At 45.1% G+C, this 72,089-nt stretch overlaps 1 protein-coding gene across 1 annotated transcript; it reads left to right on the top strand.

Moving 5' to 3' along the window:
* Positions 1-31,658: 31,658 nt before the first annotated feature.
* On the top strand, positions 31,659-71,551 carry LOC311147352 (protein shisa-9B-like; the record flags this gene model as incomplete). The annotated part of the gene is made up of 4 exons (XM_084184038.1): positions 31,659-32,179; positions 33,712-33,827; positions 61,711-61,869; positions 71,145-71,551. 4 exons carry the CDS (start codon positions 31,659-31,661, stop codon positions 71,549-71,551), a joined length of 1,203 nt encoding a protein of 400 aa, XP_084040164.1.
* Positions 71,552-72,089: the final 538 nt, after the last annotated feature.

The raw sequence follows: 72,089 nt of genomic DNA, 5'->3' as shown, positions 1-72,089 counted from the left end.
CTACCTTTTGGCAAATCATTTGACCTGCGCGCCTTGCTGGTTGATGATCTCTTTTTAGTTTCTACTTTTGTCAAAATAAGCTGTAACTGAACTATATTACTTACTATAACTCTGGCACTAATCAAATCTACAAATAAGATCAATCAAATGTATTACACTGTAATGTTTTTATTTGAAGAGAAACTAAAATAGGCAAGGGCTAGGTGTTGCAGTAGCATATTCCTTATCCTTACATGTCATTTATGTACTTCAAAATATTCGAAAATAAACTAAATATTCTTAAAACATGACTACATTCATTCAATACGTTTATTTTTTGATGGTATTTATTTAGGTTGACAACACAGTAGATTAATCTGATGCAAGACAGCTGACAATATTCTCTAGCAGATACTTACATGCTAAAAGGCCAATTGGTTCTAGTGTTCATGTCTTCATGTGGAAAATAATATGCAATTAGTCTCACACCTGGAGCCCTTATAGAAATGTGCATAGTAATTTAGCATAAACCCATCTCCCCAAGCATGCCACTCATGCACACAAGCACAAACAAACATACACACGCTCCAAAAGGTACAGTGCACTGACCAGAATGAGGGGCTTCCTTCTTTTCACGCTGTCAATTAGGTTAGTATTGAAGAGTAACTACAATGTTGTTGATCCATCCTCAGTTTTCTCCTATCACAGCCATTCAACTCTGTAACTGTTTTAAAGTCACCATTGGCCTCATGAAATCCCTGAGCGGTCTCCTCCCTCTCCGGCAACTGGAAGGACGCCTGTATCTTTGTTGTGACTGGGTGTATTGATACACCATCCAAAGTGTAATTAATAAATTCACCATGCTCAAAGGGATCTTCAATGTCTGTTTTTTTTTTCTTTTTTTCCCCATCTACCAACAGATGCCCTTCTTTGCGGGGCATTGGAAAACCTCCCTGGTCTTTGTGGTTGAATCTGTGTTTGAAATTCACTGCTCGACTGAGGGACCTTACAGATAATTGTGTGTGTGGGGTACAGAGATGACGTAGTCATTCAAAAATCATGTTAAACACTATTATTGCACACAGAGTGAGTCCATGCAACTTATGTGAATTGATAAGAATTGTTTTACTCCTGAACTTATTTAGACTTGCCATAACAAAGGGGTTGAATACTTTTCATTTTTAATTAATTTGTACACATTTCCTAAAACATAATTCCACTTTGACATTATGGAATATTGTGTGTAGGCCAGTGACCCAAAAATCTGTAACACAACAAAATGTGGAAAAAGTCAATAGGTGTGAATACTTTCTGAAGGCACTGTATAGTATGGTACCTGCCTGTGTCCCTAGTAAAAACATTTATTCACCACAATGTCTCTAACCTCCACCAATGAACCGTTCACATAAATGAGGCCACAGCTCCAATCACCAGTTCATGTGTCTCACTTTGAAGTCAACACGTTTGAATCCATGCAGCCAGCTAACAATGATTCATACAGCTGTGTGGACATGTGTCACTACTAGGTTCTCCCCCAACACTTCTGAGAACTTTGTTGTATACTAATTTCCATGTAAAAGGACCCGTGAGCACCAATATGTGTGTCAATTTGGGCGTCAAATTAAAGCTAAGAGTCTATATTTTGAGAAATCAAGGCATATGTACATTTTTTAACCATTTTCCATCCCAAAAACATTGAATAAGCTTTGATTTCTTGTCAAACAGATGGAAAAGGGGTCTTAGAAAACATCTACCAGAAAAAGTCTTAAAAGGTGTTAGAAATACATCGAAACCCAATAATGATGAAGTACAGCCACTAATATCAACATTTAGTTTAGGATCATTTCTTCTGCCTTCTGTAAGTTTAAGAAACATTGCCTTGTGCCTTGAAATTTTGTTACCAAAAACCCACATATCTTGAAGATATTTTCTAATATTGCTCCCTCATGAGGAGGGAGGATAATGAAAGTTCACAGAAGTAACAAGGTAGACCTATCAATTAGTTATAGTGTTTTTACTGATATACATTTAGTTGATCAATTATTAAGTGTTATCAAATCAGTAAGATAATTTCTGCGATTTAATTGGCTACAAATGGGAAATCATAGTAGTCACAAACCACAGTTGGGTCACCTGCTACTGTCCTCCCTCCCACTGGCATACTGTTATGTTCAGCTCATACTGTTTTCTTTCTCTTTCTGTTGTCTGGTAGTCAAAGCGAGTGTGAAAAGTCTGGACAACCCCTCCCTTTCTCTCTCACTCTTTCTCTTCTCTCTCTCCAATTAATGTCACCTCTTCCAGCTCTTACTGACACCTACCCATGAGCCCCCTCTCTTTCTATTTACTGTAACCAGCATCCTCACCCACTGAGCAGCACCGACCAACACTGGACATCCATAGACGTTGAAAAGTAGTTGAAATTTGGTCAGTCGGCCTTGATTTCAATGTCCACAGACGTCTGGACCGGCCAAATCTGAACCAATCATAGACGTCTATGTTTCACAAGTTTGAACAGCACATTATAGTACATTACAGTACAGTAGAGCACAGTAGAGTACAGTACAGTAAAGTAGAGTATCATTCAGTACAGTACAGCAGTGGTTCCCAAACTTTTTCACTTCTTCTTATATGTGTTGTTCATGTGATTTATGAGTGACTCAAACATTACAACAAAATCAATGGGCTAAAAAACCTTGTAACACTTTATTTGGATAGTCCATCTTTAGATGCTCTACAGACTATCTACTGACTATCAGTAACATTTCAACTAACTATCTACTAACCCTAACCCTAGTTCTAACCCTAACCTTATCCCTTATCCTAACCCTAACCTTAACCTTTACCCTAACCCTTATTCTAAAACTAACCCTAACCATAACCTTAGCAAGCAGTTTGTCAATAGTATGACCATCTATAGAGCATCTGCAGATGACACATCCGGACTGTCCAAATAAAATTTGACCACAAACCTAGATAACAAATGTTAGCTGACATGGGCTAGTTGATCTGAACATTTGTGACAAGCTATCAATAACTCTCTAAGGTCTGCAATGACTGATTTGACAAGAGGAAAACGACCTAATTTAAAAGTTGCACCTGTGCACTCTGCTATTACAACTCAAGAGTAAGTTGAAAGCCCGACTGAGTTTGGGAACCACTGCAGTACAGAAAGAAAAGTAGAGTACAGTATAGTTCAGTACACTACTGAATTCGACTGTACTGAAATGTACTCTGCTGTACTGTACCGTTCTCTACTGTGCTGTGCTTTGATGTCCAAACTTGTGAAACATACAGTTAAAGTCGGAAGTTTACATACACCTAGGTTGGAGTCATTAAAACTCGTTTTTCAACCACTCCACAAATTTCTTGTTAACAAACTATAGTTTTTGCAAGTCGGTTAGGACATCTACTTTGTGCATGACACAAGTAATTTTTCCAACAATTGTTTAGAGACAGATTATTTCACTTATAATTCACTGTATCACAATTCCAGTGGGTCAGAAGTTTACATACAATAAGTTGACTGTGCCTTTAAACAGCTTGGAAAATTCCAGAAAATGATGTCATGGCTTTAGAAGCTTCTGATTTCTGATAGGCTAATTGACATCATTGAGTCAATTGGAGGTGTACCTGTGGATGTATTTCAAGGCCTACCTTCAAACTCAGTGCTTGACATCATGGGAAAATCAAAAGAAATCAGCCAAGACCTCAGAACATTTTTTGTAGACCTCCACAAGTCTGGTTCATCCTTGGGAGCAATTTCCAAACGCCTGAAGTTACCATGTTCATCTGTACAAACAATAGTACGCAAGTATAAACACCATGGGACCATGCAGCTGTCATACTGCTCAGGAAGGAGACGTGTTCTGTCTCCTAGAGATAAACGTACTTTGGTGCGAAAAGTGCAAGTCAATCCCTGTCACGATTTCAGCCGAGGCTGCCCCTTCTCCTTGCCGGAGTACTAGCTGCCACCGATCTATGTTTCTGTGTTCCACTTGTTTTGTCTTGATTGCACACACCTGATTCCCATCATGTTAATTTGTTTCCCTATTTTACCCTCTGGTTTCCTCATGGTGTTGTGCGTGATTGTTGATTCAACCAGTTTAGAAATAAAAGCTGAAATAAATCATTCTCTCTACTATTATTCTGACATTTCACATTCTTAAAATAAAGTGGTGATCCTAACTGACCTAAGACAGGGAATTTTTACTAGGATAAAATGTCAGGAATTGTGAAAAACTGAGTTTAAATGTATTTGGCTAAGGTGTATGTAAACTTCCGACTTCAACTGTAGATGTCTATGATTGGTTGAGATTTGGTCCGGTCCGGACCAATCAAATGAAGTTTTGTTTGGAGGCGGCGCTCATTAAAAATAATAGCCAGTGTGTAAATAATACCCAAATACGCATCCATAATTATGCATTTCTGTGTAGTACAGATCAAAGACCCATAATGGATTTCCTTTTACCGCAATTATGTTATCAGGTGTAAAAACAGCTCTCCCAGTAAAAATGTTTGTAAAATGTTTGGAGTAAATTCTTAAAGCTACAATATGTAACTTTTTGGGCGACCCAACCAAATTCACATAGAAATTAGAGTTATAGATCTGTCATTCTCGTTGAAAGCAAGTCTATGAAGTGGTAGTGCTGTTCTATGTGCGCTATTTCTATGCTTCCTGTTCTTAAGTTTAGTTTTTGCATCTTTTACTTTCGGTTTTATACACCAGCTTCAAACAGCTGAAAATACAATATTATTGGTTATAGAAAATATATTTCACAGAGGTTTAGATGGTACAATGATTTTCTACACTATACTTGCTTGTTTTGTCACATAAACTGAAATTAGGTGAACTATTCGAATTTTAGCAGCAAGGAAATGGTGGAGCCATTTCTGCATAGTGCATCTTTAAAAGTAGTCCTTGTGCATAGAGTTGTATGGTTTTTTAAACTTTGAAATCAATGGTTTTTGTTTGGCAGACATTTTAAGTGAGAAATCTGAGTCTCAGCGCAATTCCGTTATCGTGGAATTGTCCATTCACAACAATCTCCCAGTGTGACCTATTTCACACTGTCTTTGAACCCGTGTGCATAACGGATCACTTGTTCTCACCCTGAGTGTGTGATGGTGTGCCTCTACATGATTCTACCTCAAGTTTCATCCACACAGGGAACATCTTGATATCTTTATTAGTCCTGGACTAGTCAATAGTGATCCCCATCAGCTGGACTCTTTGCAGACCACGAATCACATTTCCTTTTTCAATTACCCAGCAGGCAGCACTCAGGCAGGTAGGTCAGCCCTGGTGAGTGGAGTGCCAGTTCTGATAATGTGGTTTCCAGCTCAATCACAGAATGTTTGGAGGAGGGGAGGGAGCTCAGGCTGCCTGCATGCCAGATTAAACACATCGTAATGGCTGCCCTAATGTTATCTGTGGTTATGCTGGGGGAATGGAAAGCAAAAAAATATATATCCTTGGTAACAGAGTAGAGAGAGAGAGAGAGAGAGAGAGAGAGAGAGAGAGAGAGAGAGAGAGAGAGAGAGAGAGAGAGAGAGAGAGAGAGAGAGAGAGAGAGAGAGAGAGAGAGAGAGAGAGAGAGAGAGAGAGAGAGAGAGAGAGAGAGAGAGGTGACTCATGGAACTCCCTCTTCCTGATGCCTATGGGGAGCGCCTGAAAATGTCTGAATTGTCATCACTTCAACTGCATTGTGCTGCCAATCACCCATGGCTGTACTACAAGTACTGGGAAAGCATTAACACCGAGCGAGGTTCGGTATTACTAACGGACGGCATTTGCAACATGCATTGTTATTGTTTATCGATGCATTGTCTTAGGGTGTTAGTTGATTTGAATAGTACCCTACCCACCATCAGCCATGTTTAGTCTCTCCATCATTCAGACATGCAGCCATTGTCCTTCTGCTCTCTGTAAAGGGTTTTTGTCAGGTTCCCCCCATCGAAAAACATGGCATAATCAGACAATGAGCAGAATGATAATTCTGACTGAGAGATGAAGGTAAAGGTTAAAGCTAAAGCCCGGGTGGGAACTATAGCGTGCTAGGGTCAGTTCGCTTACAGCATAATTTCAGTCATGGAATATTTATTGAGGAAGACACTTAAATCAGAAAACTTGTGTATGCTCCCTGCATCTGTGTTTGCTCTGTCTGCCATTCTCAATCCTCAAGGTAATACAAATAGATGTTAACACACAACACAGGCATTGTTGGAATTCATATGCTGTACAAAGTGCTGGTAGCCTGTGAGGAGGAATGGCTAGGTGATGTTACTGGAGTCCTGGAAGTGCATCCTAAGCTCTTTGAAATCACATAATATTGTTTGTTATATCTTGAAACACCAGATGGTATAGCAACGGTGCATAGGGGAATTGAGGAAAAAATGCAATTTGCAGATTTATTTCCCTTCACAAAATCCCTCACTTTTGAATGAGGCAGGCACATGCATGGTGCACTCACCATAGAAATTATTCATTTAAAAACAACATTTGAATACATGTCACTAGTTCCATAGCTTTGCCAGGTTAACCATAAAAAGCATTTAAGATTGTGTGTACTGCAATATAAAAACGCAATCAAAATCAGGGAGATGGCATCAGACATGGCACAGTTTTGATTTAGATTTTTAGATTTAGATTTGGTTGAGTTGTCAACTAATGTAAATTCAATGGGAAATCAACAAATAGTGTCACCATGTTATTGAATTTAGGTTAAAAGTGAAATGCCCTTACGTTGATTACTTTTTGCAAATCCAATCAGTTTTCCACGTTGATTGAACGTCATCACATCGATTTCTTTGGTTGAAATGACGTGGAAACAACGTTGAGAACCAGTTTTTGCCCAGTGGGAAACGGGTTAAAGCTTGAGCAGAGAAGCCTTGAAATTAGCTGGAACCGACAAGATCTCTCACTGTAAATGGGAAATTGTGACCATAGGAAGACAGTGTAGGCTACAGTATGTATTTTCTACTCGACATTGGTAAAACTAGTTTCATATATAACATTTTACAATACATTTTTGGGGAGTTTAGCTGCTGTCACATTTTGTGTTGTTTCTCAGTTCTATGCTGTTGCTTTACTCTCTTGTCTACACCAGAAGGCTCTTACCTGACGTGTGTCCTACCTAACATCTTGAGAATGAATATTGAGTGATCTCTTATATTCACTGTTGCTATCGAAGTCATTCCAAAGGGTAGGATTAACAGAGCAAATGAAATGTAACCATACTTTATAGTCATATATCATCAATGATACTATTTAGGCCAACACTCCAAAAGGGTTCTTTGGCTGTCCCCATAGGATAACCCTTTTTGGTTCCAGGTAGAACCAGACTCGGTGCCAGGATAAAGTGGATAAGGGGGCAGTTGAAATCGGTGATGGGGCACCATTTTTGGGGTTTCTTGCATTGGAATTATATTGAATTCTGCTTATCATGCTACACCAAAATAAACATGAAGTTCAAATGTAGAGACTCCGAGGCCATGTTGAAGTGACAGGTTCAAATCAAATCAAATCAAATTTTATTGGTCACATGCGCCGAATACAACAGGTGCAGACATTACAGTGAAATGCTTACTTACAGCCCTTAACCAACAGTGCATTTATTTTTAACAAAAAAAGTAAAAATAAAACAACAACAGAAAAAGTGTTGAGAAAAAAAGAGCAGAAGTAAAATAAAATAACAGTAGGGAGGCTATATATACAGGTGGGTACCGGTGCAGAGGTTGGCACTGTATCAGCGCAATGGACAGCGCCCTACACACTAAAGCAAGGCCATTTTGGTAATGAATATAGGCTACATTTACATTTTAGTCATTTAGCAGACGCTCTTATCCAGAGCAACTTACAGTTAGTGAATACATTTTTTTTAAATACTGGCCCCCATGGGAATCGAACCCACAACCCTGGCGTTGCAAACGCCATGCTCTATCAACTGAGCTACATCCCTGCCGGCCATTCCCTCCCCTACCCTGGACGACGCTGGGCCAATTGTGCGCCGCCCATGAGTCTCCCGGTCACGGCTGGCTGCGACAGAGCCTGGATTCGAACCAGGATATCTCGTGGCACAGTTAGCACTGCGATGCTCACTGCGCCACTCAGGCTACAAGATAGATAGGGTAATTCACCTATTACAAACAACCTATTTGCATGAAGCCGTACACACAGCTGCCTTACCAAAAGAATGCAAACTAAATGCTGAAAGGTGTAGCCTAGTTATTCATGCATGCAAACAAAAATACTGAATAGCATTTTGGCTTAGAATACAGACACAACTGCAAATGCGAAAGAATGAATGCGAACAGAACAAAACAACGATACCAAGTAGGCCTAGTAAACAAAATATCAGATAAACACGTGTCCAATACGTACAGTTCAATTTACAACCACGAAAACCATAATAGAATGTATCTACACTCACTGGTCAGTTTATTAGGTACACCCCCCGTTCACGAAAACGGATCACTCCTACAGACAGTGAGTCACGTGGCCCTGGCTTGCTATATAAAGCAGGCAAACAGGCATTAAAGCATTCAGTTACTGTTCGATTGAACATTAGAATGGGCAAAAGGAGAGACTTAAGCGACTTTGAGCGCGGTATGATAGTCGGTGCCAGGTGCGCTGGAGCCAGTATCTCAGAAACGGCCGCCCTGCTGGGCTTTTCACGCACGACAGTGTCTAGGGTTTCCCGACAATGGTGTGTCAAACAAAAAACATCCAGTCAGCGGCAGTCCTGTGAGCGAAAACAGCTCATTGATGAGAGAGGTCGAAGGAGAATGGCAAAAATCGTGCAAGCTAACAGGCGGGCCGCAACAGACAAATAACAGCGCAGTACAACAGTTGTGTGTAGAACGGCATCTCGACGAGTACAACTCGTCAATCCTTGTCCCGGACTTGAGAAGCACTTGACACAACTGTGGGAAGCATTGGAGTCAACATGGGCCAGCATCCCTGTGGAACGCTTTCAACACCTTGTAAAAAGTCCATGCACCGATGAATTGAGGCTGTTCTTGTTGTGGAAAAGAATCACTAGACTTTATTAAAAATCAAAGTTCTTTCAGAGTTTTTGTAGAATCAAGAATGACTTTATTACAATTTCAACAAAACCAGGCTAATCTGCAGATCAGGGGCTCTCTCTCTCGCTTCCCTAGCTATATAGTCTCCTTCACCCACACCCTAGCTTAAAATCCCTCCCTCTTCAGTTTCCCGCTCGTTATCGCTCCGCCCACTTCCTTTGTCTATGATGGCGGGTAAATTCAACTTTCATTCAGTTCAGAATCAATAGTAATACAATCAATCAATCCCTTATCTTGCAAAAACACTCATGTTTAGTTTAAACTCTGTTCAACCCCGGCTCTGCCGGGCTTGACCTGAAGACTGATTGTTGGACATGACAGGTCCATACTTAAATCTTTCAAACATACACAAACCCCACCCCATACTGCTGTAATCAATCAAGAAGATAGCCAAGGAGAGACAAAGGTTTAGCCTGAACTCTGCTCAACCCTGGCCACTTATTCCACTTTGTTTGAGGAGAGAAGCAAAAGGCCACAATCTGGTTTCAGTCTCTCATAAAGTAGGACAGCCATGGATTTAAGTAAGCGCGAGCAATTCGACCCTAGGTCAGATTCCCACTTTACCCACACACACACAGTGAAATGACTCAATTGAGTTCCTGGCCCAGCAACAAAGATTTCTAACTCTATGTTCGTGATTACCCCAGTTTTATCTCATAGTCCACTAAAAAATATCCATCATTCTGAGGGCAAAGGGGGTGCAACTCAATATTAGGAAGGTGTTCCTAATGTTCTGTACACTCAATGTATATGTTTGATTCACATCTCCATCTCAACCAAAAATCTAAGTAAAGAATAGGACTAAATCAAATAAATTTTTAAATGCACTTTAAATAAAGTTTGATTTGATTTAGTCCTATTCTTTAACTTAAATTTTTGGTGGAGATGGAGACGTGAATCCAACATATCAATTCTTAATTTGTAGACAAACTGGAATTAAAGCCAGAAGTCAGTGGCACAAAAGATACATCTCCTTCACTGTTGATATTTGGTTGCGTTGACAACCAAAAACAATTCAATATCACTTTTGTAATATAGTAAATTGCCTATTAAGTTGTCGACAAGTAAACAAATGATACAATATATATGCAAAAGTATGTGGACACCCCTTCAAATTAGTGGATTCGGCTATTTCAGCCACACCCGTTGCTGACAGGTGTATAAAATCAAGCACACCGCCATGCAATCTCCACAGACAAACATTAGCAGTAAAATGGCCTTACAGAAGAGCTCAGTGACTTTCAACGTGACACTGTCATAGGATGGCACTTTTCCAACAAGTCAGTTCGTAAAATTTCTGCCCTTCTAGAGCTGCTATGGTCAACTGTAAGTGCTGTTATTGTGAAGTGGAAACGTTTAGGAGCAACAATGGCTCAGCCGCGAAGTGGTAAGCCACACAAGCTCACAGAACGGGACCGCCGAGTGCTGAAGCGCATAGCGCATAAAAATTGTCTGTCCTCGGTTGCAACACTCACTACTGAGTTCCAAACTGCCTCTGGAAGCAACGTCAGCACAAGAACTGTTCCTTGGGAGCTTCATGAAATGGGTATCCATGGCCAAGCAGCTGCACACAATCACCATGCGCAATGCCAAGCGTCGGCTGGAATGGTGTAAAGCTTGCCGCCATTGGACTCTGGAGCAGTGGAAACGCATTCTCTGGAGTGATGAATCAGGCTTCACCATCTGTCAGTCCGACTGACGAATCTGGGCTTGGTGGATGCTAGGAGAACGCTACCTGCTCGAATGCATAGTGCCAACTGTAATGTTTGTTGGAGGAGGAATAATTGTCTGGGGCTTTGTGGCAACAATTTGGGGAAGGCCCTTTCCTGTTTCAGCATGACAATGCCCCTGTGCAAAAAGCGAGGTCCATACAGAAATGGTTTGTTGAGATCGGTGTGGAAAACTTGACTGGCCTGCACAGAGCCCTGACCTCAACCCCATCGAACACCTTTGGGATGAATTGGAATGCCGACTGCGAGCTAGGCCTAATCATCCAACATCAGTGCTCGACCTCACTAATGCTCTTGTGGCTGAATGGAAGCAAGATCCCGCAGCAATGTTCCAACATCTAGTGGAAAGCCTTCCCAGAAGAGTGGAGGCTGTTATAGCAGCAAAGGGGGGACCAACTCTATATTAATGCCCATGATTTTGGAATGAGATTTTCGCTGAGCAGATGTCCACATACTTTTGGTCATGTAGTGTATGTTAGATTCACGTCTCTAACTCAACCAAGCATTAGATATATACTTTAAGTGTTGATATTTGGTTGCATTGTGAACCAAACACATTTCAATACTTTTGTAATACAGTAAATAGCCTAAAGTTAAGGCTCTTACAAACTAATGTAACAGTATTTATTCAACCTTAAAATGAGTAACACATCCATGGCCACATTTTGAGGTTAGCCTACTGTAACTATAAATGTCTTCTTATGTAATCATAGAAAGAGTGCATGTTCAAAATAGCATGCAAAGGCCACAGGTCTGTGGAGATCTTCACATTTGCTATAATAAACTGAGCAGAATCTCGACCAGCATTGATTACTTGTACCATGTACTTTTAATGTTATCTCAAATCAAATCAAATCAAATTGTATTTGCCACATGCGCCGAATACAACAGGTGTAAACCTTACAGTGAAATGCTTACTTACAAGCCCTTAACCAACAATGCAGTCTTAAGAAAAAAAGTGTTAAGTAAAAAATATATACAAATAACAAATGATTATAGAGCAGCAGTAAAATAAAATAACAGTAGGGAGGCTATATACAGGGGGTACCGGCACAGAGTCAATGTGCGGGGGCACTGGTTAGTCAAGGTAATTGAGGTAATATGTACATGTTGGTAGAGTTAAAGTGACTATGCATAGATAATAAAGAGAGTAGCAGCATAGTAAAAGAGTCTGGGTAGCCATGATTAGCTGGCTTTGGGGTAGAAGCTGTTAAGAAGCCTTTTGGACCTAGACTTGGCGCTCCGGTACCGTTTACCGTGCGGTAGCAGAGAGAACAGTCTATGACTAGGGTGGCTGGAGTCTTTGACAATTTTTAGGGTCTTCCTCTGACACCGCCTGGTATAGGGGTCCTGGATGGCAGGAAGCTTGGCCCCAGTGATGTACTGGGCCATTCACACTACCCTCTGTAGTGCCTTGCGGTCGGAGGCTGAGCAATTGCCAATCCAGGCGGTGATGCAACCAGTCAGGATGCTCTCGATGGTGCAGCTGTAGAACTTTTTGAGGATCTGAGGACCCAATCCAAATCTTTTCAGTCTCCTGAGGGGGAATAGGCTTTGTCGTACCCTCTTCACAACTGTCTTGGTGTGTTTGGACCATGATAGTTTGTTGGTGTGGACACCAAGGAACTTGAAGCTCTCAACCTGTTCCACTACAGCCCCGTCGATGATTATGGGGGCGTTTTCAGGCCTCTTTTTTTCCCTGTAGTCCACAATCATCTCATTTGTCTTGATCACATTGAGGGAGATGTTGTTATCCTGGCACCACACGGCCAGGTCTCTGACCTCTTCCCTATAGGCTGTCTCATCGTTGGTGATCAGGCCTACCACTTGTGTGTTGTCTGCAAACTTAATGATGGTGTTGGAGTCGTGCCTGGCCATGCAGTCATGGGTGAACAGGGAGTACAGGAGGGGAATGAGCACACACCCCTGAGGAGCCCCCGTGTTGAGGATCAGCCTGGCAGATGTGTTGTTACCTACCCTTACCACCTGGGTGCGGTCCGTCAGGAAGTCCAGGATCCAGTTGCAGAGGGAGGTGTTTAGTCTCAGGGTCCTTAGCTTAGTGATGAGTTTTGAGGGAACTATGGTGTTGAACGCTGAGCTGTAGTCAATGAATAGCATTCTCACATAGGTGTTCCTCTTGTCCAGGTGGGAAAGGGCAGTGTGGAGTGCAATACAGATTGCATCATCCGTGGATCTGAGTGAGGGTTTCTGGGATAATGGTGTTGATGTAAGCCATGACCAGCCTTTTAAAGCACTTCATGGCTACAGACGTGAGTGCTACGGGTCGGTAGTCATTTAGGCAGGTTATCTTAGTGTTCTTGGGCACAGGGACTATGGTGGTCTGCTTGAAACATGTTGGTATTACAGACTCAGTCAGGAACATGTTGAAAATGTCAGTGAAGACACTTGCCAGTTGGTCAGCGCATGCTCAGAGTACACGTCCTGGTAATCCGTCTGGCCCTGCGGCCTTGTGAATGTTCACCTGCTTAGAAGTCTCACTCACATTGGCTACGGAGAGCGTGATCACATAGTCATCCGGAACAGTTGATGCTCTCATGCATGCTTCAGTGTTGCTTGCCTCGAAGCGAGCATAGAAGTGATTTAGCTCATCTGGTAGGCTTGTGTCACTGGGCAGCTTGCGGCTGTGCTTCCCTTTGTAGTCTGTAATAGTTTGCATGCCCTGCCATATCCGACGAGCGCCGGAGCCGGTGTAGTATGATTCAATCTTAGTCCTGTATTGACTCTTTGCCTGTTTCATGGTTCGTCGGAGGGCATAGTGGGATTTCTTATAAGCGTCCGGTTTAGAGTCCCGTTCCTTGAAAGCGGAAGCTCTACCCTTTAGCCCAGTGTGGATGTTGCCTGTAATCCATGGCTTCTGGTTGGGGTATGTACGTACGGTCACTGTGGGGATGACGTCATCAATGCACTTATTGATGAAGCCAGTGACTTATGTGGTGTACTCCTCAATGCCATCGGATGAATCCCAGAATATTCCAGTCTGTGCTAGCAAAACAGTCCTGTAGCTTAGCATCTGCGTCATCTGACCACTTCCTTATTAACCGAGTCACTGGTGCTTCTTGCTTTAGTTTTTGCTCATAAGCAGGAATCAGGAGGATTGAATTATGGTCAGATTTGCCAAATGGAGGGCGAGGGAGAGCTTTGTACGCTTCTCTGTGTGTGGAGTTAAGGTGGTCTAGATTTGTTTTTTCCTCTGGTTGCACATTTAACATGCTGGTAGAAATTAGGTAGAATGGATTTAAGTTTCCCTGCATTGAAGTCCCCGGCCACTAGGAGCGCTGCCTCTGGATGAGCGTTTTTCTGTTTGCTTATGGCCTTATACAGCTCATTGAGTGCAATCTTAGTGCCAGTATCGGTTTGTGGTGGCAAATAGACAGCTACGAAAAATATAGAAGAAAACTCTCTTGGTGAATAGTGTGGTCCACAGCTTATCATGAGATACTCTACCTCAGGCGAGCAAAACCTAGAGACTTCCTTAGTATTAGATTTCATGCAGCAGCTGTTGTTTACAAATATACACAGACCGTCACCCCTTGTCTTACCGGAGTCAGCCGTTCTATCCTGCCGATGTAGCGTATATCCTGCCAGCTGTATGGTATCCATGACGTCATTCAGCCACGACTCGTGAAACATAAGATTTTACAGTTTTTAATCTCCCGTTGGTAAGATATCCTTGATCTTAAGTCGTCCATTTTGTTTTCCAATGATTGTACGTTGGCTAATATGACTGATGGAAGAGGAAGATTACTTGCACGCAGTCGGACCTTTACAATGCACCCCGACCTACGTCCACGATATCTCCTTTTCTTTCTCATGCGAATGAAGGGGATTTGGGCCTTGTTGGGTGTCTGTAGAATATCCTTCGTGTCCGACTCGTTGAAGAAAAAATATTTGTCCAATACGAGGTGAGTAATTGCTGTCCTGATATCCAGAAGCTCTTTCTGGTCATAAGAGACGGTGGCAGAAACATTATGTACAGAATAAATTACAAATAACGCGAAAAAACACACTTAATAGCACAATTGGTTAGGGGGCCGTAAAACAGCAGCCATCTCCTCCGGCGCCATCTTGTTAGACAACTGCAATTCAGGTTTTTTGGTTGTGCTATTAGATGAAACACAGTGATAACACATTAAGTTGTTGTATAAATACAAAATATCTGACACTGAATTCACATTTCAACTTTTTTGTGCTTTTAAATAGTTGAACGTGCAGTGATTACACATTCAGATGAAAACTAAATAAAAAATCTGACATTGTTTTTCCATTGTAATTTGCTTGTGCTTTTAGATGGTTGAGAGTACAGTGATAACACATTGGGAATTCAACAAACTTCTGGCTGTCTTTTTGAGTGGGTGAATAAAGGTTGAAATCTCACTGATTAACGTCTCAACCAAATATTACCCAATTGTCCACCTTGAAATGACGTGGTGTGCCTAGTGGGTGGGCACTAAGACTGATGGAAGAAGAAGCTAACGAGGAAACATTTCTATGTCTATTATGGTGCTTTTGATGGGGGTTAAGATGTGTCTTGGCTTTGTATGTTCATGTGAGGGTGGAGGTTTGTAAATGGATTCCATAGAGTGGAGATTTGTGTAGTGAAATTGTTTTCTAATATCCTGTATTTTCATGCATTGTACTTGTAAAGTTGAAGTTGATGTAGCGACAGGTTTTTGCACCGTGCAATCCTTCCAAGGAGTGAATTTGTCACAACTTCATTCTAATTAAGAACCAAACATTCCAGTATACAGACAGTGTTTCTGTAATCCTGTATCTGTCACAGTGTCTTGTCGTGAATTTTCCATTAAAATGTGATGGGATCTGACTACATTTCCCTGGTTGTTTGCTAATGGGCCACTAGTGCGCCTCTCATTTGAGTTTGGAGAAACAGAGAGTGGATGGAGCAAGCAGCATACTGAATTACTCATTCCTTCCTCAGGCTCGATGATGAGACCTCCTTTACGTTCTCCCCAGGGAACCCCTTCATCATCTGCCTCTTGAATGTTAAACATGAACCAAATGAATAAAATGGTGTATGGTAGATCTCTCCATCACATGGAAAGAAAGAAAAGAGAGGTGGCACAGAGGGAAGACAGACAGTGGTGGTTGTTAAAAAGTACAAATTCTGTGCCATGGAAATAGAAGACTGTACTACTTGCCATTTGCTACACAATTCATTTGTAATTCATTTGTACATGCTTTTTACTGTTCAGTAGAAGGTTCATTAATGAACCACCTATCAACAGGTGTGGGCCCGTGAAAGATGGGTAATGCACTTGTATCCAAATTGAATCACTAGAGTACAGTGTTATTCCTAACCTTGCAGTCACATGTCTTGTTACTTAACAATCTTTCATTGTGATGAGGAGTCGCCAGCTGTGTCTATGAGGCTTGAATAAAGCTGCAGTTTGTTACTCTAAAGTTTAGAGTCTAAACAAACTTTAAAAGTAACATCCCTGGGGAGCGGCTGAACTATTTACAGGCAACTTTAAATATAGGAATAGACAAGAGCAGCAGTCCATATTCCCATGATAGCCAATTGTAAATAAAAGTAGGTTTTCGGTGCCTTGGACAAACCGACTTCAAACATCAAATGAGTGAGATTTCTCAGGTGGCAGATGGTACTTTCAAACAAGGCTGATCATAATCTTAAATTAAAGCAGCCTCACTAAAAATTTATTATTAAATCCATAACTTTTTCGCAAATTCATGCTCGACAAGACCCCTTCATTATAATTTCTTGGTAATAAAAGACTAAAGAGAGGAGTAATTAGTTGTTAAGGATGCATATATTTACCACACAGTGAGAGGAAAAACAGCAGTTCAAGCTGCTCTGAATATGATTACCAAAAATGTAAGGGGAAACTTTTAATGCTATTCAAAGCATTTTCTGAGTTTGACTCAATTAAGTTATCGACACTACACGCCAGGGACCTCATTTATAACCGTTGCTTAAATTTACCACTAAATATCTGCATGCGCCATTTCTGAAAATAAATAGCCTACGTTAGTAAACAAATATTGAGAATGATAAACTTTGCGCATGCTACACATACGTATGTTTCCCGTTATTAATCAGACCTGTTGTAAAACTGTGCGCGTGTGAAAGAGCATCGTCACTCCGCCCGGAAAACGTCCTCCATTCACCTTTCATGGTGACAATAACGCTGTATAATTTGGAACTATTGGAATTAGGCCACAGCACTTTCTAAAAGAATGAGCATTTGAATTCAATGTTTTACATTGACTTTTCCCCCAACCTAAATATGGTGGACTGGCCGCAAATTCTGAAACATTGTCTAAGCTACTCCAAAAATTTTGAAATTACAGTACTTCAATGTAAAATATTGTAATGACCTGACTAGATCATAAAAGAACAACTGTCCAGACAGAGGATTGAGTTTACGAATGGACGGTTTATTAAACCAACTTTACACAGGCTACTGTTTGGCCGTAGCCCACGCCAAATAAATGAAAGATAACCCACAAGCCAATCGTGACCTTCTCTTGTGAAGCCCAGACGTAAAAAGAGAGAGAACAAAGGCTAAACCTGGTCTTAACTTCCAATGCTCCATCCCCCTGCCCAACCCCGCTCCACGCCACTCCACCAACCGCCAGGATGCCCGGCATCAGAACATTCCAGGCATTCCCGTGATTGGCAGATAGCAGGTTGATTGACATGTCGGACCCCGCGAACACTGGGTACTGGTAGGTACAACACAACCATCTACTAGCCTAACACATAACACACAGCTGTCTGTGCGGGTCGCTACACAGCCCCCCCACCACAAAGTCCCTCGTCCCCGAGGGAACAAACAAAGTCTCTGAAGCGACCCGGAGGTCTCCTTTGCCTGCGTGGCTGTGATGGCCGCAGAGTGCCCCTCTGGGAACCAGGGGATGAAGGCAAGGACATGGGGGACAAGGAAGCGGGAACGGGTAATACAGTCCGTGGCTCTGGGGAACCACGCGGTGACACAGGGGGAGTGGGCTGTCTGGAGCCTTGTCTGCGGCACCTGGGGGTGGGTGCCTGGAGAATGTCATTGCCAGAGAGGGGAATTGTGGGGGTTCCTGGGGTTTGGGGAGAAGAGGCCCCTCTATATGGGGCTAACCTGTCCCGGTGCAGTGTCACCTTTCTCCCCCTGGGAGGAAGCTGCACCCGGTAAACAACCTCCCCTACCCTCTCCAGGACACTGCAGGGTCCCACCCAGTGACTGTCCAACTTGGGGCATCTGCCTTTTTTTCTTAGCGGGCTGTAGACACAGACCAGCTCCCCAGCCACAAAGTGCCTTCCCCGGGTGTGCACGTCATAGTTCCTCTTCTGCCTCACACCTGCATTCAGCAGCTGCTCTCTGGCGAAGGTGTGGGCTGTCTCCAGGCGGTCCTGGAGTCTCCGGGCATACTCCGGCCCCGGGGAAACATGAGGGCTATCCAGGGGCCGACCAAACGCCATCTCCGCAGGGGTACGGATCTCTCTCCCCAGCATGAGGAGGGCAGGCGTGCAGGAGGTGGAGTCTTGGACAGCGGAGCGGCATGCCATGAGGACCATAGGCAGGTGCTTGTCCCAGTCACGCTGGTGTTTGGAAGAGACGATGGCCAGCTGCTGTCCAAGCGTTTTGTTGAAGCGCTCCACAAGGCCATCACTTTGAGGATGGAGAGGAGTAGTGCGGGTCTTGTGCATACCCAGCCTCTCACACATGGTGGCGAACACACGGGACTCAAAGTTTCTGCCTTGGTCGCTGTGGATGGACTCTGCAGCTCCAAACCTGCTGAACATCCCCGCTGTCAGGGCGTCGACGATGGTCTCTGCCTCCTGGTCAGGCAGAGCATAGGCCTCGGGCCACTTTGTGAAATAGTCCATGGCCGTGAGCACCCAGCGGTTTCCACTGTCTGTGGTGGGGAACGGCCCAACTACATCCACTCCCACCCTCTCAATGGGAGCCCCCACTGGGAACTGTTGGAGCTGAGCATGAGAGCGGCCTGGGGGGCCCTTTCTCGCTGTGCAGTTGTCACAGCGGCGGCAAAAGTCTTCCACATCCCTCTTGTGCTGCCCCCAGTAAAAGTTTTTGTGACCCCAAAGTGTCCAGTCCCCACCCCCCCATGAGTACTCTGGAGCACAGCCTCCCGCAATGCTTTTGGGACCACCACCTGCCACCTCTCCTCCCCCGTAGCTGACTCCTTCCATGCCCGCTGTAACACGCCATCAGCCAGCCGCAGTCGCTCAAACTTTGACCACAACCCTTTGGTCGCGAGTGAGAGCGCTGTCACCTCTTCCCATGGTGGCCTCACCTGCGCCTCTACCCACTGTAGCACTGGCTGTAGGTCTGTGTCCCGTCCCTGCTGCTGCCCCCATTCAGCCACGTCGACAGTCTGCAGCTCACAGCAGACAGGCCCGCTCGCCCGACACACTGTGGCACAGACCCCCTCCTCTGCACACAGCTCTCTCTCCCGTCCCTCTCTCCGTTCACAGTGGCGGCAGCCGTCTGCAGTACAGGGCCGACGGGACATGGCGTCGGCGTTGGAGTGGCGTGCCCCTGCCCTGTGCACCACCGTGAAGTCATACGGCTGAAGCTCCTCCAACCAGCGTGCCACCTGCCCCTCTGGCTCTCTGAAAGACATGAGCCACTGGAGAGCAGAGTGGTCAGTCCTTACAGTAAAGGGCAGACCACCCAGGTAGTACTTGAAGTGTTTGACGGAAGCCACAACAGCCAAGAGCTCCCGCCGGGTGACACAGTAGCGGCGCTCATGTTTGTCAAATGTTTTGCTGAAGTACGCCACCGCTCTCTCCCCCTCTGGCCCCACCTGGGCCAGCATCCCACCCATGCCCACATTGCTCGCGTCTGTGTCCAGGATAAAGGGCAATGTGAGGTCAGGGGGGGCGAACACGGGGGCCTCGATCAGTGCACGTTTGAGGGTGTTGAACGCCTCCTCACACTCCACTGTCCAAGTGAAAGCCTTGTCCTTCGGCAGCAGGCGGTTCAGTGGAGCAGCAACGCTTGAGAAGCCCCGTACAAACCTCCTGTAGTACGAGGCCAGGCTCAGGAAGCTCTTCAGCTGACGCTGGTCGGTGGGGGTGGGCCAGTCTCTGACAGCCGCTACCTTGTCCTCCATGGTGCTGATCCCCTCCTTCCCCACTCGGTGGCCCAAGAAGGACACCTCTCTCCTCATGAAGTGGCACTTCTCGGGATGGAGCTTCAGACCTGCGGCAGCCACCCTCTCCAGCACACACCGTAGCGCCCCCAGGGCTGACTGGAAGGAGCTGCCATGGGCCAGGATGTCATCGAGGTATACCAGACACTGCTGTCGGGGGATGCCATCCAGCACCCTGTCCATCAAACGCTCAAAAGTAGCTGGAGCGTTGCACAGGCCAAAGCACAGGACCTTGAACTGCCAGTGTCCTCTGTTAGTGGAGAACGCAGTTTTGGCTCTGGCCTCTGGGGAGAGGGGCACCTGCCAGTAGCCACTGCGGAGGTCTAGTGAGGAGAACCAGGAGGACCCCCTAACCAGGTCCAGCGACTCATCGATACGTGGTATGGGGTATGAGTCCTTCCTGGTTACCTCATTCAGCCGCCTGTAGTCCGCACAGAACTTCAGCTTGCCCCCCTTCTTCGGAACCATGACGACTGGCGCCGCCCAGGGGTTGTCTGAGGGCTCAATGAAGTCTGCCCGCTGCATCTCCAACACAGCCTTGTCTGCCGCCTCCTGGCGTGCCAGCGGGATACGGCGGGGACGCATCTTGATAGGTCGAGCATCACCTGTGTCGAACTCATGCTGCACCAGATGAGTCTGACCCACCTCTTCCTCACTCAGCGCAAAGCTGTCTCTGAATTCAAACAGCAACTGCCTCAACCGTTCCTGCTGCTCGGGGTCAAGACCAACACAGTTCCTCCCCCATATCTCCCTCACTGCAGACAGTGTCCTCTCCCCTCCCATCTGGGGTAGCTGGGCTGGGGGGGGGCGCGGCCCGGGCTCACAGAGGACTGTGTCGTGGAGGTAGCTGGGGGAATGTAACGCAACGCCGTAGGTGACAGGGGGGCTGGGGAAAAGTCACACCCAGATGTGGGGGAGGGGGGGCAGCCATGAGTCTCTGCTGCTTTAACTGTTGGAGTAAAAGGTTTGTTGGGTTGAGTGAATGTGACATTAGGGGCCATGGTGACCTCCGGCCCTCCCTGGAAGCTCAGTGTGCCCCTATTTAGGTCTAACTGGCAGCCTGTGCTCCTAAGAAAGTCCAACCCCAGGATACAAGGGTCCTGCACAGCCGCCACCCACACAGGATGACGCACAGTCCTGCCCCCTACTGTCAGAGTCATTATTCCCTTCCCTTTCATGGGTGCCAGCTCACCTGTGACTGTGCGGAGCTGCACAGTTGTAGGCTCACACTGAGTCCAACCTGGCACAATATCTGGCCTCACCAGGGTTACTGTGGACCCAGTGTCCACCAGGGCGGAGCAGGGCACCCCCTCCACAGTGACAGGGACATGACAAAAGTCCCCAACACAGGTCCGGCCCACCACAACAACAGGCTCCATCCGCTTGCCCTCGTCTGCTTCTGGGGGAAGTGGAGCCTTGCTTCCCCGTCTGTGCCGGTGGGCTCCTCCTGAAGAAGATGGTGGTTGGGATAGAAAGCCAGGGGTCCGCACTACCCGGTCTATGCGGACCCCGAGCCGTTTCCCTGAGCTCTGGGGGACATGGGGCAATCTCGGCGCAGATGGCCTGGCTGGCCACAACCCCAGCAGACCCTGGGACCAGGGCGTGTGTTTCGTGCCGCCTGTAGCGACACAGCACGAATGAGTTCTGTCATTTCAGCCACCCATGCAGGCTTTTCTGGCTCCGGGCTGCTCTGCCCCCCAGCTCGCACAGAGGGTCTGTCTCCCTGCACCCCCACCAAAGCCCCAGCTGAAGCCCCAGCCCACACCAGCTCCCTCTCCAAAGCCATCTCCAAGGCTACCTGCAATGACTCAGGATGAGCCAGCTGGGTCTGTATGCGCAGCTCCGTAGGAGAGAGCGCCTGTATGAACTGGTCCCGTGCTAGCTCGCTCTGCACGGAGGGGGGCATGTGAGCATATGCCCCCCGAGAGAGGCTCTCAATGTCATTAGCTAGCACCCGTAGAGGCTCTCCAGGCTGCCTGCGTCTATTACTCAGTTCGGAGCGCAGTAGCCCGGGCTGTACACACTGTCCATAGCACCTCCTCAGTGCTCCCACTAAAGCACCATAATCACGTCTGTCCTCGGGGCTAATCAATATCAAACAGGCCAGAGCTTCATCCGTGAGGCATAAAGCCAACTGCAGTGCCCTATCTTCATCCGACCACCCCCTAAAATGAGCTAACAGTTCAAACTGAGCATGAAAAGCTTCCCAATCCGCCTTACCGGAATACTTCGGGGTCTTAACGGATACGGACGCGGACGGGAACTGGGCGCCGCCATGTTTGTTTACATCCTGAGCCCCAGATTCCTCGTCCCGCCGCGTCGACGTCACCCCTTCGGTCCGCCCACCAGAATCCGCGCGAAACACAGTCGACGAAGCACTCATGCCTGCTTCAGCCGCCATCACTCTAACGTCCTCCCTCAAGCGGCCTCTGGGCTCCGATGCCCTGGCGATCTCCTCAGCCAGAACCCCCGACGTCCATGCACACGCACCTCCTTGGCCATAATCGTCCCCTACCTCCACCTTCACTTTCGGATTCCCTCGAAGCATCTTCAACCCCCGTTCTCACCTACGGTAGCTAGCCACAGAAGTCAGCTAGCTAGCTGGCTAACTTTTATCAACGTTTTTACTTCTGACACCAATGTAATGACCTGACTAGATCATAAAAGAACAACTGTCCAGACAGAGGATTGAGTTTACGAATGGACGGTTTATTAAACCAACTTTACACAGGCTACTGTTTGGCCGTAGCCCACGCCAAATAAATGAAAGATAACCCACAAGCCAATCGTGACCTTCTCTTGTGAAGCCCAGACGTAAAAAGAGAGAGAACAAAGGCTAAACCTGGTCTTAACTTCCAATGCTCCATCCCCCTGCCCAACCCCCCTCCACGCCACTCCGCCAACCGCCAGGATGCCCGGCATCAGAACATTCCAGGCATTCCCGTGATTGGCAGATAGCAGGTTGATTGACATGTCGGACCCCGCGAACACTGGGTACTGGTAGGTACAACACAACCATCTACTAGCCTAACACATAACACACAGCTGTCTGTGCGGGTCGCTACAATATCAACTGTCTGTTCACCTGTTAAATTTGACTGTGTGTTATAAACCGCGCTCTATGGGATCGCATACAGCAAAACTTGAAATACATAGCCTATTTACTATGCTACTAGGCCCAATTAAATGAGAGATGTGCATTGACATTTTTTGTGTGGCTACTTCAGGAATATGAACCCATCAAGGCCAGAAAATGTGTGGAATTTATTCTACAATGGTTATGAAAATAAAATAAATAGGATATAGATTCCCATGTCTAATTATTTTAGATTCCAAAAATTAAACACATAGGCCTAGATTTTCGCTCTTCTCACTAACAGCAAATGGCTGCATCTTGTTATGTGTTCTGTTTTTGTTGTGTTTTTTTTTATGACTAAGCATGTCATCATATCCCCCATTTGCACAAAATACTTACTTGCCTGCAAAGCTTGCAATCAGTGGCAGCTCGTAATTGGCGGGCGGGTTGTCATATTGTCAACAAAGCATGATGGAATTATTGTGGCAAATTTTCAAATTACCGGTTGTTTTTTTGGGAAGATATATAAAGTGATCTGTGCATTTGAACACCTGCTTGTCGAACATCTCATTCCAAAATCATGGCCATTAATATGGAGTTGGTCCCCCCTTTGCTGCTATAACAGCCTCCACTCTTCTGGGAAGGCTTTCCACTAGATGTTGGAACATTGCTGCGGGGACTTGATTCCATTCAACCACAAGAGCATTAGTGAGGTTGGGCACTGATGTTGGGCGATTAGGCCAGGCTTGCAGTCGGCGTTCCAATTCTTCCCAAAGGTGTTCGATGGGGTTGAAGTCCGGGCTCAGTGCAGGCCAGTCAAGTTCTTCCACACCAATCTCGACAAACCATTTCTGTATGGACCTAGCTTTGTGCATGGGGACATTGTCATGCTGAAACAAGAAAGGGCCTTCCCCAAACTGTTGCCACAAAGTTGGAAGCACAGAATCGTCTAGAATGTCATTGTATGCTGTAGCATTAAGATTTCCCTTCACTGGAACTAAGCGGCCTGGCCCGAACCATGAAAAACAGCCCCAGACCATTATTCCTCCTCCACCAAACTTTACAGTTGGCACTATGCATTGGGGCAGGTAGCGTACTCCTGGCATCCGCCAAACCCAGATTCGTCAGTCGGACTGCCAGATGGTGAAGCGTGATTCATCACTACAGAGAACGCGTTTCCACTGCTCCAGAGTCCAATGGCGGCGAGCCTTACACCACTCAAGCCAATGCTTGGCATTGCACATGGTGATCTTAGGCTAGTGCGCAGCTGCTTGGCCATGGAAACCCATTTTATGAAGCTCCTGACTAACAGTATTTGTGCTGATGTTGCTTTCAGAGGGAGTTTGGAACTCGGTGGTGAGTGTTGCAACAGAGGACAGACGATTTTTACGCACTACGCACTTCAGCACTCGGCAGTCCCGTTCTGTGAGCTTGTGTGGCCTACCACTTCACGGCTGAGCCACTGTTGCTCTCGATGTTTCCACTTCATAATAACAACACTTACAGTTGACCGGGGCAGCTTTAGCAGGGCAGAAATTTGACGAACTGACTTGTTGGAAAGGTGGCATCCTATGATGGTGCCACATTGAAAGTCACTGAGCTCTTCAGTATGGGCCATTCTACTTCCAATGTTTGTCTATGGAGATTGCATGGCTGTGTGTTCGATTTTATACACCTGTCAGCAACGGTTGTAGCTGAAATAGCCGAATCCACTAATTTGAGGGGTGTCCACATACTTTTGTATATATAGTATATTTCACTTTTGCATGTAAACGGAATCACCACATCTGCCCATGCTGCCAATGTGTTCTATATTTATAACAAGCAGAGAGCAGCTAGCCAGCTCATCAGTGCATCGGTGACATACACAAGCAAAGGGACAACACATCAAATAAAATAATATAACATATGCGCCGAATACAACAGGTGTAGACTTTACCGTGAAATGCTTACTTACGAGCCCTTTCCCAACAATGCAGAGTTAAAAAGTAAGAAAAATTACACAAACACAATTAAATAACAACGAGGCTATACACAAGGACTACCGGTACCGAGTCAATGTGCAGGGATTTGAGTTAGTTGAGGTAATATGTACATGTAGGTAGGGGTAAAAGTGTCTAGGCAATCTGGATAGATAATAAACAGAGTAGCAGCAGCGTGTGTGAAACAGTGTGAAAGTGTGTATGTGTGAGTGTGCGTGTGGCGTCAATATGCATGTGTGTGTGTTTTGTTTGTGTGAGCGTATGTAGTGTGTGTGAATGTGTGTGTTGGAGTGTCAGTGTAGTATGTGTGAGTGTGTGGGTAGAGTCCAGTGAGTGTGCATAGAGCCAGTGCAGAAGAGTCAGTACAAAAAAAGGGGTCAATAAAAATAGCATGTGTAGCCATTTGATTAACTAACTGTTCAGCAGTCTTATGGCTTGGGGGTAGAAGCTGTTCAGAAGCCTTTTGGTCCCAGACTTGGTGCTCCGGTACTGCTTGCCGTGCGGTAGCAGAGAGAACAGTTTATGACTTGGGTGGCTGGAATCTTTGACAATTTTTAGGGCCTTCTTCTGGCACCACCTTGTATAGGGGTCCTGGATGGCAGGGATCTCGGCCCCAGTGATGTACTGGGCCGTACGCACTACTTCTGTAGCGCCTTGCGGTTGGATCCCAAGCAGTTGCCATTCCAAGCGGTGATGCAGCCGGTCAAGATGCTCTCAATGGTGCAGCTGTAGAACCTTTTGAGGATCTGAGGGCCCATGCCAAATCTTTTCAGCCTCCTGATGGGGAAGAGGCATTGTCGTGCCCTCTTTTCGACAGTGTTGGTGTGTTTGTATCATAATATGTCCTTAGTGATGTGGACACCGAGGAACTTGAAGCTCTCAACCCACTCCACTACAGCCCTGTCGATGTGACAAGCACAGATGCGACAAGTGAAAACCAATTAACAAGCTAACTGGGGATAGCTAGCTAACATAATGTCACAAGCATGATGAGCTCACCAGTAACGTTTGTTAGACTTGAAATTGGCATGCCGATGTGAGCTAGCTACCGGTAGACAGCTAGCTTGCCAGTAGCAGTCGTGGCCAAAAATATTGGCACCCTTACGACTTTTTCTAATAATCCAGAAAACTGTTGAAATAAAAAAATATTTTGGTATCCACATATGTATGTCTTTGGTTATGCAGTTGAACCCCACAAAAAAATGAAAGGGGGTTATATAGTAGGAGACCCAGGAGGACCCCACTGCTGAGCGAGAGACTGACTGCAATTTGCCAAAACACACCTGAACATGCCAAAATCCTTCTGGGAGAATGTCCTGTGGACAGATGAGACCAAATTAGAGCTTTTTGGTAAAGCACACCATCTCTATGTTTACAGAAAACAAAATGAAGCCTTCAAAGAAAATAACATCTTCCCTACTGTCAAACATGGAGGAGGTTCAGTGATGTTTTGGGGTTGCTTTGCTGCCTCTGGCACTGGCACTGGGTGCCTTGAACGTGTGCATGGCATCATGAAATCAGGAGAATATCAAGGCATTTTGGAGCGCAATTTCGGACCCAGTGTCAGAAAGCTGGGTCTCCGTCGAAGGTCATGGGTCTTTCGGCAGGACAATGACCCCAAACACACTTTAAAAAGCACCCAGGAATGGTTCAAGACAAAACACCGGACTAATGAGTCCAGATCTAAATCCCATTGAAAACTTGTGGAGAGATCTGAAAACAGCAGTTGGGAGAAGGCACCCTTCAAATATGGGAGAACTGGAGAAGTTCACACACGAGGAGTGGGCCAATCTGACAGTATAGAGGTGCAGGACGCTTGTCGATGGCTTGCAGTTATTTTGACCAAAGGCTGTGCTACCAAATATTAATTATAGGGTGTCAATAATTTTGTCAATGCCATTTCTGATTTGAATGGATATATTAAGTTCTGAATCAAAAACAAAGGTTCTGTAATATTAACAGTAAAATAAAAAATTTTGGAGACCACATACTTGGAAAATTGTGAGTTACTTGAAAAAAGTGCAAGGGTGCCAATATTTTTGTCCACAACTGTAGTGTCCACTAACTAGCATCTAATGGCAGGGGAAACAAAAAACAGCGTTGTGAATTGGGCACAGCCACAGAGCCATGTTTTTTTTGTCCTACCAGATCCACAAGAAGGTTCTAGATAGTGTATCCCTCTGTCCTTCGACTGTTGATGGATGTGGATGTCCGGTTCAAATCCCAGGCTCCCAATGACTGTCATGATTATTTATTTACAAGTCATTGCAATTTGCTCTTTAGCACCATCTGTTCAGTATCTGATAGAACAGACCCAGAACCTGGGCATTCATTTCAACGACCCAAGACGGTCCATTTACTTAGTGCTGTGAAAACCATGTAATGAAATCCTGCAATCTCATTGCTGCAGTCCCCCCCAATGGCAAGCACTGTATACTGTAGTTGGCAATGTAGTCCAAGTGCTGGGCGGCAGGCCAAACGCCCGAAGCTGCTGTCTGATGGCGGAGCAGTAGGTAACTGAGCAGCTTGTTTTGAACAATATATTTTTGAAACAGTAAAATGTACACAAATTAACCACACTTTTATGGACATTTTAAACATAATCCTTTTGACCAATCTCAAGTGGGGCACTGCCCCTAATACCCTAATGGATGAGCCGCCACTGCTTGCAATACAATACTTTAACCACTAGAAAATATGTGCACACATTGTCTAAAGTTTGCTTGGAGCTAAGCACATTCTCACTCCAAGTTCAGTTTTTATAAATGCCAACTTTTGCAGGAAAACTGGCGCACGCATGTTTTGGGGTATATTTTGTACTTAGGCAATGTTTATAAATGAGGCCCCTGATCAGTCATAGTTCAGGTTGTGCCATTGTTGTTCAATGAGTTGCAAAACATAATGGATTTGTAACATGATGCAGAAGAAAGATTCATTTCACCTGAAATTTGGAACATAGTATTATTAGAAAATACAACTAGCAATAGGAAATGGTCTAATCTTCGTAAAATCCTTTTTATAAGCCATTATAAAAATGTTTTATTAAATGCTTTTTCAATTATTATTTTATGTTTAAATATGCATGTCATTAATTACATTGACTACTGTTACTACATTAGCTCAAGACTGTTAAACAGATGGTTCGGTGAACACATGTGAGATGAGCCTGAGAGCTGAAGCCTTGTGCTAGCTCCCCAAGCTAATGACAATAGGCTTCAGCCCAACAGTAAAACGTATTGTGGTAAGACCAGGATATGAACCCAGATGGTCACATTTGCAACTGATCTTTTATTAATGTTATTTTTTACAAATGGGGAATTAGAGTACATTGACGATTGAACCAACAATAAGTAGTAAGTTTGGTGTTACAACCTTACATCAATCATTTATTCAAGTTTAAGAAATATGCAGTGGTGAACCGTGACTATAGGACAGGAACTAGGCCTTCAGAGAGGCCAAGAATCTTACAACACCTTGTATAAAACTCAAAAATCAGAAAACATAGCATCACTGAATGCGCCCAACATTATATATTCTGTAGTCGGACCATTCTAGTTCTAGTGAAAAAGGAGCAATGCTTTTTTATGACATTATGAATTAAATCAAACAGGCCTGGCTGTGCTTCGCCATTGTCACACTACTACAACACAAGCTAGCTAACATTGTCACACTACTACAACACAAGCTAGCTAACATTGTCACACTACTACAACACAAGCTAGCTAACATTGTCACACTACTACATTGTCACACTACTACAACACAAGCTTGCTAAAGTTACTAGCTTAGGAAATCTACTGCTTGCGCAACTGATTATTTTCTCTTGCGCTCTCAGTGTTGAATGGCAGAGGCCTTCTGTCCATCTTCCGAAGATCTAGCCAATGGGTCCCCTTAGAATGCACAGCATCTATACAGTGCTTATATGCAAATAAAAACTAGAAGGAAATTACATTTTTAGGTATAGTAACACAAAGATATTAGCATTTCTTTCATTTAATATATAATAGTCAGCTATGCATACAAAAAAAGATAATGTTCTCTTTACCTTCTTTATGTTGGGATAGTGGGAGGAAAATAAAAACCTAAAGATAATGAGACCCCCCCAACTCCTTCCCTCCCAGGGTTGTACCACCCCCTCTCCCTACCTACCTGCCTCACTCCCTCCCATCCGTCCCTCCCTCTCTCCCTTCCTCCCAGGGTTGTTTATGATGTTATTATATAGTAGTTCACATGTGTCCACTGTCCACATTCATAGGTACTTGTCTAAGAGGTTTGGAGGGTGAGTGCTCCTTATGTTAAGCAGTGAAGTTAACTATAGTGTATAGGTAAGGTTTGAGGATAAATCCTTTAGAATTAAATGGAAATATCTATACAATTGCGATCAACAAAATTAATAGAAATCCTATAGGAGAAAAAAACATTGAAATCCTAAAGGATCCTTATCTTACAGAAAAATCCTATCAGTGTGCTGGAATCTGGTGTAGCGGTCTAAGCTCCCGACTCCAGACCACATGCCCCGTTGGCGACAGGGGTTTGAGCCTTGGCTGACTGTCTGTGCCCTTAAGCACTTTCTGTACCCTTCTCTATATCTGTCTCCATACCTCTACTTACATCTGTCCTGTAAAAAAAAAAATAACTCTGATCTCCTACATTAAAAATGTTTAAATAACATTTTACCTGTAGGATTCCCCCCAAAACAAATCCTATCAGATTTTGGAACCAGTCCTATTGGACTAATATAGGATTCTGAAATAAAATCCTATCGGATAGGGGCACAATTTTGTCAATGCATTTGATTTGTATACCTGTACATTTTGGCAGTGGTTGAAAAAGTACCCAATTGTCATACATAGAAAATGACTCAAGTAAAAGTGAAAGTCACCCAGTAAAATAGTACTTCAATAAACGTCTAAAAGTATTTGGTTTTAAATATACTTAAGTATCAAAAGTAAATGTAATTGCTCAAATATACTTAAGTATCAAAAGTAAAATTAAAAGTGTATATATATATTTTTTTACGGATAGCCAGGGGCACACTCCAACACTCAGACATAATTTACAAATGAAGCATGTGTGTTTAGTGAGTCCGCCAGATCAGAGGCAGTAGGGACGACCAGGGATGTTCTCTTGATAAGTGCGTGAATTTGACCATTTTCCTGTCCTGCTAAGCATTCAAAATGTAATGAATACTTTTGGGTGCAAGGAAAATGTATGGAGTAAAAAGTACATTATTTTCTTTAGGAATGTAGTGAAGTAAAAGTAAAAGTTGTCAAAAATATAAATAGTAAAGTAAAGTACAGATACCAAAAAAAAACGACTGAAACCTCTGAAGCACTTGATTGTTGAGAACATCTCCCTAGTCAAAAAATCCTATTGGATTCCAATAAATAAAAAACATATTGGAACAAGTCCAAATGGACTCCTATGGGATTCTATAGGAATAAAATCCTATAGGATAGGTTCTAAAATCTGATAGGATTTACTTTTGGATTCTAATAGGATTTTTCTGTTGGAATCCTATAGGATTTTTTGACTAGGGAGTTGTTCTCAACAATCAAGTGCTTTAGAGGTTTCAACACCCACAGTAAAAGTCTTACAGAAATAATGATATGATCATGCCCTTTTGTGTGTGGTACAATCAAGGGATATACATTCAGAATACCAAAATGTACAGGTATACAAATCAAATGCATTGACAAAATTGTGCCCCAGTAGTCAGACGAATTGTATTGATTATGTATATTTTATCACCTCAAATGACAGTACAGTTGCAGCACTGCAATGACAAAGGTCACACCAATACTAATCACACCTTGTTTGCTTGGGCTATAGGCTATTTTCATAGGTGTGGCCTATTGAACAATGCATAATGATACAAATAAGGTGCAATATATTGGCTATAAATTGCAGTCAAATACAACATGCATAAAATCACATTTGACTTGACAGACAAGAGCAAAATTGCAACTCTATCTTTTAAATGCACCCTTTAAATGCACCCTGCATATAAATAAATAAAAAGTCGGACAGTATTGTATTGTCTGAAGACAGTAGATATTTTTCTGTAGCCTGCAGTAGGCTACTATGAAAAACTGAGATCTGAGCTCGAGCATGTTGTTCTGTATAAAAACAACAGATTGCATGCATCAGATCTCTCTCTCTCTTTCTGCCTGTCTCTCTCCCACCTACCACAAGTGTCTCCACCTCATCTTTCTTCCCCACTCTCCCACTCTCTCGGTAATCGGTTCGGTAATATTCCTACTGCCTGGAGTGAACTACCAATAAGGGCTCCGACTGTCAACGGAGGATGTCTGTGGCGCAGCGCAGAGAGATGATCTAAAACTATTCAAGATACCTGTAGCAACTGTAAAAGTGTTGTTATCGCATCAGTGTTAAAGATTTCATCCGGTTTTTTATTTTTTATAAGCTATTGGAACAGATATAACATTTACACAAATTCCCATACAACATCATCGTTCGCTGATGGACAATTACGCGCAGAAGTTGCGGTGCGTAATAATGATAATCCTCGCGGATGGCTGTGTTTCATGTTCTTGGATTATGCGTACAAGCTTGTTATGATACCTGGTCATCGCCTTTCCTTTGTCTACAGTGGAGAAGAAAAGTAACAAAGGGACGCACATGATGAGAAGCGCGGGGTTGTTGCTTGGCTACTTTTTGGTGAAAGTTCTTGAATGCGACGCGGAGGGGGAGCCAGGGCAGAAGCTGGACGGCTTTATTATGGTACCAACGGGTACCAACGAATCAAAATTGAACGGAGAGAATAGCGTTTCCGAGAGTCCGCATACAGAGGACAAGTGCCGGGGTTATTACGATGTGATGGGCCAGTGGGATCCGCCGTTTGTGTGCCAGACGGGCAGTTACCTATACTGCTGCGGGACCTGTGGCTTCAGATTCTGCTGTGAGTTTACAAGCTCGCGGCTGGACCAGACCACCTGTAAAAACTATGACACCCCGCCGTGGATGATGACAGGCAGACCCCCGCCTAAGAAAAAAGACCCCACTCACGACCCCACAAAGGATAAGACAAACTTAATTGTGTATATAATATGTGGAGTTGTTGCCATAATGGCCCTCGTTGGGATTTTCACAAAACTTGGACTTGAAAAGGCGCACCGTCCACACAGAGAAAACATGTCAAGGTGTGTGTGCATAGTAAACAACCCCAGCTATCGCTGTGCGCAATGCAGTAACAACTTTGGATAGCCTAAATGAATGCAGGAATGTAACTTTTATTTGGGTGTCAGACGTTTCCTTAAAATATTTTGATGCATTAAAGATGCTGTTTTGTTAAAATAGGTGATAACCCACTGGACACAGACATCAGTTCAACTTCTAGTTTTGATTTACATTTGGTTGAAATCAACAACAAAAAAAAAAATGTAATTGGATTTAGGTTACCTTAATGATTTAGGTTACCATTTCCTTACCTTGATGACTTTTTTCAAGTCCAGTCAGTTTTCCCACATCACATAGATTTGTTAGTTGGAATGACATGGAAACAACCTTGATTCATGATTCAACCTGTTTTTGCCCAGTGGAAAGTGTTAAAATATTGAATAAATGGACATGCTCAGTCCATTTGACCACAATTTGATTGGCAATCATAGGCAATACATAGGCAATACATAGGCAGCCTACTATATTGTATTTGTGAGTGGCTGTGAATACCTGTCCAATTGCGTTGGTGTCTTGAGATTCCATCAAAATGTCATACTTTTCATTCTGAATGATTGAGATCGCTATACTTAATAATAATGAGCACACTATGTCCTGGTAAAACCAGATGTGCTGTAGGTAGTAGTGTGTGATGAGCCATGCTCTCATCTCCCTTGATGTCATTTCATCTCACACCCACATGGTGACATTAAGGCCACTTTTTTTACTCCATTACACCTGCAATTGTTTTTAATTATCTCACTGCCCTAGATTTCATCATTTTAATTAGCTTCATTATTCTTTGACGTTATGCGTCCACTCAAGGTTCACTTCCCCCAAAAATGGGTTGATTCAATGTTGTTTCCACATCATTTCAACAAAAAGATTCAATGTGATGACTTTGAATCAACATGGAAAACTGATTGGATTTGCAAAAAGTCATCAACGTAAGGGAATTTCATATTTTTTTCACCCAACTTTTAACCTAAATCCAATGACATGGTGACATTTTTTGTTAATTTCATATTGAACTTGTGTTAGTTGACAACTCAACCAAATGTAAATCAAAACTAGATGTTGAACTGACCTCTGTGCCCAGTGGGCTGCCTTTGTCTCAACATGCGTTGGGATCCCTACTGTCATTTGTCATATATCCCACCTACAGTATATTATCAATGCCCAAAGGAAGGTGATCCCACTAACCCACTGTAGCATAAATGGTACTGTGCATATCAAACGAAAACCCTTTGAGCATATGATAATTGGTCATTGGTAGGTCATCTACAAGCACGATGCAAGCATGAGAATAATTGCTTTGATTTAATTGGCCTAGATTGAATTTGAGTCTACATTATTCAAACATTAAGACTTGTAAGGATTTCCGATAAATAGCAGATATATATTGAGGTTTGCAGCATTTGAGCTACTGCTACTGTAATTTTGGAGCTATTTTGATTTCCATGTCATGCTTTATTATTGAGTGGACCAGCTGATTGAGGTGTTTGTGTTTCGTCAGGGCTCTAGCCCAGGTGATGCGCCAGCCTGGTCCAGGAGAACACTCAGAAGACATTGGGGTGCATGGACAGCACTATGACAACATGCAAGCCAACAGGGTACCTGCTAACAGTCTCCGTAAGTGGGCCTCTTCCATCCAATGTCTCATTTCATAGAGAATAGCAGAGAATAGCCACTATAACAATAATTCGATACACATTGGAAAGTACAACCAGTGGTAAGATGTGTGCATGGTGTATTACGTGGAGCTCTGCAATGCATTGGGTATGGTCATGATTGAGATACATACTGTAGATGGTATAAACAGGATGCCATCTGCAGAAGACTGAGGGTCTGACTGCTGTGATCAGAATAATCATGCACAATCGTTACCTTTGTACACACATACACACGTTTCAAACAGCCACCATCAGTAAACCTTATCATGCAAGAGAACGTTGACATTTTCATTTTCATCAGTTCTATGCTGGAGTCCTATTGAAATGCCCAACAGACTCCGATTGGTCTTTGTGGTTGTAGTGAGGCAGCTGTGAAATTCAAAGGCTTATTCACCACCACCCTTCGCCTTCCTGGCTCGCCTGATTTAGCTGCTCCAGATAAGACAGTTGTGAAAGAAGTCCATTTTGGAGAGTCCTGTGGGCTGCTGAAGCAATTACTCACAGCCTCAGTAATCATTTAACACACTGGGATAATTAGCATCATCAACCGCTGCTGACTAATAGTAGTATAACGCTTTCGCTGCTCTCCATCTCTTACAACTGGCTCTTTCTTTCTCATCTCTCTCTTTCTCGTCTCTCTCGAACAGGCAGGCAAGCACACATCTATACACAGACCCGCAAGCATTCACTCACTCACTCATTCACTCACTCACTCACTCACTCACTCACTCACTCACTCACTCACTCACTCACTCACTCACTCACTCACTCACTCACTCACTCACTCACTCACTAACACTCATGGATGATGCAGGCTTCATTATGTTATTATGCATTGCATGTCTCAGACTGCCGGTTGCCATCACACAGGCTAGGCTTTACTCACTAATGACAATGGACAGACTTTTCCCCATTTGCTTGTTTGGAAGTGATTCTAATGCATGCCCTCTGTTGTTGGAGTACGTAAAATGACATGTTTCAAGCTGAAAAGGAGTGTCAATATTTGACATGAAAAACAAGCTGTTTGTTTGTGTGAGATGGACAAATTCGACTTGGAGAGAATGATAATGGGAATACTAGTTTTATGTTGACGGCATCAGCATATGGCAACAGAGGTTGTTTTTTGTTGTTGTCGAAAAGTGAAGTGGATGAGGCAGCTCTGGGTCAAGAGCCTCCACTTTGATTCTTGAGTGTAGCTGAGTGTAGCTTCCCCCAATAATTGAAGCTTGTAGCTTGTATTTGCATGAAGAGCTGGCATATTTCTCTCCCGTCCCTTGGGTAGGATTTACCAAAGGGATTGGAGACCCAGTTCAGCAATCAGGTGGGCTGCATGGATACACATTGGCATTGTCTCTCCTCACAGTATTGGGAAGGATCCATACCTTTTCACACAATAGCACTGTGGATTGGAGAGGGTAGATGAGTTGAGAGGTGGGTTCTGGGTAATCTCTTCCTTTGTCAGTGGCCCTCCCACCTCCTCCTAACACAACACTATCTCTTTTAGTCCATCACATCAAGTTGAAGCAACAAGGACCTCTTCAATCTCCACTGTGTCGGCTCACGAAAGGGATGTGTAATTTAGTGTGACAGAGCTTTTCAGGTGTCCTTAGAAGGCCAGGGATTGGGTGAATGCAGTGTGCGATTCCACTAGAGTCAACACACTGTTCTTTATTGGTTTGGCATAATGTGGGCATTATGGAATCAGAAGGAGCAGTTTATCACTATTAAGTTGTATGCTGTATTAGAATAGAGGTAGTGTTGTTTAGTTATGCTAACTAGAACCCTTATTCAATAAAGGGGGATGATAGCACAGGTTTCTTTGAGCAGCTATTCACACTCATTCCCACACTGACTGTCCTCTTGTAAAAAGTCTCATAGGCAGAGCAGTGTCTTGCTGTTTCATGAGAAGATGTGATGAGTTATTGTATCAGTGTGAACAGCCTCAGCCAGTGAGCTCGCTGTTGGAGATGTGGAGAGGTGCAGGGAGGTATGTGAGGGGAGACACCCAGGTGTTGTGCTGCTAAAGAGCTGACTCCATCTCCATGCAGGCTGAGGGGTATTAACCCAGAGAGTGGAGTGTGTAACTGTGCTGGGAGCAGGGCCATTTCATAGAGCACTGGGACTAAAAAAGACTTTACATTACTGAGGTTTTCCAGTCTGAAATGCCATTAAAGTACTTAAAGCCGCGAGTGCTGAGTCTGACTGGTGGCAGGCACATACTCTCAGGCAGCAACACAGTGTGTGATTGTTTTGAATTAGGTAACCCACTGGGGCCAGGCTGGTACAAAGCATGGCAGTAGTGCAGTTTAGTAGACAGACATCAAGTCAGGAAATTGACAGGGCTTTTTATGGAAGCATGGTACCTCAGCAAGAATAGTAAGAAACCTCAGCCACTAGACTAGAGAGCATAATCAGTGTTGCTATAGTGGTGTAAAAAAGGAAAAGATACAATCAAAACAAGGGAAATAGTTTAATTCAAATTGATTTCCAAATGTGCCTAATACAGCATCAATAGAATCGGAATGGAATGACACCCCTTGGGCTGAGGCGCCTGAAGAGTGTTATTCTGGTGAATGAATCTCATTATCACACATGTAAAACAAGCACACTAATCCAGCAGAAGCTCTCACTTAGACAGGCTATTTCACTGGATGTGAATTATGCAGGGTATCTAATCTAGTCTGAGGCTAATCTATGTCCATATAAGTGACACCTCATGGCATACATTGACTGCCAAGGAGGACTGTCTGTGTGTGAACTGTGTCTTGTGAGAGAGTAGCGGTCTGAAGAGGTGGCAGCACAAGTAATTAGGTTCATTTGAGGCTGCATGTGTTTGAGTAACATCTCCTCCTGTGTTTTCAATCTGATGTTATATTACCCTGGACACTTGCTGCATTGAGGGTTCAATTGAAAGAGACTCATTAGCATGGTGAAAGCCCTGTCAGGCTTACTTGTGTCAATATCAAGGTATTTATTCAAAATCATGTTGTTCCTTGGCCTTTTTGTCTGCATATTGTGCTTTTTAGTAATTGTACAATATCATTTTAAGCAATCCACTGGGCAAAAACGGGTTGAATCAATGTTGTTTCCACATCATTTCAACCCCAAAATTAAAATGTGCTGATGTTGAATCAACGTGGAAAACTGATTGGATTTGCAAAAAGTTATCAACGTAAGGGAATTTGGTCTTTTATTCACCTAAATTTCCACCTGAATCCAATGACAGGATGACATTTTTGGTTGATTTCACGTTCAAGTCACGTTAGTCGATAACTCAACCAAATGTAAATCAAAACTAGATGTTGCACTGATGTCTGTGCCCAGTGGAAAAGCTTTCTCCCATTGTTATGGCCGTAGACTTCAAGTACACTCAAGTAATGAGGCCTTTGTTTCAAAAACCAATGTTGAAATGTTCATTAACCCTTGTCAGACCTTTAATTGATTATGAAAGAACTGTGTTATGATTAGATCATGGCTATAATTTTTTTTTAAGTGCTTTGATATTTACAATACAAAGTCCACTCTTGTATTCAAGTAGGCTCATTGAGTCAGTGGTTTCCGGTGCTTCAGATCATGCATGCTATATAGTGCCTTCAGAAAGTATTCGTACCCCTTGACATATTCCACATTTTGTTGTGTTACAGCCTGAATTCAAAATGGATTAAACAGATTTTTTCTCACCCATCTACACACAATACCCCATAATGACAAACTGAAAACGTGTTTGTAGAAATGTTAGCAAATTTATTGAAAGACATTTACATAGGTATTCACACCCCTGAGACAATAAATGTTAGAATTACCTTTGGCAGCGATTACAGTTGTGAGTCTTTCTGGGTAAGTCTCTAAGAGCTTTGCACTCAAGGATTGTACAATATTTGCACATTATTCTTTTTAAATACTTCAAGCTCTGTCAAGTTGGTTGTTCATCATGGCTAGACAGTCTTGCCATAGATTTTCAAGCAGATTAAAGTCAAAAATGTAACTAGGCCGCTCAGGAACATTCAATGTCTTTTTGGTAAGTAACTCCAGTGTATATTTTGCCTTGTGTTTTAGGTTATTGTCCTGCTGAATGGTGAATTTGTCTCCCAGTGTCTGTTGGAAAGCAGACTGAATCAGGTTTCCCTCTAGGACTTTGCCTGTGCTTTTTTCTATTCCGTTTCTTTTTATCCCCAAAAATCTCCTAGTCTTTACCGATTACAAGCATACCCTTAACATGATGCAGCCTCCATCATGCTTGAAAATATGAAGAGTGGTACTCAGTGATGTGTTGGATTTGCCCCAAGCATAACACTTTGTATTCAGGACATAAAGTTAATTTATTGGCCACATTTCTTGCAGTTTTACTTTAGTGCCTTAATGCAAACAGGATGCATGTTTGGGATTTTTTAAATTCTGTACAGGCTTCCTTCTTTTCTCTCTGTCATTTAGGTTAGCATTGTGGAGTAACTACAATGTTGTTGATCCATCCTCAGTCTTCTCCTATTACAGTTTCCTTCCTCTCCGGCAACTGAGTTAGGAAGGACACCTGTATCTTTGTATTGATACACCATACAAAGTGTAATTAATATATCAATTAAAATATCAATGTAATACATTTTAAATTCAGGCTTTAACACAACAAAATGTGGAATAAGTCAAGGGGTGTGAATACTTTCTGAAGGCACTGTATATGGCTCAGGTGGTTTCCATTCTGATGCCCTCGTGTCACATGATGGAACTAGTACATACAGTGGGGGGGGGGAAAGTATTTGATCCCCTGCTGATTTTGTACGTTTGCCCACTGACAAAGTCATGATCAGTCTATAATTTTAATGGTAGGTTTATTTGAACAGTGAGAGACAGAATAACAACAAAAAAATCCAGAGAAACGCATGTCAAAACTGTTATACATTTTAATGAGGGAAATAAGTATTTGACCCCTCTGCAAAACATGACTTAGTACTCGGTGGCAAAACCCTTGTTGGCATCACAGAGGTCAGACGTTTCTTGTAGTTGGCCACCAGGTTTGCACATATCTCAGGAGGGATTTTGTTCCACTCCTCTTTGCAGATCTTCTCCAAGTCATTAAGGTTTTGAGGCTGACGTTTGGCAACGCGAACCTTCAGCTCCCTCCACAGATTTTCTATGGGATTAAGGTCTGGAGACTGGCTAGGCTACTCCAGGACCTTAATGTGCTACTTCTTGAGCCACTCCTTTGTTGCCTTGGCCGTGTGTTTTTGGGTCATTGTCATGCTGGAATACCCATCCACGACCCATGTTCAATGCCCTGGCTGAGGGAAGGAGGTTCTCACCCAAGATTTGACAGTACATGGCCCCGTCCATCGTCCCTTTGATGCAGTGAAGTTGTCCTGTCCCCTTAGCAGAAAAACACCCCCAAAGCATAATGTTTCCACCTCTATGTTTGACAGTGTGGAGGGTGTTCTTGGGGTCATAGGCAGCATTCCTCCTCCTCCAAACACGGCGAGTTGAGTTGATGCCAAAGACCTCGATTTTGGTCTCATCTGACCACAACACTTTCACCCAGTTCTCCTCTGAATCATTCAGATGTTCATTGGCAAACTTCAGACGGCCCTGTATATGTGCTTTCTTGAGCAGGGGGACCTTGCGGGCGCTGCAGGATTTCAGTCCTTCACGGTGTAGTGTGTTACCAATTGTTTTCTTGGTGACTATGGTCCCAGCTGCCTTGAGATCATTGACAAGATCCTCCCGTGTAGTTCTGGGCTGATTCCTCACCGTTCTCATGATCATTGCAACTCCACGAGGTGAGATCTTGCATGGAGCCCCAGTTCGAGGAAGATTGACAGTTATTTTGTGTTTCTTCCATTTGCGAATAATCACACCAACTGTTGTCACCTTCTCACCAAGCTGCTTGGCGATGGTCTTGTAGCCCATTCCAGCCTTGTGTAGGTCTGCAATCTTGTCCCTGACATCCTTGGAGAGCTCTTTTGTCTTGGACATGGTGGAGAGTTTGGAATCTGATTGATTGATTGCTTCTGTGGACAGGTGTCTTTTATACAGGTAACAAGCTGAGATTAGGAGCACTCCCTTTAAGAGTGTGCTCCTAATCTCAGCTCGTTACCTGTATTAAAGACACCTGGGAGCCAGAAATCTTTCTGATTGAGAGGGGGTCAAATACTTATTTCCCTCATTAAAATTATAATCAATTTATTACATTTTTGACATGTGTTTTTCTGGATTTTTTTGTTGTTATTCTGTCTCTCACCGTTCAAATAAACCTACTATAAAAATTATAGACTGATCATTTCTTTGTCAGTGGGCAAACGTACAAAATCAGCAGGGGATCAAATACTTTTTTCCCTCACTGTATGGTGGCATCTCCATGGTGGCATCTCCATGGAAACAAAGGTATGATGACCAAGTGGCCTATCCATGGATTTTTGCTGTTGTAGGTAAAATATATACAGGAGCAGAAAAGTGATTGTTGTTAAATTACAAAAACTTAAGAGGCAGAATGCATTATATCTGACTTTGAATTAATTTCCCCACAGTGGCAAAAGGACCTGAATATATACTTGCAGTTTGAAGTTACACTGTCAACTCTTATAGGATTGTGCATGCCTGTATCCATGGCAATCTCACCCAATTGTGCTGACAATGATTTTGTTCTGCCCCTTTCAACTTCAGATTGAACTGACAAAAATATACCATGTACTTTTATCTAGGAAGATTCCCCTGATAAAAACTATACATATAGACATTTGAGGCACCCTTAAATGTCACAATAATCATGCTTTGCGGGAAACACTAATAAGGAATGAACATTCCTAATAGGCAGCTTGGTTCTTTGTTTTAAACACATCAACTGTAGAACAAGTATAGCATTTTCTTTGCTTCCACTTTCTCCTCTAAACCCACCAAAGTAGAGTACGGAAATGTGTGTACAAGGTAATAACTTTCAGAAAATGGCTGCCTGGTTGTCACACGCATATAGTACCCTGAACGGAAAGCCTACTGTACCTCAAGGTGCGCCTACGAGATGAGTTTTTTCCTTCAGCTGAAATTATTATTATTCACTTTAATGAATTCAGGCGGTCTAGGTGCTGCCATGACAGGTGAATAATTAATCATTCTTTAAACAGAGACCCCTTTTTTTTTTTCCGTGCCTTTCCTGGAATAATGATCAGTTCATTACCAGCCAGCCGACGTGTTGACAGGTAGGTGGTGGTGGATATCAGGGGTCCAGGAGCTGCTAGCGATGGGATGGGAGCTTCAGTACTGTGGCCTATGGCTGCCTCAAGGTCGTAGTATAGCTATTAGTAAGATACATTTAGACCTACAGCAAAATGTAATCAGAAAAAAGATGATCATGAGTCCCTCCCTGTACATTAAAACAACACACCATGTTCAACAATGTAATCTAAAAGTAAGCTGTAGGTTTATCATATACCATACTGCCGATCAGACCCCAACACCCAATGCCCTCATGTATGACCAATGAGAAGGATTTAGTTTAGGACTGCCTAATGGCATTTTTGAGTAGTTCAATAACATGGGGCTTACTGCAGATACCTTAGACCACTTGTTCTGAACATCCTCACACCACTCAGGATACTCTGCTTCCATGCTGGCTGGTGATTGGGAAATTACACAGAGGCCCTGTTGGGGGTTCTAACACATCCAATGTAATGTAATATTAATATTAACGTCCGCTGGGAATGGTCACAGTTTCAAAGGGGGCTTTCTGCACTTACTCTGTAAAGAGGGTTCTTTGGTCATCTTTTCTTCGTTGGCAAGTGTTGGCAAGCCCCTCTTAAGTGGTAAGTGTTGAAGTTTTCTCCCAGCTAAATGATGAATATCAACATTTATAAACAGATAAAAAATGTAGATGAAGCACAGCCCATGTTAGATCATGAGCATGATTAGTGCATCATTGGCATCATAGTATCCCCGATCTACAATACCATAGGAAACAAATCCCTCTGAAAAATATATTGCTGTTTTTGACCATACAATGCTTGTCATACTGTTTGTGAATTACTGTTCTTCCATTACTCTTTTGTAATTATTACTCAGCAAAGACAGAGGTAGTTGATGTCAACAGTGTGACCAGATGTTTCTTGTAGAAAATGGATGCTTTGGGAAAGAAATGGTCATTGTCAGAATAGAAACCCAAACAATCACAACGATGCATCTTACAACCTCAAAATCACCATACTTTATTAGTCCACGAGTCCAGGAGTTCAGGAGGAGCAGTTTGAGTAAAGGAGCAGTATAGTAATATTCAGTCAACCTTCAGTCATTGTAGTACAGTAGCATTATATCTCTACTGGTTCTGGTAGTTCTCTCTTTGTAGATAATGCCTCAGTTGTACAACAACATACCTCCCATGTTATTTCAATTTTCTTGCAGGTTTGCATCTGGTTGCAACAAAATTGGTTGTGCTCTGTTTTCGCCCACAGGAAAATGTATCACTGTCACGGTCGTTTTGATGTATTAGAGGACATCAAGGTGTGGCTTTCACACACACACACACACACACTATATTTTTACGAGATTAACAAAGATACACATTTTGTCAACTGGACAGCGGTAAAGAATTGAACCGACAGGAACAGCAACATTAGCTTTGTGACTGAGCCCTCTTCAGTTGGTTGGTAAGCGTTCAGGAGATGAATCCCCTTGTTCAGCTGCAGTAGTCTGTGAGACTCAAGAACACAGAGCAGTCCTTTGTTAAACAACTAGAGAAATGGAAGCACTACAGATGGATTTGTAACATTAGATCAACTGGCTACAATGGACAGATATTACAATAGAACAACAAAGCCTGTTAGCATATAAAGTATACAAAGTGTCCTTTCTCCCAATCAATAGAAAAAGCCCTCAGAAACATTTGACGAATTCCTGTACACTGTAGACAGAATATAGTCTGCTATATCCCTGAGATAATAGCCTTGAGAATACATTGTTGGGAGGCAATGCTTTGTGCTTCCTTCGCATATCTTATGTGTTGGGGACTGCAGTGCAATTATGTTGACTGCACAACAGCTCCACTAAAAGTGTTATGTTCTCCCTGGCGTTTTACTTCTGTCTCTTTGACGCACTTCTGGGCAGGGGGTAGAGTGGTGTGTCTATAGGGCACAGTCCTGCGCCTGTTCCCCTCCTCGTCCCCTAGCCATGTCTGGCGCTGCCAAGTGTACCCATGCCAGGGCTGCCTCCCTAGGATGGATACTGCCTCTATGGCAGGGGTTGTGGGTGCCTGATTGGCACTGAGTGAAATGGTCCAGAGGGAGTTCACACTCGTGTCAGCCGTCACAGATGACCCAATCCTCTCAGACAGACAGGGCTGTGCTCTAGTTCCCTCTCCTCTCCTCTAGTTCCCTCTCCTCTGGGTGGGTGGCTGGCTGGCGGCTAGGCTACACTTCACTCCTGTCCTGTGTGCTGCTGCGGCCATCTTGGCCACACGCACTGTCATGTCCCTCTCCTCCAGGCCTGCCTGTGTGAGCAAGGGGCACCTGTGGCCACTTGGCCTCTTTTCTCTCTAGGCAGCCAGCCGAAGAGAAGAAAGTTCTCCCTTGCTGCCAACACATACGGCCGGACGGCCTGGCAGGCCATTTCCCCACAAGACAGTGTCACAGGAAACTGTATTTAAATGGATTACTACTACCTACAATGATGAATGGAAAACGGTTACAAAACATCACCTTTATTTCCAGTTACACGGCCGTTTTTTAACATCGCATTTTGTTTCTCCCCTTCCTTTTTATATCTGTCTTGTTGAATGGCACTAGACAAAAGAATGCTCCTGAGTGGCGCAGTGGTCTAAGGCACTGCATCACTGTGCCACTAGAGATCCTGGTTCAAATCCAGGCTCTGTCGCAGCCGGCCGCGACCGGGAGACTCATGGGCGGCGCACAATTGGCCCAGGGTAGGGGAGGGAATGGCCGGCAGGGATGTAGCTCAGTTGATAGAGCATGGCGTTTGCAACGCCAGGGTTGTGGGTTTGATTCCCACGGGGGGGGCAGTATAAAAAAAAAAAAAAAAAAAAAAAAATTGTATTCACTCTGGTTAAGAGCGTCTGCTAAATGACTAAAATGTAATGCTGTGATAATTTTGAGACACTTTAGTTAAGCTTCCGCCTAAGGGCCAAACCTCCTTTAAAAGTACTGGTGCTGCATACTAATACTGTAGGTCTATATCTTTGTTAGTACCTGACATGAATGATAACACCTTGTCAAGCTCGCAGGCTGAGAATGTCACGGTTTCGGCCGAGGCGGCCCCTCCTCCTTGTTCGGGCAGGCTTCGGCGGTCGTCGTCTCCGGAGTACTAGCTGCCACCGTTCGATGTTTCATGTTTGATTGGTTTTGTCTGTTTGTCACACCTGTTTAGTGTTTAGTCTCATTAGGCACCCTATTTAGTTCCTTGTGTTAGTTTAGGTGTTGTGTGTAATTGTTTGACTGTCGAGTGGTAGTTTTGGTCCGCTGTATTTTGTTCTCTCTTTATTTCGTGTTGATTTAGAGAGTCCTGCACTTTGTGCACACTTACTTTGTTCAGTTTAGTGTGCGTTTATTTCGCCTGTGGCCTGTGGCCGTTGTTGCCGTGTTTCTACGGACTTCACTAAAGACCTTTGGATTTATATCTCTGTGTCCTGCGTGTGATTCCACATCCCACTACACTCCATTCTTGACAGAATTACACACCATCTCATGGAATCAGCAGGAGCACCCACACCCACCGACATCATGGAGGAGCGCTTTCGTGGTCAAGAAGATCGGATCAACCAAATCGGGCACGCCCTGGACCGGGTGATGAACATTCTCCATCGATGGGAGATCAGCGATGTACCCACACCTCCACCTACCGCACCCTCACCATCGGTCAGCCCGCCCGTCCAACAACCGGAACCCAGTGGGATTCGGCTCTCGCTCCCGAGGGCGTACGACGGCACCGCTGCCGGGTGTCAGGGGTTCCTGTTACAAGTGGAACTCTACCTTGCCACCGTACACCCGGCGCCCTCGGGACACGAGAGCGTTTCCGCCCTCATCTCCTGTCTCACCGGCAAGGCGTTGGAGTGGGCCAACGCCGAATGGAGGAGAATAGACGCCGCCACTATCACCTATGCGGAGTTCTCCCGCCGCTTCCGTGCGGTCTTCGACCATCCACCGGAGGGGAAGGCGGCGGGGGAGCGTCTATTCTACCTCCGGCAGGGGATGAGGAGCGCTCAAGAGTTTGCGCTGGAGTTCCGGACTCTAGCGGCAGATGCAGGGTGGAATGAGCGGGCCCTCATAGACCACTTTCGTTGCAGCCTCCGGGAGGACGTCCGCAGAGAGTTGGCGTGCAGGGATACTACACTCTCATTTGACCAGTTGGTGGACATGGCCATTCGGCTGGACACCCTGCTCGCTACCCGCGGACGTCCCAGGTGGGGGTCGCCCATTCCACCCTCCAGCGCCTCCGAGCCGAGCCCGATGGAGCTCGGAGGTGCTGGCGCTAGAGGGGGAAGAAGAAGGAGCCCGAGGGGGGCTGTCCCCTGCACCAACTGTGGCCGTGGAGGGCACACCGCGGCTAGGTGCTGGGGAGGGTCCCCTGGTGAGGGAGACGGCAGGTCACACATTGGGGAGTCCTCCCAGGTGAGTAGGCGCCCCACTTACGCAGAGCTTTCTGTCGTACACATAACTATACCTGTTTGTTTTCCACAGGTTGCACCTCGTTCCCAGCATAAGGCGCTAGTAGATTCAGGCGCAGCTGGGAATTTTGTAGATCGTAAATTCTGTGTTGAGTTAGGGATTCCCCTCCTTCCGGTTGATAATCCTTTCCCTGTACATGCCCTAGATAGTCGTCCGTTAGGATCTGGGTTGATTAGGGAGGTCACTGCGCCACTTAGGATGAAGACGCAGGGGGGTCATGAGGAGACGATTCAACTCTATCTGATCGACTCTCCTGCGTATCCGGTGGTACTGGGGCTTCCCTGGTTGATTACCCATGATCCTACGATTTCGTGGCGAGAGAAGGCTCTTAAAGGGTGGTCTGCTCAGTGTGAGGGGCTATGTCTGGGTGTTTCCGTAGGGGCGACCTCGGTGGAGAGTCCGAACCAGATGCCAGCACTGCACATTCCACCTGAGTATGAGGATTTGGCACTCGTGTTTAGCAAGGCAAGAGCGGCACGGTTGCCGCCTCATAGACAGGGGGATTGTGCGATAGACCTCCAGGCAGGAGCTGCGCTCCCGCGGAGCCATGTGTATCCTTTGTCACAGGAGGAGAAGAGGGCAATGGAGACGTACATTGCCGAGTCTCTGAGACAGGGATACATACGGCCCTCCACTTCTCCCGCGTCCTCAAGCTTCTTTTTTGTGAAGAAAAAGGATGGAGGTTTGCGTCCGTGTATTGATTACCGCGGTCTCAATCAGGTGACTGTGAAATATAGTTATCCACTCCCGCTGATTGCGACCATGACGGAGTCCTTACACGGGGCACGGTTCTTCACAAAATTGGACCTCAGGAGCGCAAATAACTTGGTGCGCATTAGAGAGGGCGATGAGTGGAAGACAGCATTTAGTACTACCTCCGGTCATTACGAGTATCTCGTCATGCCATACGGGTTAATGAATGCTCCATCAGTCTTCCAATCTTTTGTAGATGAGATTTTCCGGGACATGCAGGCGCAGGGAGTGGTGGTGTACATAGACGATATTCTGGTGTACAGTTCTACTCGGGCCGAGCATGTAGCCCTGGTGCGCAGGGTATTGAGGAGATTGTTGGAGCATGACCTGTATGTCAAAGCCGAGAAATGTCTGTTCTTTCAGGAGTCAGTCTCCTTTTTGGGTTATCAGTTGTCTGCGTCAGGGGTGAGAATGGAGGTTGACCGTGTGTCTGCCGTGCGTAATTGGCAAACCCCAACTACGGTTAAAGAGGTGCAGCAGTTCTTGGGTTTTGCGAATTACTACCGAAGGTTTATCCGGGGTTTTGGACAGGTGGCAGCTCCCATAACGTCCCTTCTGAAGGGGGGTCCTGTGCGCTTGCGATGGTCAGCTGAGGCGGACAGGGCTTTTGGGAGACTGAAGGACCTGTTTACCTCGGCTCCAGTGCTGGCGCACCCGGATCCCACTTTACCATTCCAAGTAGAGGAAGACGCGTCTGAAGCCGGTATCGGGGCTGTTCTTTCACAACGGTCCGGCACACCACCTAAACTCCGCCCCTGTGCTTTTTATTCTAAGAAGCTCAGTCCGGCGGAGCGGAATTATGACGTAGGGGACAGGGAGCTGTTAGCCGTAGTACAGGCCCTAAAGGTGTGGAGGCATTGGCTTGAGGGGGCTCAACACCCTTTTCTCATTCTGACTGACCACCGTAACCTGGAATACATTCGGGCAGCTAGGAGACTGAATCCTCGCCAGGCTCGATGGACTATGTTTCTCGCCCGGTTTGTGTTTAAGATCACTTACATCCCTGGGTCCCAGAACGGGAAGGCAGATGCCCTGTCTCGGCGGTATGACACAGAGGAGAGGTGCGTGGAACCCACTCCCATACTACCTGAGTCTTGTCTGGTTGCACCGGTGGTATGGGAGGTCGATGCGGAGATCGAGCGGGCATTACGCACCGACCCTAGCCCTCCACAGTGTCCGGTGGGTCGGACGTACGTCCCGCTCGAGGTCCGGGATCGGCTTATTTATTGGGCTCACACGTCACCCTCCTCTGGACATCCAGGTATTGGCCGGACAGTGCACTGCCTTAGTACAAAGTACTGGTGGCCAACGTTAGCCAGGGATGTGAGGATTTATGTCTCCTCCTGCTCAGTGTGTGCCCAGTGTAAGGCGCCCAGACACTTGCCCAGGGGTAAATTACAACCCCTGCCCGTTCCACAACGACCCTGGTCTCACCTCTCGGTGGATTTTGTTACCGACCTTCCCTCCTCACAGGGGAATACCACCATCCTGGTCGTTGTGGATCGGTTCTCGAAGGCCTGTCGTCTCCTTCCCATGCCGGGTCTTCCTACTGCCCTACAGACCGCTGAGGCTCTATTTACTCACGTCTTCCGGCATTACGGGGTACCCGAGGATATAGTGTCTGATCGAGGCCCCCAGTTTACCTCCAGAGTCTGGAGAGCGTTTATGGAACGGTTGGGGGTTTCGGTGAGCCTTACCTCGGGTTACCACCCGGAGAGTAATGGGCAGGTCGAACGTGTCAACCAGGATGTGGGTAGGTTTCTGAGGTCATATTGTCAGGGCCGGCCGGAGGAGTGGGCGAGATATGTGCCCTGGGCCGAGATGGCACAGAACTCTCTCCGCCACTCCTCCACTAAACTAACCCCTTTCCAGTGTGTGTTAGGGTACCAGCCGGTTCTGGCACCTTGGCATGAGAGCCAGATCGAGGCCCCTGCTGTGGATGAGTGGGTGCGGCGCTCGGAGGAGACGTGGAACGCTGCACACGTCCATCTGCAGCGAGCCATCCGTCGACAGAAGACGAGCGCCGACCTCCACCGCAGTGAGGGGCCAGTGTACGCACCTGGAGATCGAGTCTGGCTCTCAACCAGAAACCTGCCCCTCCGCCTGCCCTGCCGGAAGCTGGGTCGGCGGTTTGTGGGGCCTTTTAAAGTCCTGAGGAGATTGAACGAGGTGTGTTACAGGTTACAACTGCCCATTGATTACAAAAATATTAACCCCTCGTTCCATGTGTCTCTCCTCAGGCCGGTGGTAGCTGGTCCACTCCAGGACTTTGAGATAGAAGAGACTCCTCCGCCCCCGTTGGACATCGAGGGGGCTCCGGCGTACACTGTTCGGGCCATCCTAGATTCGAGACGCCGGATGGGGGGTCTCCAATATCTCGTGGAGTGGGAGGGGTACGGCCCGGAGGAGCGGTGCTGGGTGCCGAGGAGGGACATCCTGGACCCGTCCCTTCTGACCGAATTCCATCGTGGTCATCCTACGCGCTCTGCTCCGCGTCCTCCTGGTCGTCCCCGAGGCCGGGGGCGGCGCACGGCTGGAGCCGCGCGTCAAGGGCGGGGTACTGTCACGGTTTCGGCCGAGGCGGCCCCTCCTCCTTGTTCGGGCAGGCTTCGGCGGTCGTCGTCTCCGGAGTACTAGCTGCCACCGTTCGATGTTTCATGTTTGATTGGTTTTGTCTGTTTGTCACACCTGTTTAGTGTTTAGTCTCATTAGGCACCCTATTTAGTTCCTTGTGTTAGTTTAGGTGTTGTGTGTAATTGTTTGACTGTCGAGTGGTAGTTTTGGTCCGCTGTATTTTGTTCTCTCTTTATTTCGTGTTGATTTAGAGAGTCCTGCACTTTGTGCACACTTACTTTGTTCAGTTTAGTGTGCGTTTATTTCGCCTGTGGCCTGTGGCCGTTGTTGGCGTGTTTCTACGGACTTCACTAAAGTCCTTTGGATTTATATCTCTGTGTCCTGCGTGTGATTCCACATCCCACTACACTCCATTCTTGACAGAGAAGAGAAGCTTGATACAAAGTTGAAAAAGTGAGATGAGGGTTTACTCCCACTACTGGCATACAAATTAAGTTCTCTCTTGTCTAAACTAATTTATTTCATGTACCGTAAGTACGTATGTATGTATGTATGTATGTATGTATGTATGTATGTATGTAAGTAAGTATGTAAGTATGGCAATATGCAAGCACTTGGATGAGCAGATAGTGATTCGCTTTTGCATTGCTATGGGCATATTATTTATTTTGTAGAAGTCACATTTGTGTCTGTGCTGTAGATGCATGAAACGCACACTTCCATGCACGGACAACTTTTACCCATCTGGTGGCATGGAGAGAACAACTCTCATAAATAGTGCACACAAACCCACCATCATGTAGGGTTTTAAGTAGTTCACACAGACCACAGCACACACATCTTAATGCACGAAATAGTGAATATGTTTTATCTATATTGAATGTACCTTTTGCAAATCGTTATTCTGTGCTTGTATTTCTACCCAACTGTTACTGAATTATCCCTTCATAAAGCACATACAATGGGGTCACTGTAATGAATAAGTAAGACAAAATCACTGTGTTGTCCATCCAATGTACTCTTAGCATAGAGGAACATCAATTTCATTCAGTAATACAAAAAGACAAAGCTTATACGTTCGATTTATATATGCAGTGCCGACATATAAATTAATTAAATGTTAATTTCATGCAGGCTTTTTGTGAGCGCAGCAGAGCCTATTCTCCCTCAGCAGATAAATAATGGGAGTATGAACTGTTGCTCATGTGGGTGTTGCCAACTGGTTAATGTATGAACTATGGAGACAAGCCATTGTAAGTTAGAGATTCCATTACTTAGTTGGTGTAGTCAAACTTGCCTCTTGAGAGAAACCTGTTCACCTAGTTTGCCAATCAAGCTATAAACATAAACATTTACAAAGTGAATTGTCGCCCTTAATAACACTCAGAGTCTGGAAGCGTAGGCTACATTTCAGAGGTGAATTGATGAATGCGTATGAATATAAGGTAATGGAAGCAGGTGGAGCACAGAGAATGAGTGAACAATGCTCTGAGAGAAGAGAAGAGAGGAGGCGTTATTGATTCCTCTGCTGCTTTTATCTCATAGTGAGCTCTACCTGTCAGATTGGAATACACAGACAATGGCTTCCCTTTGTCTGTAGGCATTCAGATACATACTGTTTTCATGCCATCATCTGCACCCAGATCGGTTATGTTCCATCCCTGCATATGCCTATTTTATGTAAATTACAACTGAGGAAATTCAACCTATAAAATGACCTGTCAAGTCATGATTTACCCTGGTGAGTCAAAGATCCTCATCAATCTTCAAGGCCTGACTATCCATCTCTCAGCTTGGCCAACCTATATAAGGATAAAGAAGAAAAGCCAGGGGCTAAACACACATTTACATGGAATATAGATTTCTTCCATCGGGGAAAATAAGAGTGACTGACTGACTTTCTTCTTGTGCACTGTCTAATACCCTGTAAATCCGTCTAGCAGAGGTAGGTTTCTGTGAGAGGCTCAATGTTAAATGTCACACTGACTATTCTAGACAAATTAATTTGTGAAAATCAACATCAAATACTGACGAACTGTGCAAAGTATTGAAATCACATTCCTTGCAGTAGGTATAATGGAAGTATGGATATATTAGGTTATTTTCTGTACATGAATCTGAAATATTTCAATGCCAAAACATCTGATGAAACTACAAGCGTGCATCAAATAGTTTTGTTTGATTGATCTTAGGATCCCCATTATGAAGTATTGCTAATAAATGATACTGTATATGTTATTGGAGGTTTTAGGACTTTAACTAAACCTGTGAATGAGAGTGGCCTTCTCATTGCACCATCCATCCCTTTGGGGCATCCAGCTCCCAAAATATGCTCTTGCATTTTTTATGAGTTCTTGGAAGGTATCTGTGTCTGTAGTGTTGAATCACTCCTGCAACAACCTTTGAGTCTTTAACCTTACAAAAGTTTTCACAAATGGACAACTTTTTACCAGCGGCAGACAGATGGAAAGTGAATTGAAGTGGGACTCCAGTAATTTAGTAGCAAGTGTGTAAAGAGGACAAATGTCTGGCAGATTAAATTGCATTTTATCCATTGTACACAGACAATGGATAGACAAATGCATTACTCCTTAAGTTAGCAGCTCAATGCCAAAGTAACAGCTTGTATTTCAGATTTACAGATTTACAGAGGAGGGGTAATTTCAGAGAACAATGATTCTTGAAACCACTCACTGTTTTCACCCAGTCACAGAGCCATACTTGACCCGCTACTAGCAGGTGTAGTGAAAGAGTTGTAAAGCTTCCTTCCCTGTATGTCTTTTCATGAGACAACACAGATAATTTCAGGGTCCTTTACAAAGTAATTAGCACAGCACGGAAACATCTCTTTGACCGGTGGGAAATTAGCTTCTAATTAGCCTATTTCACAATTATACACTGCTCAAAAAAATAAAGGGAACACTTAAACAACACATCCTAGATCTGAATGAATGAAATAATCGTATTAAATACTTTTTTCTTTACATAGTTGAATGTGCTGACAACAAAATCACACAAAAATTATCAATGGAAATCAAATTTATCAACCCATGGAGGTCTGGATTTGGAGTCACCCTCAAAATTAAAGTGGAAAACCACACTACAGGCTGATCCAACTTTGATGTAATGTCCTTAAAACAAGTCAAAATGAGGCTCAGTAGTGTGTGTGTGGCCTCCACATGCCTGTATGACCTCCCTACAACGCCTGGGCATGCTCCCGATGAGGTGGCGGATGGTCTCCTGAGGGATCTCCTCCCAGACCTGGACTAAAGCATCCGCCATCTCCTGGACAGTCTGTGGTGCAACGTGGCGTTGGTGGATGGAGCGAGACATGATGTCCCAGATGTGCTCAATTGGATTCAGGTCTGGGGAACGGGCGGGCCAGTCCATAGCATCAATGCCTTCCTCTTGCAGGAACTGCTGACACACTCCAGCCACATGAGGTCTAGCATTGTCTTGCATTAGGAGGAACCCAGGGCCAACCGCACCAGCATATGGTCTCACAAGGGGTCTGAGGATCTCATCTCGGTACCTAATGGCAGTCAGGCTACCTCTGGCGAGCACATGGAGGGCTGTGCGGCCCCCCAAAGAAATGCCACCCCACACCATGACTGACCCACCGCCAAACCGGTCATGCTGGAGGATGTTGCAGGCAGCAGAACGTTCTCCACGGCGTCTCCAGACTCTGTCACGTCTGTCACATGTGCTCAGTGTGAACCTGCTTTCATCTGTGAAGAGCACAGGGCGCCAGTGGCGAATTTGCCAATCTTGGTGTTCTCTGGCAAATGCCAAACGTCCTGCACGGTGTTGGGCTGTAAGCACAACCCCCACTTGTGGACGTCGGGCCCTCATACCACCCTCATGGAGTCTGTTTCTGACCGTTTGAGCAGACACATGCACATTTGTGGCCTGCTGGAGGTCATTTTGCAGGGCTCTGGCAGTGCTCCTCCTGCTCCTCCTTGCACAAAGGCGGAGGTAGCGGTCCTGCTGCTGGGTTGTTGCCCTCCTACGGCCTCCTCCACGTCTCCTGATGTACTGGCCTGTCTCCTGGTAGCGCCTCTATGGTCTGGACACTACGCTGACAGACACAGCAAACCTTCTTGCCACAGCTCGCATTGATGTGCCATCCTGGATGAGCTGCACTACCTGAGCCACTTGTGTGGGTTGTAGACTCCGTCTCATGCTACCACTAGAGTGAAAGCACCGCCAGCATTCAAAAGTGACCAAAACATCAGCCAGGAAGCATAGGAACTGAGAAGTGGTCTGTGGTCACCACCTGCAGAACCACTTCTTTATTGGGGGTGTCTTGCTAATTGCCTATAATTTCCACCTGTTGTCTATTCCATTTGCACAACAGCATGTGAAATGTATTGTCAATCAGTGTTGCTTCCTAAGTGGACAGTTTGATTTCACAGAAGTGTGATTGACTTGGAGTTACATTGTGTTGTTTAAGTGTTCCCTTTATTTTTTTGAGCAGTGTATATATGTTTCTTACCATGGAGATGCTGCACCATTGCATAGTGGACTCTCAACTACTAAAAGTTGATACTTGTTAAAAAAGTTAGAACGATAAACTTGTACCATCTTTTATTTTTCAGTGGCAGAGGAGAGTACAGTAGTCCTTTTGAAGTGGTGCTGACAGATGTTTCATGTTTGGTTCACGCCTCCTGTCCCTGACCTTATCCTCCCACTGCCCTCCTCCCACTTTTTAACTCTTGCTACATTATCCTCTTTCATATTAATTGGACTTGCTAAGGAAAATAAACACCCTCCCTATTCTCCATTCAAAAGCATTATCTCCTCGCTTTAAAGTATTGTAGTTCTGTGCAATGGTCTCTTCCTCTTTAAATCCTTTTTTCCCCCACAGAAAACACTGAAACGTTTCAACAATCATCATTCATTCATGCTGGGGTCCCTCCTGACGTATGTTGAAAGCTCTACTCCCCTGTTGTTCCTGAACCGTCTCCTGTTGGAGAGTATCCATGGGGACCACTGTGCAGCTGAGGGAATTTGTTTATAGAAGGCTGTGTAGTATTTCATGAGAATTTCCAAGTTTTCTGATTATCATAGTCAGTAGCCCTCAGGGAACCTTTAGGTCCAAATCTGGTGGGCAAGTTGCTAGGGTAGTTTCTATGAACTTTTCCCATTCTTCATATTTATTCCCCTGTGGATAAGCATGAAATTAAACACAGAGGACCAACTTCATAATACATTTTTAGCTAAACAAAAGTTGATTTTGAACTGCTATTTTTTTGCTGTTGATACTGTATTTTTCTGGGGATAAATTGATTTGAAGCAGTCCGTTCCTAAATGTTGGTTCTGAACTTCTGAATGATCATGCAACTTTTCTTATCATGAAACATATTTTTTCTTTCCTCTCCAACCAAAATGGATGAATGCACCTGCTGTTGGCTACAGCACTCTTGGCCCGGCTGTCAGACTAGACATCTTTGCTGCTGCCAACATCGCTGCTGCCTCCTGCCTTTTGGACCTGTAGATCCAGCGATGATTGTGTTCATCTGGAGAAGAGAAACCTTCCAGAGGCTGCTGCTGAGTCACGAGCCAGGAAGCATGCGTAACTAAAGCTGGCATATTCATTAAGTAGCTGTCTGGGAAAAATGGACTAGAATCCAATCAAATCGCCTGCCAGCCGGGAAGACGAGGAGAACAAAAGCTCTGGTGACATTTCAGCGATACCTGACATCTCTTCCCTGACGAATGGTCATTGCTACCAAGACCCTGTTTCGAATCAGAACATATATTTCAGTCCACTTGGCATCAGTCTTTTCACACAGACAGAACCATTTTGGCCCAGATTTTCTTTTCTTTTTATCCCTTTCTTTCACGGCTCATTGTCCACTATCCAAAGCAGATGATAGTGTTCCGCTAAATTTGTAAATGCACATGTATTCAGTATAATAGTTGTGGAGCTAATTAGAATGGAATATTGTGTACTAGTTGCAGCATTGACACACAGGGTTCCACGTCCACTGACCACCTTATCAACTAACTAACATGAAACCAAGCAAGAGAGGCTCTTTGCTTTTAACACTGTGGTGTGTGTGCCTGATTAGATGTTGCATGGCAACAATAAAATTAGGTATTATAATGCAGCAGATCTTACAGATAATACATTTTATTTTACTTAACCTTTATTTTATCATTACAAACATTACAAACATTGATGTTGACTACTCAGTAATCCTCATGTCTGTATTCTCCCCTCATATCCTCAGTGCAGGAGAGAGATGTATGTGTACAGTAGCATACAGTTAAAACAAGATGTGAGTCCTATTATGTGAACTGCTTGGTAAGATTTCAAATCAAATCAAATTGTATTGGTCACATACACGTGTTTAGCAGATGTTATTGCGGGTGTAGCGAAATGCTTATGCTTCTAGCTCTGACAGTGCAGTAATATCTAACAAGTAATATCTAACAATTTCACAACATATACCCAATAAAAACACAAATCTAAGTAAAGAATGGAATTAAGAATATGTACACTACCAGTCAAAAGTTTGGACACACCTACTACTCATTCAAGGGTTTTTCTTTATTTGTAAAATATTTTACATTGTAGAATAATAGTGAAGACATCAAAACTATGAAATAACACATATGGAATCATGTAGTAACCAAAAAAGTGTTAAACAAATCCAAATATATTTTATATTTGAGATTCTTGAAATAGCCACCCTTTGCATTGATGACAGCTTTGCACACTCTTGGCATTCTCTCAACCAGCTTTGTTTTATGGAATTTATTTCCTTCTTAATGCGTTTGAGCCAATCAGTTGTGTTGGGGGGGGGGGGGGGGGGGGGGGGGGGGGTATACAGAAGATAGCCCTATTTGGTAAAAGACAGAGCAAGAACAGCTCAAATAAGCAAAGAGAAATGACAGTCCATCATTACTTTAAGACATGAAGGTCAGTCAATATGGAACATTTCAAGAACTTTGAAAGTTCTAATGTGCTAGTGATGGCTATTTAACAGTCTGATGGCCTTGAGATAGAAGCTGTTTTTCAGTCTCTCAGTCCAGCTGTGATGCACCTGTACTGACCTCGCCTTCTGGATGATAGCAGGGTGAACAGGCAGTGGCTCGGGTGGTTGATGTCCTTGATGATCTTTTTGGCCTTCCTGTGACATCGGGTGCTGTAGGTGTCCTGGAGGGCGGGTAGTTTGCCCCTGGTAATGCGTTGGGCAGACCGCACCACCCTCTGGAGAGCCCTGCAGTTGTGGGCGGTGCAGTTGCCGTACCAGGCGGTGATACAACCCGACAGGATGCTCTCAATTGTGCATCTGTAAATGTTTGTGAGGGTTTTAGGTGCCAAGACAAATTTCTTCAGCCTCCTGAGGTTGAAGAGGCTCTGTTGCGCCTTCTTCACCACACTGTCTGTGTGGGTGGACCATTTCAGTTTGTCAGTGATGTGTTTGCCAAGGAACTTGAAGCTTTCCACCTTCTCCACTGTGGCCCTGTCGATGTGGATAGGGGGGTTCACCCTCTGCTGTTTCCTGAAGTCCACAATCATCTCCTTTGTTTTGTTGACGTTGAGTGAGAAGTTATTTTCCTGGCACCACACTCCCAGAGCCCTCATCTCCTCCATGTAGGCTGTCTCGTCATTGTTGTTAATCAAGCCTACTACTGTTGTGTCGTCTGCAAACTTGATGATTGAGTTGGAGGCATGCTTGGCCACGCAGTCATGGGTGAACAGGGAGTACAGGAGTGGGCTGAGCACGCACCCTTGTGGGGCACCAGTGTTGAGGATCAGCGAAGTGGAGGTGTTTGTTCCTACCTTAACCACCTAGGGGCGGCCCGTCAGGAAGTCCTGGACCCAGTTGCACTGGGCGGGGTTCAGACCCAGGGCCTCAAGCTTAATTTTACATTTTAGTCATTTAGCAATTTAATGATGAGCTTGGAGGATACTATGGTGTTGAATGCTGAGCTATAGTCAATGAACAGCATTCTTACATAGGTATTCCTCTTGTCCAGATGGGATAGGGCATTATGCAGTGTGATGGCGATTGCATCGTCTGTGGATCTATTGGGGCGGTAAGCAAATTGAAGTGGGTCTAGGGTGACAGGTAAGGTAGAGGTGATATGATCTCAAAGCACTTCATGATGACAGAGGTGAGTGCTACCGGGTGATAGTCATTTAGTTCAGTTACCTTTGCTTTCTTGGGTACAGGAACAATGGTGGCCATCTTGAAGCATGTGGGGACAGCAGACTGGGATAGGGAGAGATTGAATATGTCCAAAAACACACCAGCCAGCTGGTCTGCGCATGCCCTGAGGACGCGGCTAGGGATGCGGTCAGGGCCGGCAGCCTTGCGAGGGTTAATACGCTTAAATGTCTTACTCACGTCGGCCACAGAGAAGGAGAGCCCACAGTACTTGGTAGTGGGCCGCGTCAGTGGCACTGTTTTATCCTCAAAGCGGACGAAGAAGGTGTTTAGCTTGTCCGGAAGCAAGACGTCGGTGTCGGCGACGTGGCTGGTTTTCCTTTTGTAGTCTGTGATTGTCTGTAGACCCTGCCACATACGTCTCATGTCTGAGCCGTTGAATTGCGACTCCACTTTGTCTCTATACTGACGTTTTGCCTGTTTGATTGCCTTGCGGAGTGAAAAGCTACACTGTTTGTATTGGGGCATAAGTAATGGGGATTGTATGTCCTTTTCACCTTTTATCCTCCGTTTGGCAATCTACTGAAGTGTAAATTTACCAGGGAAATCTACTCTCAGAAAATGTTGACTTGCAAAAGGAGTCGTTAAGTTGTTAATTGGCCTCAGTGTGCCTCCGCAAATATGCCATTAATCACGGCCAGTTATTATGTGTAACATACAAGTTGACAGCCTGTTTTGATCATCATGATTGGGGAAGCGGAGGAGGGGGGTCATACTGTAGATATGATTGAATTCTGGCCATAATTATTGTTAAGTATAATATAATGTGATACCATTATACAGCATTTATCAAAGGCACTATTTTATGTTGGTATTGTGGAACCTAGAGCATTGATACTAATTGAGTACTGCGCCTGCGCATGAATGCGCTGTGCTTGAACTTGAGTTTGAGCGATAAAGTCATGTCAACGTTATCTCTGTTTCAAGTATAATTTATTACTGTTTGTATAGTAGGAAGAACACAACAATTCTATATTAAAAAAGCATTCACACTGTAGTAAATGTTGCCAGTTCTTCTACTACTGAACATTCATATCTGTGAGATGAGTAATGAACTGGAGGTTCTCATCTCTATTTTCTAAAGCAGATATTTATAGTTTTTCATTTATCTCAGTCTCAACGGTACACTCACCAGAAGTATTACACAGATGTCAGGGTAACTCCTTTTCATTTACTATTTTTAATGAGTACTGGTTCACTATAAATAATAATCTGACCCTTGTCTTTTGATTAATCATAATAATAATAAACAGTTACTTAATATTGCTTTTATATTTCACAGTTACTTATTGATGGTGATGTGGAAATTAAAGTGTGTAGACTTGAATGAATATCTAATGTAGGAAAGGGTCCATTAGAAGTCTGCCCAATATCTTCCCTTTTTCTAACAGATGTTATTTACAAGTGGTTCTTGCCTTCAAATTAATCCAGACCTTCAAGCAGTGCTGGACCATTCTATTTTACTTGTTGAATATGTGGTCATTCATAGGAAGCTTTTGTTACTAACAGCATTTTGTGTCATAGGTTCATTCCACTGCTCAACAGCAGCAGTTTATGGGCACTTACAATGTCTACTACAATGATTCTACTCTGTCAAGGTCCTGGTATTGTTCCTCACAGTGGGCTGTGGACATCAGTATTGGAAGAGAGTTATGTTAACATGTGCAACATGAATACGGATACAACAACAACATGGGCTGAATGGATGTACAGTATTACCTTGACCTATCAGTAACTGCTACAGCCATACTGGGGGAATGCATGGTATGGAACTCTGCTATTACAAACAATATCAATATTGATCTATTAGTTCATTTTACTTTATTGATTTTCTACTGTAGTTAGCTTCTGTAGTATTGCTGGAGCTATTAAGGTGGCATTCACCATCCCCCCAAACTGCCACCTGTGCGTGGATGCAGTCTGCTGTCTCCTGACCTCCTTTGGGTCCTGCGGGGCCAGTTGAAAATGATGCCCACAACATCTGGTTGCTCTGTCATGCCAGCAGGCAGGGGGCCAGTCAATTTGCAACGGTTCCATGCACTCCTCAATTAAGCAGATGTCTGCATGCTGGATGCTGGATTAGTACCATCTTATAAAGAGCAGTCATCACACTCTCTCTCTCCAGCTGAGTCCCCAGGGAGGGCCAACCAGCACAGGGTGCAATGTTACCAAGGATCTGAAACAATTACCTCTGTCCATTCTCATCCATCCGTCAAATTGATTTCTATCAGGCCTATTGAGAGAGAGATCAGCTGGGGGCTGAGCTATGCTGCTGTTGCTTTTGGCTGAGGCTTGTTTGGAGGAAACCAACTTCAAAGAGATTCGATTGGGAGAGGATTAGCACAGTGAGCTGGCTAGAGAAGCCATCTAGCTCGGAACGATGGACGGTTAATGATTAGTATCCCGGGGCTAACATGAAGAGATGAACTAACCAGAGACTATAACAATTGTGTTGGCAGGTCAATGCGATAGACCCCACGTAGATAGGTTACACTATCAGGTCTCGACTTCCACAGCTTTCCTGGGAGACACCAGCTCTTACATCTCACCACTGACAGGAAGGAAGAATCACTGATTAAAAAAATACTGCTGGTAGCCCTTTGTTATTAATATTTTTCATAATTTCATAATCTATAAACATTATTTCAAAAAAGCCACCGAAAATCTGGTGTTTCTATGTCAAATGGTCTTCTGTGATTTATATAACGTGTAATATTGGGATGCAAACTCAAAATGTAATACAGTGGGGAAAAAAAGTATTTAGTCAGCCACCAATTGTGCAAGTTCTCCCACTTAAAAAGATGAGAGAGGCCTGTAATTTTCATCATAGGTCCACGTCAACTATGACAGACAAAATGAGAAAAGTAAATCCAGAAAATCACATTGTAGGATTTTTAATGAATTTATTTGCAAATTATGGTGGAAAATAAGTATTTGGTCAATAACAAAAGTTTCTCAATACTTTGTTATATACCCTTTGTTGGCAATGACACAGGTCAAACGCTTTCTGTAAGTCTTCACAAGGATTTCACACACTGTTGCTGGTATTTTGGCCCATTGCTCCATGCAGATCTCCTCTAGAGCAGTGATGTTTTGGGGCTGTCGCTGGGCAACACGGACTTTCAACTCCCTCCAAAAAATTTCTATGGGGTTGAGATCTGGAGACTGGCTAGGCCACTCCAGGACCTTGAAATGCGTCTTACGAAGCCACTCCTTCGTTGCCCGGGCGGTGTGTTTGGGATCATTGTCATGCTGAAAGACCCAGCCACGTTTCATCTTCAATGCCCTTGCTGATGGAAGGAGGTTTTCACTCAAAATCTCACGATACATGGCCCCATTCATTCTTTCCTTTACACGGATCAGTCGTCCTGGTCCCTTTGCAGAAAAACAGCCCCAAAGCATGATGTTTCCACCCCCATGCTTCACAGTAGGTATGGTGTTCTTTGGATGCAACTCAGCATTCTTTGTCCTCCAAACACGACAAGTTGAGTTTTTACCAAAAAGTTATATTTTGGTTTCATCTGACCACATGACATTCTCCCAATCCTCTTCTGGATCATCAAATGCACTCTAGCAAACTTCAGACGGGCCTGGACATGTACTGGCTTAAGCAGGGGGACACGTCTGGCACTGCAGGATTTGAGTCCCTGGCGGCGTAGTGTGTTACTGATGGTAGGCTTTGTTACTTTGGTCCCTGCTCTCTGCAGGTCATTCACTAGGTCCCCCCGTGTGGTTCTGGGATTTTTGCTCACCGTTCTTGTGATCATTTTGACCCCACGGGGTGAGATCTTGCGTGGAGCCCCAGATCGAGGGAGATTATCAGTGGTCTTGCATTTCCTAATAATTGCTCCCACAGTTGATTTCTTCAAACCAAGCTGCTTACCTATTGCAGATTCAGTCTTCCCAGCCTGGTGCAGGTCTACAATTTTGTTTCTGGTGTCCTTTGACAGCTCTTTGGTCTTGGCCATAGTGGAGTTTGGAGTGTGACTGTTTGAGGTTGTGGACAGGTGTATTTTATACTGATAACAAGTTCAAACAGGTGCCATTAATACAGGTAACGAGTGGAGGACAGAGGAGCCTCTTAAATAAGAAGTTACAGGTCTGTGAGAGCCATATATCTTGCTTGTTTGTAGGTGACCAAATACTTATTTTCCACCATAATTTGCAAATAAATTCATTAAAAATCCTACAATGTGATTTTCTGGATTTTTTTTTCTCAATTTGTCTGTCATAGTTGACGTGTACCTATGATGAAAATTACAGGCCTCTCTCATCTTTTTAAGTGGGAGTACTTGCACAATTGGTGGCTGACTAAATACTTTTTTTCCCCACTGTACATTTCAACTCTATTTCTGACATGGTACAAGTGTCTTCTTTTTTTAAGCCCATAACCATGTGTGTGAGATGTATACAGTACTTTTGTTTCAAAGTAGATATGTTTAAGACTACCAAGAAACACTGTGTGACCCTGATTTAGCCCATTGCAGTAAAAGGTCAAAAATATTGCCTCACTTAAGTGGGAAAACAATACAACAGTGCACAATCGAATTCGCTAACTTGCACATTCATTGTAGCATTTATATGGGCCCATAATCTCAATCCCTCAAATGGAACATCAATATTTTTCTGCCAGAATGACACCTCTCTCTCTGCCATCTTTCTCTCTCTCTCTCTTACCCTACAGAGGCTAACCAGATGAACAGTGTGGGTCCAGGATCATCACTAATGCCAGGCTTAGGGTCTCCTCCCCACCCCTACCCTTCCCTGGGACAGATCACTAGCCCCTATGAGCAACAGCAACCTGGGAAAGAGCTCAATAAGTATGCCTCCCTCAAGGCTGTGGGTAAGAGACACACTTATTGCTCATTCTAAGATCTGCGGATATGGGAATATGGGAATAAGCGCTGGGCTACTTCTCTGATTAACTTCATAATGAAAATAGCTACCGTAATCAGATTTCATCAGCTAATCAAAAGGGGTAATATATAATTTAATCATCATTTCAAATCTAATTAAATGCATATATTTCACAGTACAGTATACATGCCATGCAATATCAACGTCAGTCATTCATACCTATAGCATGTGAGAAAGGGAAACAATTCCACTGAAATGAATGGGAATGGTATTTATTTGGCCATCTGTTAAATTGAAGGCATCTCTTCTCATAAAAGAGGACGTGAGGATTGGAATATCAGCCGAGATTGCAAATGAGCATATGCCTCTGAAGTGTCGAACTTCCATGTAATCACACTCAAATGACACGATTAAATGTTGGCTAATTAACACAATGGAGATCTCGAATGATGAGCAAAAACACCAAGCAGCTAGTGTAGATATGTTCTGCTGCCTGCTGTAATTATCAGTTAGCCTGGTCTCTGTCTCCATCCTAGCATGCTGTATGGTTGCTTACTGAGAGACACTATGTTTATGTGACACTTTCTGTTTGAAGAAAAAGCTCAAAGAAAGAGAGGCTCTCAACAAAAGTGTTTGCACCGTGTAAATTGTTTATTTCAAATTAGACAGGATAACAGATGTAGAATTGTGCCTTTCAGAAAGGGAGGAAATAGCCTAGCTTTTAGGAAAATTACTGTCATTGATTTGTCTTTCAAAACCTTTAAAGTCTCAAGGCTATCCATTGTTTTGCCTTTGTTGCTCTTAGGCGCCCATGAAAACCCTCAAAGACAGGGGTGTTCTATATCACCTATAGTTGTGCTGCTGCAAATCATAAATTAAGAATCTTGTGAAATGTTGGTCAGTCACTGTTACCTAAATCAACTAGTAAAGGTATACACTGAGAGTCAGCTCTTATTGACCACAGAACCAATATTAGGATCATGAAATCTCGTCAATTATCCTTCAACATTATATTGGAAAATCGATTCTTCTATAACATTTTGAGAGGGCACATATAATAAAGTAAACATCACAGCTTGACCGACCCGTTGAACCAGGGAAAGGCACTATTTACTTCAATGTGTCTTATACCTCACCTCTAAATTCCCTGAGGGCTAAATCCACGGTTTGGGAAATGATAAACCAAAATCTAGCACTCAATTCCTCTCTCCCGCTGTCCCCCCAGTGATTTTGTAAGGTCACAGTATTGGATTTCTCACAGACGTTCACAATCGGAACTGGCTAACTTATAAAGGAGCGGGAGCCCCATCAGGGAGTGGTCTGTAGACAGTTTGGATCTGCCTGCCGCTCTTCTGGCTGTAAACACTAGGCTAATAATTTCTCATGCCATTCCCCAAAAAGCTGTAATTATAATTGAGTTGAACATGACAATTCTGCAAGCAGCCTTCTCTTTGATGCATTAATTTAGGATACAAGTCTACATGAAGATCTCTGCAATTTCAGTATTGTGTGTATGCCATAGACAGTGAATTAGATTGGGATTCTAACTTATGTATGGCTGTCATGTGCCAGGGGATATTGTTGATTTCCTCGTCATGTAGTTACAGTGGGGAAAAAAAGTATTTAGTCAGCCACCAATTGTGCAAGTTCTCCCACTTAAAAAGATGAGAGAGGCCTGTAATTTTCATCATAGGTACACGTCAACTATGACAGACAAAATGAGAGAAAAAAATCCAGAAAATCACATTGTAGGATTTTTTATGAATTTATTTGCAAATTATGGTGGAAAATAAGTATTTGGTCAATAACAAAAGTTTCTCAATACTTTGTTATATACCCTTTGTTGGCAATGACACAGTTCAAACGTTTTCTGTAAGTCTTCACAAGGTTTTCACACACTGTTGCTGGTATTTTTGTCGCGAACTCTGATGCGGATGTGGTGTGAATCAAATGCAGGACACAGGAGCTAAGTCAAACCAGACTTTACTTGCATAAACCAAAATAACAAAACAGGTCTAACCAACCCGGAGGCGAACAATACGCCACAGTGCGTAAAACACTCCAAAACCGACTGCGCACAAAACAACAGTGCGACGGTACAAAATGAGCGACTGGCAAACAGCACTGCACCAAACGACAGGTGAAAACAATTACACACAACACATGACAAACTAATGGAACATAGAAAGGGTACATAATCACACTAACAGGGAACAGGTGTACAACAACTAGACAAAACCAAACGAACATCGAAACATACAACGGTGGCAGCTAGTACTCCGGGGACGACGACCGCCGAAGCCTGCCCGAGCAAGGAGGAGGAGCAGCCTCGGCCGAAACCGTGACAGTACCCCCCCCCTTGACGCGCGGCTCCAGCCGTGCGCCGAACCCGGCACCGTTCCTCCGGGCCGTACCCCTCCCACTCCACGAGATACTGGAGACCCCCCATCCGACGTCTCGAGTCCAAGATGGACCGAACGGTGTACGCCGGAGCCCCCTCGATGTCCAGTGGGGGCGGAGTCTCCTATCTCACCTTCCTGTAGTGGACCAGCTACCACCGGCCTGAGAAGAGACACATGGAACGAGGGGTTAATATTCTTATACTCAATAGGCAGTCTTAACCTATAACACACCTCGTTCAATCTTCTCAGGACTTTAAAAGGCCCCACAAACCGCCGACCCAGCTTCCGGCAGGGCAGGCGGGGGGGCAGGTTTCTGGTCGAGAGCCAGACTCGATCTCCAGGTGCGTACACCGGCCCCTCACTGCGGTGGAGATCGGCGCTCGCCTTGTGTCGACGGATGGCCCGCTGCAGATGGACGTGTGCAACGTTCCACGTCTCCTCCGAGCGCCTCACCCACTCATCCACCGCAGGGGCCTCGATCTGGCTCTGCTGCCATGGTGCCAGAACCGGCTGGTACCCTAACACACATTGGAAAGGGGTTAGGTTGGTGGAGGAGTGGCGGAGAGAGTTTTGAGCCGTCTCTGCCCAGGGAATGTACCTAGCCCACTCCTCCGGCCGGTCCTGGCAATACGACCTCAGAAACCTACCCACATCCTGGTTCACTCGTTCTACCTGCCCATTGCTCTCCGGGTGGTACTCCAGGTTCCGATGGTCAGTCAAAATGAGGAAAGGGTGTTGAGCCCCCTCAAGCCAATGCCTCCACACCTTAAGGGCCTGTACCACAGCTAACAGCTCCCTGTCCCCGACGTCATAATTTCGCTCCGCCGGGCTGAGCTTTTTAGAGTAGAAAGCACAGGGGCGGAGTTTAGGTGGCGTGCCGGACCGTTGAGAGAGAACGGCCCCTATACCGGCCTCAGATGCGTCCACCTCAACCTGAAAGGGTAAGGCGGGATCCGGATGCGCCAGCACCGGAGCCGAATTAAACAGGTCCTTCAGTTTCCCAAAAGCCCTGTCCGCCTCAGCTGACCACTGCAGGCACACCGGACCACCCTTCAGAAGGGACGTTATGGGAGCTGCCACCTGTCCAAAACCCCGGATAAACCTCCGGTAGTAATTTGCAAAGCCCAAGAACTGCTGCACCTCTTTAACAGTGGTTGGGGTTTGCCAATTACGCACGGCTGACACACGGTCCACCTCCATCTTCACCCCTGACGCGGACAACCGATAACCCAAAAAGGAGACTGACTCCTGAAAAAACAGACATTTCTCTGCCTTGACATACAGGTCGTGCTCCAACAGCCTCCTCAATACACGACGCACCAGGGCTACATGCTCGGCTCGGGTAGAAGAGTACACTAGAATGTCATCAATGTACACGACCACCCCTTGCCCCTGCATATCCCGGAAGATCTCATCCACGAAGGATTGGAAGACTGACGGAGCATTCATCAACCCGTATGGCATGACGAGATACTCGTAATGACCCGAAGTTGTACTAAATGCTGTTTTCCATTCGTCGCCCTCCCTAATGCGCACCAAGTTATACGCGCTCCTGAGATCCAGTTTTGTGAAAAACCGCGCTCCGTGCAATGACTCCGTCATGGTCGCAATCAGAGGGAGTGGATAACTGTACTTCACAGTAATCTGATTGATACCACGGTAATCAATGCACGGGCGCAACCCTCCATCTTTTTTCTTCACAAAAAAGAAGCTCGAGGACGCAGGGGAAGTGGAGGGCCGTATGTATCCCTGTCTCAAGGATTCGGCTATGTAAGTCTCCATAGCCTTTCTCTCCTCTTGAGACAAGGGATACACGTGGCTCCGTGGGAGCGCTGCTCCTGCCTGGAGGTCTATCGCACAATCCCCCTGTCTGTGAGGAGGCAGCTGCGTTGCCCTCGCTTTACTGAACACAAGTGCCAAATCCCCATATTCAGGTGGAATGTGCAATGCGGGCACTTGGTTTGGACTTTCCACCGAGGTCGCCCCCACGGAAACACCCAGACATCGCCCCTCACACTGAGCAGACCACTCCTTGAGAGCTCTCTGTTGCCACGAAATGGCAGGGTTATGGGTACTTAACCAGGGAATTCCCAGCACCACCGGGTACGCAGGGGAGTCGATCAGATATAGCTGAATAGTCTCCTCATGACCCCCCTGCTTACACATCCTAAGTGGTGCTGTGACTTCCCTAATCAACCCCGACCCCAACGGGCGGCTATCTAAAGCATGAACGGGAAAAGGATCGTCAACAGGCAGGAGGGGAATCCCTAAATCTAAACAAAACTTCCGATCAACAAAATTCCCAGCTGCGCCTGAATCTACTAGCGCCTTAAGCTGGGAATTAGGTGCAACCTGTGGAAAACTAACAGGTATACAAAAGTGCACAACAGAGAGCTCTGGGTAAGTGGGGCGTCTACACACCTGGGAATGCTCCCCAGTGCGTGGCCTGTTGTCCCCTCCTCCTGGAGACCCTCCCCAGCACCTGGCCGCAGTGTGCCCTCCACGGCCGCAATTGGTGCAGGGGACAGCCCCCCTCGGGCTCCTTCTCCTCCTCTCTCTAGCGCCAGCACCCCCGAGCTCCATAGGGCTCGGCTCGGAGGTGCTGGAGGATGGAATGGACGGACCCCACTCGGGACGTCCACGGGTGGCCAGCAGGGTGTCCAGACGGATGGACATGTCGACCAACTGGTCGAAGGTGAAATTGGTGTCCCTGCAGGCCAACTCACGCTGAACGTCCTCCTGTAGGCTACATCGAAAATGATCGATGAGGGCCCGTTCATTCCACCCTGCATCTGCCGCTAGAGTCCGGAACTCCAGTGCGAACGCCTGTGCGCTCCTCCTCCCCTGTCGGAGGTAGTATAGACGCTCCCCCGCCGCTTTGCCCTCAGGTGGATGGTCGAACACGGCCTTGAAGCGACGGGAGAACTCCGCATAGGAGATGGTGGTGGCGTCTATCCTCCTCCACTCGGCGTTGGCCCATTCCAACGCCTTGCCCGTGAGACAGGAGATGAGGGCGGAAACGCTCTCGTGTCCCGAGGGCACCGGGTGTACAGTGGCCAGGTAGAGCTCCACCTGCAGGAGGAACCCCTGACACCCGGCAGCTGTGCCGTCATACGCCCTCGGGAGCGAGAGCCGAATCCCACTGGGTTCCGGGCCTGGGACGGGCGGACCGCCCGATGGTGGTGGTAAGGTAGGTGGGGGTGTGGGTACCCCTCTGGACTCCCATCAGTGCAGGGTGTTGATGACGTCCTGCAGAGCGGTCCCCAGTTGTCGGATCTGGTCATCCTGGCCGCGGACGTGCTCCTCCAGCGACTCAGGTGCTGCTGTTGCTCCTGCTGATTCCATCTTAAGGTGTGTAATTCTGTCACGAACTCTGATGCGGATGTGGTGTGAATCAAATGCAGGACACAGGAGCTAAGTCAAACCAGACTTTACTTGCATAAACCAAAATAACAAAACGGGTCTAACCAACCCGGAGGCGAACAATACGCCACAGTGCGTAAAACACTCCAAAACCGACTGCGCACAAAACAACAGTGCGACGGTACAAAATGAGCGACTGGCAAACAGCACTGCACCAAACGACAGGTGAAAACAATTACACACAACACATGACAAACTAATGGAACATATAAAGGGTACATAATCACACTAACAGGGAACAGGTGTACAACAACTAGACAAAAACAAACGAACATCGAAACATACAACGGTGGCAGCTAGTACTCCGGGGACGACGACCGCCGAAGCCTGCCTGAGCAAGGAGGAGGAGCAGCCTCGGCCGAAACCGTAACAATTTTGGCCCATTCCTCCATGCAGATCTCCTCTAGAGCAGTGATGTTTTGGGGCTGTCGCTGGGCAACACGGACTTTCAACTCCCTCCAAAGATTTTCTATGGGGTTGAGATCTGGAGACTGGCTAGGCCACTCCAGGACCTTGAAATGCTTCTTACGAAGCCACTCCTTCGTTGCCCGGGCGGTGTGTTTGGGATCATTGTCATGCTGAAAGACCCAGCCACGTTTCATCTTCAATGCCCTTGCTGATGGAAGGAGGTTTTCACTCAAAATCTCACGATACATGGCCCCATTCATTCTTTCCTTTACACGGATCAGTCATCCTGGTCCCTTTGCAGAAAAACAGCCGCAAAGCATGATGTTTCCACCCCCATGCTTCACAGTAGGTATGGTGTTCTTTGGATGCAACTCAGCATTCTTTGTCCTCCAAACACGACGAGTTGAGTTTTTACTAAAAAGTTATATTTTGGTTTCATCTGACCATATGACATTCTCCCAATCCTCTTCTGGATCATCCAAATGCACTCTAGCAAACTTCAGACGGGCCTGGACATGTACTGGCTTAAGCAGGGGGACACGTCTTGCACTGCAGGATTTGAGTCCCTGGCGGCGTAGTGTGTTACTGATGGTAGGCTTTGTTACTTTGGTCCCAGCTCTCTGCAGGTCATTCACTAGGTCCTCCCGTGTGGTTTTGGGATTTTTGCTCACCGTTCTTGTGATCATTTTGACCCCACGGGGTGAGATCTTGCGTGGAGCCCCAGATCGAGGGAGATTATCAGTGGTCTTGTATGTCTTCCATTTCCTAATAATTGCTCCCACAGTTGATTTCTTCAAACCAAACTGCTTACCTATTGCAGATTCAGTCTTCCCAGCCTGGTGCAGGTCTACAATTTTGTTTCTGGTGTCCTTTGACAGCTCGTTGGTCTTGGCCATAGTGGAGTTTGGAGTGTGACTGTTTGAGGTTGTGGACAGGTGTCTTTTATACTGATAACAAGTTCAAACAGGTGCCATTAATACAGGTAACGAGTGGAGGACAGAGGAGCCTCTTAAAGAAGAAGTTACAGGTCTGTGAGAGCAAGAAATCTTGCTTGTTTGTAGGTGACCAAATACTTATTTTCCACCATAATTTGCAAATAAATTCATTAAAGATCCTACAATGTGATTTTCTGGATTTTCTTTTCTCAATTTGTCTGTCTTAGTTGACGTGTACCTATGATGAAAATTACAGGCCTCTCTCATCTTTTTAAGTGGGAGAACTTGCACAATTGGTGGCTGACTAAATACTTTTTTTCCCCACTGTATGTCAGAGACTTTCCCTGTTATCTTTGCCTCTCCATTTGAAGCAAAATGCCATGGTGCTGAACTAATGCCTCTCAAATTTTGAAAAAGGGAATGATTCATTAGACTTATCAAGAACCAAGACACACAGGAAAGCAACATCTGAGCATGTTGACTTTATCTCTAAGGGTTTTTTACACTGATTGACCCTCAAACAGTCAGTTGTTTTCTCCATAGACCAATAAGAGAAACAGGCGAGTAAGCTAGCGGAGCTGATAAACGCTCGGATTAATAAACCAGAGAGACGGCATCAGAAACCAGCTCTGCTTCTGATGGGGAATTAAAAGAAGTGATGGAGACATGTGTGATAGCATTTATCACCCAAATTAAACAGAGGTCTTTTTATTGATTCTGCCCGATTCAATTAAAGGATCTTCAAAGCCCCTGGCCATAAATGGGGCTGGACGAGATGGCAGCTGTCAGCGTTGCAGAGGTACAATCAAACAGAGGATGATGTGGATTGGCATGTGGAACATTCACCAGATTCTCTCTGTGACATCATAGACAATCAACTGAAACTTCTCTGACTGCTGCTAATCTAGTGAAAAAGCGTCAAGTGGCAGACGGATCATTAGGGGATATAAAGACTGGGAGGAAACTTATCTAACGAGAGCTGCCCGGTCACTAGGGGATGGGAGGGAGAACAGAGGAATGAGTGCCCGTGGGGAAACTTACTAAACTGTTTGGGTTGAGTCTATGTGAACCACTGTGGTCCCCTCCCTCCTCTCTGATTCTCTGATGTATATTAATCTGTGGGCCCTTGATGTGTATGCTCTGAAAGCACATTGTTCAGAGGGAGCTCTGCACTGCTCCTCCCTCGTTTGAGACGAGTCTCGTTCTAATGTGGCGGTGTCCGATCCAGAACATTGAGGCTGAGGCCGTCTGCCTCTCCCTCCGCCCGCCGGGGTATCAAAACAGATTAAAGGTCACCTGCAGGACATTCAATTAGAACGTCTGAAATGTCACACAGGGAAATGACTAACGCTGTAGAGTATGGTGTTGCTCCACAATTAGTGATGGGATATTGTTTTCAGACCAGGTCTGCACCAGATTGGACATATCAAATGACACCATGTAACAATGTTAGTGGCTGTTATGGGCAAATTATGTCCGATAGTTAAAGGATATATTAAACACATAGCATAAAATATACTATAGAAATCACGTAAACATTCCAGAAGGCTCAGGGACATAATCATTTGCATTTTACAATACAACTGTGCACACAGCCAGCTTTGAAAAGAGCAAACTCCCCAACCAATCTGGAGGGGGTTGTTTACTATTAGCTAAAGCCTGCATGTTTCCAAATTATAATGGAAATGTTTGGAAAATATAGTATATTCGACTGGCATGATGATATACAGTACATATCAACTACATTCAACACGGCTCAGGCAAAATGAATTATTCATCAACTATTTGCACCTCAGTATCCTTAAAAAAACCTTTAGCAACCATTTTCTCAACTGTTCCTCACTCCACATGAAAATGTGTAATCTACCCCAGTTTAGGATTAATATGGCATTAATATTGCATTTAGATAAAGATAGATTCGTAAACAGACCAAAATCCTCAAATACTTCAACATCTCAACCAATCTAAATAAATCTCACCAAAGCAAAGACCGGAACATTTGCTATCGCCTGTGCATGACATTAACAAAATGGCTGTCATTCCAATATTTTTTCATTGATGTTTTTTTTGCTCTTGTGTATGTCTGTTTCCAGCTGAGAAGGTTAATGACAACTTCTACACCAACCGGCGGCACATGGTGGAGATGGCAGCCAAGGGCAGTCTCCCTATGCACCCGATGCATCGCATGGAGCAGGAGCCCAGCAACCCCTACAGCCCTCCCTTACAGCCTTCCCTAAAGCAGAACGGACACAAGTCCAAAAGCACCAAGGGCCACAGCAGCTCCCATACCCTGGCCTATGGCTCCAACACCCTCGCCAACCCAGGGATCCAGAAGAACTGGGACGGCACAGAGACGGTGGGCCGCCGGCAGAGCCACGGCACTAAGAAACACTGCACCATAGAGCAGGTGAACGAGATGCACAGCACCTCACGCAGCCAGCACTACATGCCCCCGCAGGCCTACTTTGTCAGCAACAGCAAGACAGAAGTGACTGTCTGATCTGAGAGCCCACCCAACCACCATAACCACTATAACCCCAGCTGAGAGAGAGAGAGAGAGAGAGAGAGAGAGAGAGAGAGAGAGAGAGAGAGAGAGAGAGAGAGAGAGAGAGAGAGAGAGAGAGAGAGAGAGAGAGAGAGAGAGAGAGAGAGAGAGAGAGAGAGAGAGAGAGAGAGAGAGAGAGAGAGAGTTGGTCAGAAGGTTGCTGTAGAGGCTGAAGTAGGACAGTGGTCCTGGATTGAGTGCCCCTCTCTAGGGGTCCTGTGTGTCTACTAATGTGTGGCTGACTGACTGTGCATGAGACGGGCATGTGTGGGACTCCTGCCAGTGGGGGGAGAGTGACCACAACAACATACTCCAAACCTCCAAGGTTTGGGTCATCACTGTATTGATGATTATATTGCAACTAATACAAACTAATCATATACTGCAAGTCAGACTAATAACATCAATGAGCAGAGCATAGCAATGATGGACCTCTGATGGACGGATTAGCCAGGGTGAGCCTGGAGCCATGCAGTGGTGGAAGAGACTGGAA

The sequence above is a fragment of the Coregonus lavaretus genome (genome assembly GCF_964263955.1).
Source record: "Coregonus lavaretus genome assembly, chromosome: 2".
Classification (NCBI taxonomy): Eukaryota; Metazoa; Chordata; class Actinopteri; order Salmoniformes; family Salmonidae; genus Coregonus; species Coregonus lavaretus.
The sequence above is the reverse complement of the archived record's forward strand: the minus strand, read 5'-3'. Positions and strand labels throughout refer to the sequence as shown.